The sequence below is a fragment of the Heteronotia binoei genome, chromosome 4 (assembly GCF_032191835.1).
Source record: "Heteronotia binoei isolate CCM8104 ecotype False Entrance Well chromosome 4, APGP_CSIRO_Hbin_v1, whole genome shotgun sequence".
In the NCBI taxonomy this organism is placed as follows: domain Eukaryota; kingdom Metazoa; phylum Chordata; class Lepidosauria; order Squamata; family Gekkonidae; genus Heteronotia; species Heteronotia binoei.
The window spans coordinates 169863951-169924898 of record NC_083226.1 but is presented as its reverse complement, the minus strand read 5'-3'; the positions used below and the strand labels follow the sequence as shown (position 1 = coordinate 169924898).

Below are 60948 nucleotides of genomic sequence, written 5' to 3'. Positions count from 1 at the left end.
TTCCAGCAGGGGGAAAAAATTGCACTTTAGAAAGCACTCTTAGGATTGCTCCATAAAGCATTTTATAAATTCTTACCAATTTGCTAACGAGGATATAAACAGACGCTACTGCACATTAGAGATCTGATTTATTACAGTCTTGTAAAACAACTCCTCCTGCCCATATGGGATATGGAAAGGAAAGGTCCCCTGTGCAAGCACCATTCGTTTCCGACTCTGGGGTGAAATGTGCTTTCGCAACGTTTTCACAGCAGACTTTTTACAGGGTGGTTTGCCATTGCCTTCCCCAGTCATTTACACTTTCCCCCCAGCAAGCTGGGTACTCGTTTGACCGACCTCGGAAATATGGAAGGCTGAGTCAACCTCGAGCCAGCTACCTGAAAACCCAGCTTCCACCGGGGATCGAACTCAGGTTGTGAGCAGAGCTTAGGACTGCAGTGCTGCAGCTTTAACACTCTGCGCCACGGGGCTCTTCTATGGGGTATGACAGCCAACTAATTTTTATGGCCCATTAGGGTTGCCAACCACCAGGTGGGAGCTGGAGATCTTCTGAAATCACAACTGATCTCGAGACTACATAAATAACATTATTTATATATTTAAGCATTTATTCCACTTCTGGAGCAGATGGCTGCTTTGGAAGGTGGACTACATGGCATTATAGTCTACCGAGTTCCCTCCTCTCCCTAAACCCCACTCTCAAATCTCCAGGTAACTCTATGTTTGATATACTGTGGTCTATGAAAGATTAGATTTCAAGGTGCCACAGGTAAAACTAAATATAGCGTAAAATCTTCAAAATGTGATGTTCAGCAATTCGTAAGGAACTCTAACGCGCTGGTTTTTGTGTTGTGTGTTTCTGTGTTTTTATTGTACTATTTTATAATTTTTAATGCTGTTTTTTTAATGTTCTACTGCCTTGGGGGCCCGAATTAGGTAGAAAGGTGACATAAAAATGGTTTCAATAAATAATCGTCCCAAAGTGATTCGCACCTGAAATGGGCAAGGGGCCTATATTATGGGCATGTGGTATATTCCTAAACAGAAGAGGGTGAGAGATGTTGATTGGTCCGCTTTGTCAATCTTAAAATGTATCCCTTTCTAAGATAATATTTTCCCGTCGTTCCATTGGCTAGTTCTTCATCCCGCCTCCTCCGGTGGAATAGTTTGCTATTGGCTAAACGGAGGAGGGTGAGGGATGTTGATTGGTCCGCTTTGTCCATCCTAAAATGTATCCCTTTCTAAGAGAATTGAAGTCAATAGGAGTAAGAGGGTGGAAACATTTAGGATTAGTTAGCAGTCTGACTTTTGCTTCCTCGTAAGAATTTAAAGGGGAAATTATAGAATTTAAAGGGGAAATTATAAATTCCCATTATAGGAGGAGCTGGGAAATCCCATGAAAATTTGGGGGCAGAGCTGGGAGAAGAGGAGGGAGATAAGTGGACATATGATGCCATTATTCTCTTGCAGCCAAAGTAAGCAGAATCCCCTGGAGTCATCCAAGACTTCTATGGCCAAAGAGGGCGGGGAAAGTAAAGCCCCAGATCGGTGCCCTGATTGGTCAGGCTGACTACTTATTGCAGCATTTTTGTCTGATGAAGTCTGCTTAGAGCATACTTAAACTTACATTCTGAATAAAATTTAGTTGGTCTTAAAGGTGCACTTGTCTACTGCTTTGTTCTAGCACCTAAGCAGGGTTGTAAGACATGTAGTCTGGGGGCCAAATCAGGCCCCCAGAGGGCTCCTATCAGTCCCCCGAGCAACTGGCTGTCATCTGCTTCCTTCTCCCTATCTCTTGCTTCCTTCTGCATCACAGCTTGCTTTGCCAGGCTTGCTCAATCACACAGGAGCTACAGAGCAAAACCTCTATTTTCTCCACTGGCTAAAGCTCCTCCCTTGGGGAGGAAGGCGGGAGGGAAAGCTTGCTTTGCCAGGCTCTCTCAATCATACAGCAGAGCTACAGAGCCAAGCCTCTCTTCCTTCTATTGGCTGAGGTTCCTTCCTCTCCTGGTCCCCTGGGGAAGGAAGGAAAGAGACAGAGCTTCCTTCGCCCAGTTCGCTGAATCCCATGGGAGAAATAAAAAGAAAGCACCTTTAAGAGCAACAAGTACTAATGTTTTAAGTATGTTTTAATTTTTTTAAATCTTTAATTCTGTTTCTCTGGTGTCCTTTATAAAGTTTATATCTCTGCTAAAGGTAAAAGTTAAGGTAGTCCCCTGTGCAAGCACCAGTCGTTTTTGACTCTGCAGTGATGCTGCTTTCACGGCAGACTTTTTAACGGGGTGGTTTGCCATTGCCTTCCCCAGTCATCTATACTTTCCCCTCAGCAAGCTGGGGACTCATTTTACCGATCTAAGAAGGATGGAAGGCTGAGTCAACCTGGAGCCAGCTACCTGAACCCAGCTTCCACTGGGATCGAACTCAGGTCGTGAGCAGAGCACTTAGGACTGCAGTACTGCAGCTTTACCACTCTTTGCCACAGGGCTCTTATAGCTCGGCTACCTAATCTTAAATAGGTACACATGTGGCCCGGCCGACAAAGTCTCATTTATGTCAGATCCGGCCTTCATAACAAATAAGTTTGACACCCCTGGCCTGCAGTGTTCCCGCCTTCATTTAATCAGCCCGTGATTGGTCAACTCTTTTCCCGTTGTTCCATTGGCTAGTTCGTCATCCCGCCTCCTCAGGCGGAACAGTCTGCTATTGGCTAAACTGAGGCGGGTGAGGGATGTTGATTGGTCAGGTTGGTTCACCTTAAAAAGTCGCCGTTGAGTGTCTTGTGAGGCGGCGGCTTTTTCGGTGGAGCGAGCGGCCTGGAAGGGAAGGCGAGACGCGCCTCTCCCTTAAGCCTCGCTGCACAAATGGAGCTAACCTACCAAACGCTGAAAACGACTTATCAGGCCAAAGAGGCGGTGAGTGAGAATAAAGCCGGGGTTGTGTTTCTTCCGTTACTATGGTAACCGGAGACTCGGGGTCTGGTGCACATGCGCCAAGGGGTTGGCCCTTTTCACGCACCCCCCCCCCCGTCAGCGCACGCGCACATGCGTTTGACTTACCTGTAACTTTTTGTTTGTCTTTTGTAATATCTTTTAAAAATAATTTAAAGCAGAAAAGGTTGCGATCTAGTTTTTGCAATATGAGCTCGCTGTTTCTTTGTTTTTAAATAATAGCGTCCGCTTTACTAATGTTTGCTCCTTAATTTGAAGCCCTTTATTATTCAAAATGAGATATTGGTGGAGCATCTGGGGGCATTGATTTTTTTTGGGAGGAAACAAATGGCTTGCAAGAAGAGCTTATATGCTCTCCCTCGTCCCTTTTATTGCCAGTTGCAGCCTCCTGAGTAGGCTTTTTGTCAATTAAACCATTCATTATTGGTTCAGTGGCAGAGCCTCTGGTGCATGCAGAAGGTCCCAGGTTCAGTCCCCAGCATCTCCAGTTGAGTGGACAAAATAGCAGATGATGTGAGAAAATGGTATAATGGAGACTTGATCCACAGGTATCTGGGGCTCTGGAGGGCTCTTTTTTGAGGTAGATGCACCAAATTTACAGTACAGCATCCAGTGCCTATCCCTAAAATACCCTCCAAGTTTCAAAAGGATTCAACGAGGGGGTCCAGTTCTATGAGCCCCAAAAGAAGGTGCCCTTATCCTTCATTATTTCCTATGCTGGGAAGGCATTTAAAAGGAGTGTGGTCCCTTCAGATGTGACAGCCAGAACTCCCTTTGGAGTTCAGTTATGCTTGTCACAACCTTGCTCCTGGCTCCACCCCCAAAGTTCCCAGATATTTATTGACTTGGCAAGCCTATTCCATGTGGGCTTCTTTCAGAATGAGCTTCTTTCCATGTGGGCTTTCTTCCTGTGAGCAATTATGTCTGTGAGTTTTTTTCTTTGGGCTTTTTTCCTAGACCCCGGTCTGACACTGTGGGCTGCTGAAATCATAGAATCATGGAGTTAGAAGAGACTTCCAGGGTCATCTAGTCCAGCCCCCTGCACAGTGCAGGAAACTCACAAACACCTCCCCCTATATTCACAGGATCCTCATTGCTGTCAGATGGCCATCTAGTCTCTGTTTAAAAACCTCCAAGGAAGGAGAGCCCACCACCTCCCGAGGAAGCCTGTTCCACTGAGGAACTGCTCTAATGGTCAGGAAGTTCTTCCTAATGTTGAGACAGAAGCTCTTTTGATTTAATTTCAACCCATTGGTTCTGGTCCTACCTTCTGGGGCCACAGAAAACAATTCCACGCCATCCTCTCTATGACAGCCCTTCAAGTACTTGAAGATGGTGATCATATCACCTCTCAGCTGCCTCCTCTCCAGGCTAAACATGCCCAGCTCCTTCAGCCTTTCTTAATAGGACTTGATCTCCAGACCCCTCACTGTCTTTGTTACCCTCCTCTGGACCCATTCCAGTTTGTCTACACCCTTCTTAAAATTTGGTGCCCCAAAACTAAACACAATACTCCAGGTGAGGTCTTACTTGATACAGCCCAAAATTGCGTTTGCCTTTTTAGCCACCGCATTCACCCTGTTGACTCATGTTCAGCATATGGTCCGTTAAGACCCCTAGATCCTTTTCGCACATACTACTGCTAAGACAAGTCTCCCCCACCCTATATGTTGTTTGTCTTTAGATTTTTTTGTATTGTTATGTATTGATAAGCTTAATTACTTCGTGAGAATCCAAGGCTCACTGGAAAACACAGTATATGCTAGGAAGAGCCAAAGACAGTAGGAGAAGAGGAAGACCCAACACAAGATGATGGATGGGTTCCATCAAAGTCTGACAAGAAAATGTTGTGATGTGACCGTCACTTCATGGGTCAGTAACAACTCAGCGCTTGCGGGGTCTTGCAGGGGACTAGCTGTACGTTTACCTACATGTGATGAAATAGGAAAAAAAAAAGAAGAGGGAATAGGTAAACAGGGAAAGTGTGTGTATGTGTGTAAGAAAGAATTGTATGCATGCACATAACTGGATACAACCCACATTGGAAAGCGGTTGCGGCTCAGTGGTACAGCATTTGTTCAGCGTTGTGAAGGACCCAGGTACAGTCTCTGGCATCTAAAGAGCAGGTGCTAGGTGGTATTAAAGACCTCTGCCTGAGACCCTAGAGAATCTCTGCCTGTCGGGCTAAACGTTACAGTCTGGCATGGTACGGCTTCAGGCATGTGCAGGCAAAATGAACAAATGGCAGCGCTATCAACTAGAAAGGGAGCCCTGTGGCGCAGAGTGGTAAACTGCAGTACTGCGCTCCAAACTCTGCTCATGACCTGAGTTCGATCCCGGTGGAAGCTGAGTTCAGGTAGCCGGCTCAAAGTTTAATCAGCCTTCCATCCTTCCGAAGTCGGTATAATGCGTACCCAGCTTGCTGGGGGTAAAGTGTAACTGATTGGGGAAGGCAGTGGCAGAGGGACAGTGGCTCAGTGGTAGAGCATCTGCTTGGTAAGCAGAAGATCCCAGGTTCAATCCCCGGCATCTCCAACTAAAAAGGGTCCAGGCAGATAGGTGTGAAAAACCTCAGCTTGAGACCTTGGAGAGCCACTGCTGGTCAGGGGATGGACGGTGGCTCAGTGGTAGAGCATCTGCTTGGGAAGCAGAAGGTCCCAGGTTCAATCCCTGGCATCTCCAAAAAAAAGGGTCCAGGCAAATAGGTGTGAAAAACCTCAGCTTGAGACCCTGGAGAGCCGCTGCCAGTCTGAGTAGACAATACTGACTTTGATGGACCAAGGGTATGATTTAGTATAAGGCAGCTTCATATAATGGCAAACCACCCCAGAAAAAAAAGTCTGCCCAGAAAATGTCACGATGTGACGTCACGCCATTGGTCGGTACTGACTCGGTCTTTATCAACTAGAAAAGATTTTGCCTGCCTGCCAAGAGCAAAAGAGGGGCCTGCAAACCTTTTGGTAGTAGTAACATGCTGCCGTATGGTTGAGCCACGTATGGTTGAGCCACGTGACCCCCTTGGTTCAACTCTCCGTGCGGAGAGAATCATCTATTTGGACTCGCTAGCCAAGTATTTAATTGAATGAACATACCCTTTTGCAAACGAGGGTCTACCGAATCGTCCAAGGACCACAGTAATGCTATGCAAATACACGTCGATCCTGCCAGCTTCATTAAAATTAGCAGAGCAACATCAGCACCTTTTTGGTGGGGTGGGGAGGAACCCTTGAGGAATTATCAGATGGTAATATTAAACCTTGATTGCCCGCTAATTCATCTTTTGGCAGCTGCAAAAGGAAACTGTGTGTGGCATTTTAAGAAATGACTAATGTGCTCTGTAAGCATGGAAGCTAATTAGCGGGAGCGCTTTTAAGCTTCTAAAACTAGCTCCTGTTTAAGTGCCTTAAGCTTTTATTAATTGTATGGACCGAAAACCCCTTATAGTAATTGAAAATTTAATTACACCCATTTTTTTTTTGGTTCTAGGAATGGGAGCTTATTAAACTTTAAACACTTAAACGTCTATTGAAATACCAATGGCTGTAAAGATGGTGGCGTTCCACATACCAATTAAAGAAGTGAGCGTAAATCACTATAAACCTAAACTGAATTTTAAGTAATGCTTTGCTTGTTAAGTGCTTCTGCACATGCGTACGTGGGCAAGATCTGCTCCTTGCTGTAGCAACCACCCGCTCTAACGTCGAGCGAAATCTAAATGTTGCGCTCAGAATAGATGATCAAATTCATGCAAATGCCCCTGATCTGCATAATTTATTCTGAGTGCAGGGCTTTTTTTGTTGTTGTTGCCATTGGTGAAGTGTGGTATGTTTAGCAAAAGTCTGGAGAGCAGGAAGGATTGGCGCTTGGAAGGGAAGGCAGAGCGGAACGGAGCAGGGGCCAAGCAAAATGGAAGGTGGTTATAAAATGGTTTAGATCCAGAAGGATTGTCCACCAGCAGGACCAGAACTCCAGAAGCCCCCCATGTTGCCCCCCCCAAGCACCGAGAATACAGAGCATCACTGCTCTAGAGTGTTCCATCTAGACCTTGTGACTAATAGCCACTGATGGACCCCTGCAGGGCTTATTCCCAGGAAAGTGATTTATAGGATTCCAAAGCTATCGTCAGGAAGGATAACGTTTTCAAGCCCATACAGCCTCATCCTGTGCACATTCACTGAAAGCAGCGAGACTTATTTGCAGGGGTCGTTTTGTAGAAAAATAGGTGGTGGAGCTTATCAGCAGGACTCATTAGCATATGCTGCCCCCCACCAGCCAAAACCAACCCGATGCAAGAAAGGAGAGCCCCGGGCAAGTGAGGCCTGCTTGGACTAGCTAGAGATCCAGCCACCCAAGCAGGCCTCGCTCACCTGGGGCTCTCCTTGGCTGCCCCCCCCCCCTCCACAGTCAAAAGGCCAGCAAGTCACCCGTCGCCCAAAACCACATAAGAAGTGGAGAAAGAGTGGCGCGGGCTTCTCCAGGGGTTAATGAGGGCTGCTGGGGGCGTGGTAAAGCTCCTGATGGCTGGCTGGCTGCCCGCTCTCCTGATCCAGGGATTGTTATGCAGCTGTACCTACTATTAAATGGACAGGGTAGGTGGGGAGGAAGAGGGAGAACCCTCAGAAAGGTTCAGGACCTGCGCTTCTGTGAGCTTCTGCTGAATTGAAGGCCTGCTTATTCGCAGGTTAACAGTGCAATCCTAAAGGGGATGCACAATTGGCACAGGGAGCTGACTGACCCCACCCCCGCCATGCCGTTGTGGTGTAAAGGTCATTTATGTCAGTGCAGGGCGTGACAGGCACTGCACACTTCAACAACCTAAAACGCATCATATATAGCTTAGTGATATAAAACTGTGCTCATTGGCATATAGTCAAAGCGATGGTATTCCCAGTAATAATGTATGGCTGTGAGAGCTGGACCATAAGGAAGGCCAAGCGCAGAAGAATAGATACTTTTGAGATGTGGTGCTGGAGAAGACTCTTGAGAGTCCCTTGGATTGCAAGAAGATCAAATCATTCAGTCCTCAGGGAAATCTACCCTGACTGTTCCCTGGAAGGTCAGATGCTGAAGCTCAAATACTTTGGTACCCAATGAGAAGGGAGCACTCCCTGGAGAAGATCCTGATGCTGGGAAAGACAGAAGGCCAAAGAAGAAGGGGACGGCAGAAGAAGAGATGGCTGGACAGTGTTACTGATGTAACAAACATGAATTTGAGCAGACTTCGGAGGATGGTGGAAGACAGGAAGGCCTGGCGTGACTTTGTCCATGGGGTCGCAAAGAGTCGGACTCGACTGTGCGACTGAACAACAACAACTTTGGCATATTTGCAGAGCAGTAGCAAAGACCATTGCGCTAGTGTAAATGTGGGCATTCCAGTGGACATGGCACTAGTGGGAGTGGCACTAGAGGGCTAGTTTGGTGTAATGGTTAAGAGCAGGGGGCTCTAATCTGGAGAACCAGGTTTTAATTCCCAGTCCTCCACATGCAGCTCACAAGGGTGACCTTGGGTCATTCACAGTTCTCTCAGAGGTGTTCCTCTCAAGATCAATTTCTGTTAGAGCTTTCTCAGCCCCATCTACCTCACAGGGTGCCTGTTGTAGGGAGAGGAAGGGAAAGACAATTGTAAGCCTGTCTGAAACTCCTCCAGGTAGTAAAGGGCAGGGTATAAAACACCCTACAAACTGTAAGCAAGGAATGTAGTCGGCTGTTCCGCTGTGTATTGCCTCCACGCGCAGATGCCGATCCAGTAAGGACAGACGTCACCCCAACCACGGAACCGAAATTCCACCATGTGCCTTCTTGACAGCAGAAGCCGGCCCTCAGAAGTACACAGAAACATCCTGACCGATTTCCTACTAGCCTTACCCTCGCTCTCACTCTCCTCTTCTCAGTGGGGCTTCCGTCGGATTTCACGCTATCTGCTCCGGGGCTGCAACTTGCTTTGCCTTTTTTGCACGGCAAACAGAAACTGTTTTTTAGAGGATCTCGTTTGCTGCGCGAAAGAGGCAGAGCGAGTGGCAGCCCCGGGGCAGCTCATGCGAAATCAGACGGAATTCCGTCGGATTTCACGCTATCTGCTCCGGGGCTGCAGCTTGCTTTGCCTTTTTTGCCCGGCAAACAGAAACTGTTTTTTAGAGGATCTCGTTTGCTGTGCGAAAGAGGCAGAGCGAGTTGCAGCCCCGGGGCAGCTTGTGCGAAATCAGACGGAAGCCATGCTGAGAAGAGGAGAAGAGAGAGCGAGGTAAGGTTAGTGGGAAGTCAGTCCCTGACCCTTCCCTCCCCACACGTTCAATAACTAATGCGTTAGGCTTTCAGAGGTCTAGAACCACCAGAAAGAACTGAAGCACAACGATCACTATTCACATGACACATTAAACGGTAAGGAAATCACATACGAGGATTCTACTTAGAATAAGCCGCCCTGAGCCTGCTTTGGCAGGGAGAGCGGGATATAAATCAAATCAAATAATAAAATAAACAGCAGCCTAGACTACAGTTCCTACTCCTGTATCCAAGTAAGTTTGTGAACCAGTAAGTTCAGTGCATCCCAATTACCTGTGTATGGTGCCGAGGTCCATCAGTAGCTATTAGCCACAGCTTATTGTTGGAACTCTCTGTATGGTTAACTCTCTGTCTGCTTTTGGTGCTTGAGGGGAGCACAGTGGGAGGGCTTCTAGTGTCCTGGCCCCACCGGTGGACCTCCTGATGGCACCTGGGGGGGGGGTTTTGGCCACTGTGTGACACAGAGTGTTGGACTGGATGGGCCATTGGCCTGATCCAACATGGCTTTTCTTACGTTAAAAAAGCCCTCTTGAATAGAGCGTTTTGCATAGTTTGCAGAAAATCAGGAGAGTGCCAGCTTTCCTTACATCCTCAGGTGGACCCTTTCACAACAGGGAAACCATGTGTACAGGCAGTTGTTGATGTTGCCCATTTGTAGGCTGGCACTTGCAGAAGTTCCTGCTGACATGAGCATAGGGTTGCCAGGTCCAACTCAGGAAATATCTGGGGACTTTGGGGGTGGAGCCAGGAGACTTTCCCATTCCCTAAAAATAAATAACAATACAGTTCCTCTGAATGCAGTCTTCATTTCCTCCTCCTCTTTTTTGCATTCAAATGGTTCCACAGCTGCCTCATTTCCACTAAAATGAAAGTTAACTCACACACAAACACACACACACAAAGCAGCCAAAACAAACAGTTTGCATGCCCACACTTTTGTCATCTCCCTGGGGCAATGGTATAGATAGCTTTACTCACCAGAGTTGCTGAATGTAACAGTCTGCTGTATTTCAACCAATTTACAGAGAGAGAGGTCCAGGGGGTGGAGTTTTCCTCTATCCCATAATTATGTTCTAGTTAACTCTTTACTATCCTGTTTACTATACAAACAACTTCTGAAAGTATTGAAAAATGAACAGAGGAGCTGGGCTCTCTCACTTCCACTCACTTACACATGTAGCTCTTTCTGCTCTCCCCGCCTCTCCAGCTTCTGAGATTTAAAGAGACACTCATGTAGGGAGATATTGAGGTGTGACTAGTCGTGCCAGAGCATGGCAGGAGTTACACATGTAAATACACTTCCCACTGAAAGCCATGCAGTGTGACTGGATAGCATCTCCCTTGAATTCACCCACAATTTCAGCAAGCGATGTGTGTGTAAACACCTACTTATCTTTGCAGATGCTGCTGCATCAGGGAATCTTTTAACTGAACAGCGCTCTTTTTTTTTTGTCTAGAAAAAGCCCAATAGGAACTCATTTGTGTATTAGGACACCCCCTTTGACATCATCATTGTTTCAAACATGGCTTTTTAATTTATTTATTTATTTTATTCGATTTATATCCCGCCCTACCCCACTGAGGTGGGCTCAGGGCGGCTTACAACAGTAAAAGCTAACAGAAATCCGTTTAAATATGATTAAAATTATACAATAAAAACCTAAAAATACATAAAACTCACATCGGTATACACTATGCTACATTTTCCTTAAATCAGTCCTTCAATTTCCAATATTCAGTAATCTGATGTTTGAGATTTAGTATTCGGCATTCTGATCACAATTAATTATATGCCAACCGGAAGAGGGTTGTTTTACAGGCCCTGCGGAACTGCTCCAGGTTCCGCAGGGCCCTCACCTCCTCCGGGAGCTGATTCCACCAACAGGGAGCTGCAATCGAGAAGGCCCTGTCCCTGGTCGCTTTCAGACGGGCCTCCTTTGGCCCAGGGATTACAAGGAGGTTCTGAGACCCCGACCTCAGCACTCTCTGGGGAACATGTGGGGAGAGACATGTGGGCTTTTTTTGTAGAAAAAGCCCAATAGGAACTCATTTGTCTCATTTGTGTATTAGGACAAACCCTTTCCCATCATTGTTTCAAACAGGGCTTTTTTGTAGAAAAAGCCCAGCAGGAACTCATTTGTATATTAGGACAGACTTCCTGATGCCAAGCCATCCAGAACTATGCTCCTGTGCGTTCCTGCTCAAAAAAAGCCTTGATTGTGAACCTTTTTAGAAATTCATGGGATTAGTACACGTGTACACACACACACACACACAGATGTTAGGTTTACAATTCAATAATAACAACTTTCCACTTTTCAGAATTAGTGCTTATTGTAGGACAGGACAGTACCCCTGGCAAAGCCAGTGACAAAATTAAGGCGGGATGCGAATGAGTGAATATATGGAAGCAGTTAGCCATTGAACGCGTGCTTAACTCTCTGGCACGAGATAAGTTCAAAACAGTAAGCTGTTGCAAAGCAGACGTTCTCACACTATGAAATTTGTTAGCAAAACACTCTTTAACAGATAGACATGGCCTCGGGGAGGCAGACACTGCCGGAGGGCCCAGATACTTTCGTTTTTCCAGGAGCGGGTGTTTCAGAAAACCGCAGTGAAAGAATAAAGCATTAACATGGCAAGGGAACTTGACGAGGGAGAGAGATGATTTGCACTGAATCAGACTGCTGGTCCTTCAAGGCCAGCTAGGGTTGCCAAGTCCAGTTCAAGAAATATCTGGGGACTTTGGGGGTGGAATCAGGAGACTTTGGGGGTGGAGCCAGGAGCAGGGCTGTGACAAGCATAATCGAACTCCAAAGGGAGTTCTGGCCCTCACATTTAAAGGGACCGCACACTTTTTAAAATGCCTTCCTTCCACAGGAAATAATGAAGGATAGGGGCACCTTGTTTTGGGGCTCATAGAATTGGGCCCCCTGGTCCAATCTTTTTAAAACTTGGGGGGGGGGGTATATTGGGGAGAGGCTCTGGGTGCTATACTGAAAATTTGGTGCCGTTACCTAACAGCCCCCCCCTCCCAAGTAATTTATTTATATAAAGTTTTCCATAGTAAGGTGGGTTGTTAATGGATGCCTTTGGCTTTGTTCCGGCCCCACCTGGGGATTGGCAACCCTAAAGTCAGCACTGTCTACTCAGAATGGCAGGAGCTCTCCGGGGTCTCAGGCTGAGGTCTTTTCTCATCACTTACCGCCTTGTTCTTTAAAGTGGAGATGCCGGGGATTGAACCTGGGATCTTCTGCATGCAAAGCAGATTGTCTTCCACTGAGCCGTGGCCCTTCCTTGTGCAACGCAATGCTTTATTTTGCTTGACTAGAACATAATTGTCTTACGGGGAGAAGATCACGTTAGGGCCTGTTATTTTTCAAATGGCCACTATGAATTAAAACGGAAGGCTTACATCATTGTTACGCCCCCATTTCAAAGCGTGAAAGAGTAATTGCTGTCCCACATAGGAAATCTCTCCATTCTAGTCTGACCCTGCCAGAGGTCAGCCCAGAGCAGTAACTCATGCAGAGATGCTACAGGTAGCCTTTTCTGGGGCTGATCTAATTGCATCCAGTGCAGAGGCAAAGTGGAATTACCTGCTCTGAACTGGAAGGATGAACAGCCACAGCAATTAATCGCAGAGAGATAACAGGCGCAATCGTCTGTGCATGGACACGCAGCAGCTTTGCTTTATGTTTTGACAGGGCTTTTTTTGTAAAAGGAACTCATTTGCATATTAGGCCACTCCCCCTGATGTCACCATTGTTTCACTTTTTGTAGAAAAAGCCCAGTGGGGATTCATTTGCATATTAGGCCACATCCCCTGACACCAAGCCAGCCGGAACTGTGTTTCTGTGTGTTCCTGCTAAAAAAAAAAGCCCTGTGTTTCGATAACAGTTCTGTTGCAGCACACCTAAGAATGCCCTGGCTCCCACAGGGGGAAATGTGGTTTAAGTTATTCCATTAAAGCAGTGATCCCCAACCTTTTTGGCACCAGGGACTGGTTTTGTCGAATTGCAATTTTTCCATGGATTGTGTGTGTGTGTGTGTGTGTGTGATGCTTTCGGGATGATACAAGTGTGCACTTTATTTTGTTGTGGTGGTTAAGTATGCAGACTCTTATCTTATTTGATTCCCCACTCCTCCACTTCCAGCTATTGGAATGGCCTTGGGTCAGCCATAGCTCTCACAGAGTTGCCCTTGAAAGGGCAGCTGCTGTAATAGCTCTCTCAGCCCCACCCACCTCACAGGGTGTCTGTTGTGGAGGAAGAAGATAAAAGAAATTGTGAGCTGCTCTGAGATTTGGAGTGGAGGGCAGGGTATAAATCCAATGTCGTCTTCCTTATTATTATTACACTGTAATATATAATGAAATAATTATACAACTCACAGCCTGGTTGCTAACAGGCCACGGACCAGTACCGGTCCATGGCCCGGAGGTTGGGGACCCCTGCATTAAAGCACACAAAGTTGGAATAACATAGGATAACTTTTCTTCTTGTTACCACTAGATGGAGCTCTGTTTCCTATGGGAAAAAAATCAGGCTCTGACTGTCTAGGCAGCTCTTTGAAAACTTCTCTCACTATCAAAACTTTGGGGGTTTTCCACATGTTTTGTATTTTTTGCCAATTCTGGCCCCATACTGCTTTGGTCTGTCTCCTAATTTCCACACACATTTTCATGACTTTAGTTTTCTCTTCAGTAGTTTTCTGGTTGTTTTGAAATCACTTAAGAACATAAGAGCCCTGCTGGATCAGATAAGCGATGCATCTAGTCCAGCATCCTTTTTCAAATGGTGACCAAGAAGTTCCTCTGGAAGACCAACAACAGGGCACAGAGACCAAGGCCTTCATAAGAACATCAGAAGAGCCCTGCTGTTTCAGACCAGTGGTCCATCTGATCCAGCATCCTGTCTCACACAGTGGCCAACCAGTTCCTCTGGAGGGCCAACAATAGGACAAAGAGGCTGAGGCCTTCATTAGAACATAAGAGCTCTCCTGGGTTAGACCAGTGGTCCATCTAGTCCAGCATCTTGTCTCACACAGTGGCCAACCAGTTCCTCTGGGTTACCAACAACAGGGCAGAGAGGCTGAGGCCTTCGTAGGATCATAAGAAGAGCCTTCCTGGATTAGATCAGTGGTCCATCTGGTCCAGCATCCTGTTTCATGCGGTGACCAACCAGTTTCTCTGTAGGGCCAACAACAGGGCAGAGAGGCTGAGGCCTCTATAGGAACTTCAGAAGAGCCCTGCTGGATCAGACCAGTGGGCCATCAAGTCCTTCATTCTGTCTCACATAGTGGCCAACCAGTTCCTCTGGGTGGCCAACAACAGCGCACAGAGACCGAGGCCTCCATAAGAACATCAGAAGAGCCCTGCTGGATCAGACCAGTGGTCCATCTAGTACAGCATCCTGCCTCACACAGTGGCCAACCAGTAGCTCTGGATGGCCAACAACAGGGCATAGAGGCTGAGGCCTCCATAAGAACATCAAAAGAGCCCTGCTGGATCAAAAAAGTAGTGCATCTAGTCTAGCACCCTGCCTCACACAGTGGTCAACCAGCTGTTCTGGATGGGCATCTACAGGGCACTGAGGCCTTCATAAGAATATAAGCCCTGTTGGATCAGCTCGGTGGTCCATCTAGTCCAGCATCTTGGCTCACACAGTGGCCAGTGAATTTCTCTGGATGGCCAACAGACCTCAACCTGAGACCCTGGAGAGCTGCTGCCAGTCTGAGCAGACAGTACTGAACTTGAAGAACTGGTGGTCTGATTTCAGTATAAGGCAGCTTCATGCGTTCATATCTGAAGCAACCTACAAACCTAGTAGGTCCCATCTGCCTTTTTCACGAAGGTCGCAACACCAGTGTGGTGCAGAAACATATATTGGAATTGAGCATTGCACATGCCTTCGTCCTTTCCAGACTGGAGCTCCGCAAAGAATGCATACATATGATAAGAAGGTGCGTGACATTAGAGTTGCGTGGTGGTTCCATAAACCACAACAGAATGGAGGGGGGGGGGGGGAATCAAAACTGTGTTTTCAAGGAATTTAGAATTCAAAACCGGCAGTGCTGCAACCAAATAAGCAGACCTTGTTCTAAAGCACTCCTTTTTGTTCACAGGAAGAGATGCGATCAGAAGCCCGCCGAAAAAACCTTCTCATTCTGATTTTACATTATTTAACCGAGGAAGGGTATGTGTTCTGATTAACAGATTATATTTTGTTCTTAGGGTTTTTTCTCTCTGTTATCATGAGGAATCATAGAGTTAGAAGGGACCTCTAGGGGCATCTAGTCCAACCCCCTGCACAATGCAGGAAACTCACAAACACCTCCCCCTAAATTCACAGGATCTTCATCACTGTCAGATGGCCATCTAGCCTCTGTTTAAAAACCTCCAAGGAAGGAGAGCCCACCACCTCCCGAGGAAGCCTGTTCCACTGAGGAATCGCTCTAACGGTCAGGAAGTTCTTCCTAATGTTGAGCCGGAAACTCTTTTGATTTAATTTCAACCCACTGGTTCTGGTCCTAACTTCTGGGGCCACAGTAAACAATTCCACACCATCCTCTAGATGACAGTCCTTCAAGCACTTGAAGATGGTGATCATATCACCTCTCAGCCGCCTCCTCTCCAGGCTAAACATCCCCAGCTCCTTCAACCTTTCCTCGTAGGACTTGTTCTCCAGACCCCTCACCATCTTAGTCGCCCTCCTCTGGATCCGTTCCAGTTTGTCTATATCCTTAAGGTTGAAGAGTGTGGTACTGTTCAGTTTATCAAGGGGATGACAAAGGGAGGACACAGATCAAAAAGGAGAGCCATGTTAGTCTGTCTGTGGTAGCCGGAAAGAGTAAGAGTCCACAAGCACAAAGACTGACACGATTTGTGGCAGGGGAGGAACTTTTGTGAGTCACTGCTCACTTCTTCAGATACAGCTAGGGGTGGAGTTCTAGCAGGAGCTCCTTTGCATATTAGGCCACACACCCCTGATGTAGCCAGTCCTCCTGGAGCTTACAAGGCTCTTTTTTGTAAGCTCTTGGAGGATTGGCTACATTAGAGGTGTGTGGCCTAATATGCAAAGGAGTTCCTGCTACAAAAAATAAAAAGCCCTGGTGGTTGTGGTTACCTGAGCTCCAAGATCCAGGGACCATGGCAAATCACAGAACAGGTGCTCAGTCAGGGAAACCTGTTGCCAAATGATGACTCACGAAGGGACTCTGGCTCAGTAGAAGAGCCTCTGCTTTGCATGCAGTGGGTCCCAGGTTCAATCCCCGGCATCTCCAGTTAAAAGGACCAAGTAGTAGGTGATGGGAAAGACCTCAGCCTGAGACCCTGGAGAGCCACTCCCTGTCTGAGTAGACAGTCCTGGCCTTGATGGACTGGGGCGGGGTGGTCTGATTCAGTAGAAGGCAGCTTCCTGTGTTGTGTGTGTAAGTACCTTTTTTCTAAACGCTGCTGCCTTACAGGCAGCATCTCTCTGACAGTAGCACACATCTTTGACTGCTTCAGCGCTAGCACGTTCTTCCTCTTTCTCTTTTTGTTTCAAAATATTAACTCTCAAATTCTGCCTTTCTCTTCGCGGTTGCGACAGCCGAGCCCTGAAATCTCTGACCTGTTGTTCCCAGGTACGTGGACACTGCCCACACGCTCGAACAAGAGACAAAGCTGGGCTTGCGCGGCTTCCAAGTGTGCGACAACGTCGATCTGGAGACTATCCTGATGGAATACGAAAGCTACTATTATGTGAAATTCCAGAAGTACCCAAAGATTACCAAAAAAGCCTTAGATGCTGGTATGTGGCTCTGTTCCCCCTCGCCCTGCAGAATTTACTTAAGAGAGTTGGGAGTAAGCAGTGAAGTTGGAGTTTGGAGTTGGGAGTAAGCAGTGAAGTGGCCAAGTTTGCAGATGACACTAAATTGTTCAGGGTGGTGAGAACCAGAGAGGATTGTGAGGAACTCCAAAGGGATCCGTCGAGGCTGGGTGAGTGGGCATCAACGTGGCAGATGAGGTTCAATGTGGCCAAGTGCAAAGTAATGCACATTGGGGCCAAAAATCCCAGCTATAAATACAAGTTGATGGGGTGTGAACTGGCAGAGACTGACCAAGAGAGAGATCTTGGGGTTGTGGTAGATAACTCACTGAAAATGTCAAGACAGTGTGCGATTGCAATAAAAAAGGCCAACGCCATGCTGGGAATTATTAGGAAGGGAATTGAAAACAAACCAGCCAGTATCATAATGCCTGTATAAATCGATGGTGCGGTCTCATTTGGAATACTGTGTACAATTCTGGTCACCGCACCTCAAAAAGGATATTATAGCATTGGAAAAAGTGCAGAAAAGGGCAACTAGAATGATTAAAGGTTTGGAACACTTTCCCTATGAAGAAAGGTTAAAACGCTTGGGTCTCTTTAGCTTGGAGAAACGTCGACTGTGGGGTGACATGATAGAGGTTTACAAGATTATGCATGGGATAAAGAAAGTAGAGAAAGCAGTACTTTTCTCCCTTTCTCACAATACAAGAACTCGTGGGCGCTCGATGAAATTGCTGAGCAGTTGGGTTAAAACGGATAAAAGGAAGTACTTCTTCATCCAAAGGGTGATTAACATGTGGAATTCACTGCCACAGGAGGTGGTGGCGGCCACAAGCATAGCCAGCTTCAAGAGGGGGTTAGATAAAAATATGGAGCAGAGGTCCATCAGTGGCTATTAACCACAGTGTGTGTGTTCGTGCGTGCATGTGTGTGTGTGTGTATGTATGTATATATATATATATATATATATATATATATATATATATATATATATATATATATATATAATTTTTTTGGCCACTGCGTGACACAGAGTGTTGGAATGGATGGGGCATTGGCCTGATCCAACATGGCTTCTCTTATGTTCTTATGAGAGCCAGTTTGGTGTAGTGGTTAAGTGCATAGACTCTTATCTGGGAGAACCGGGTTTGATTCCCCACTCCTCCACTTGCAGCTGCTGGAATGGCCTTGGGTCAGCCATAGCTTTCGTAGGAGTTGTCTTTGAAAGGGCAGTTTCTGGGAGAGCTCTTTCAGCCCCACCTACCTCATAGGGTGTCTGCTGTGTGAGGGGGTGGGGAGGGAAGGTAAAGGAGATTGTGTTGAGTGTTCCCTCTAAGTTTTTAGGCCTTTGGCTCACACATTTTTATCTTATCCCAGGAAGAAAAGAAGAGAGAGTCCACTGACTCTTGAAACCTTGTGCCCTTGAAGCCTTGTGGGTGAGACAGGATGCTGGACTAGATGGACCACTGGTCTGATCCAGCAGGGCTCTTCTTATGTTCTTAATGAGGCCTCGGTCTCTCTGCCCTGTTGTTGGCCCTCCAGAGGAACTGGGTGGCCCCTGTGTGAGACAGGATGCTGGACTAGATGGACCCTCCCTGGTCTGATCCAGCAGGGCTCCTCTTATGTTCTTAATGAGGCTTTGGCCTCTCTGCCCTGGTGTTGGCCATCCAGAGGAACTGGTTGGTCCCTGTGTGAGACAACATGCTGGACTAGATGGACCCTCCCTGGTCTGATCCAGCAGGGCTCCTCTTATGTTCTTAATGAGGCTTTGGCCTCTCTGCCCTGGTGTTGGCCATCCAGAGGAACTGGTTGGTCCCTGTGTGAGACAACATGCTGGACTAGATGGACCCTCCCTGGTCTGATCCAGCAGGGCTCCTCTTATGTTCTTAATGAGGCCTCGGTCTCTCTGCCCTGTTGTTGGCCCTCCAGAGGAACTGGTTGGCCACCGTGTGAGTCAGGAGGCTGGACTAGATGGGCCACTGGTCTGATCCAGCAGGGCTCTTCTTATGTTCTTAATGAGGCTTTGGCCTCTCTGCCCTGGTGTTGGCCATCCAGAGGAACTGGACCACTAGTCTGATCCAGCAGGGCTCTTTTTACGTTCCTAATCTTGCTTTTCTGCTGCACGACCAACCCAGCTACCCACCTGAAACTGATCCAGAGAGGGCGATCTCTCTAGGCATGCTTGGCATCTGAAAGCAGACATCTTTCATCTGTGCTACATTAATGTCACATGGGCACTCATCCCCATTCTAGCCCAGCTGGTTGTGCCATAAGTACATGCATCTGAGGAGAACCACAGCGTCTCTGATATGCATGCAGTACAGGCTGGGTCAGATGTTTATGGGAACGGAACTGTGGCTATTAGCCACAGACATAGTCCTGTTTTCTGAGATACTCTCCTTCTGCAGGCTAAAGCTGCAGTGTAGGCTTCCCAAACATACTGCCATCTGCTTGCACAGTTGTTCAGTCCAGTAGGGCTTCAGAAGGACAGATTTCCATCACATCATGCTCAGCTTTGTTGCATACAGTCTGCAATATTGACTGGCCTTAGAGAAGCCACATATTGAGAAACCTCTAGCAAGGACGATCTGAGTATAGTGGTGGTGGTGGTGGCAGCTACAAGCATAGAATGCTTCTAGAGGGGATAGGATCAACATATGGAGCAAAGGTTCATCAGTGGCTACTAGCCACAGCTTATAGTTGGAACTTTCTGTCTGGGGCAGTGATGTTCTGTATTCTTGTTCTTGGCGGGGCGGGCACAGTGGAAGGGCTTCTAGCCCCACTGGTGAACCTCTTGATGGCACTTGGGTTTTTTGGCCACTTTGTGACACAGAGTGTTGGACTGGATGAGCCATTGACCTGATCCAGCATGGCTTCTCTTATGTTCTTAAGAGCAGAGGTCCCTCAGTGGCTATTAGCCACAGGGTATAGATGGAACTCTCTGTCTGGAGCAGTGATGCTCTGTATTGGAAGAAGATATTGGATTTATATCCCACCCTATACTCTGGATGTCAGAGTCTCAGAGCAGCCACAACCTCCTTTACCTTCCACCCACCCCCCATAACATACATCCTGTGAGGTGGGTGGGGCTGAGAGAGCTCTGATAGAAGCTGCCCTTTCAAGGACAACTCCTACCAAAGCTATGGCTGACCCAAGGCCATTCCAGCAGGTGCAAGTGAAGGAGTGGGGAATCAAACCCGGTTCTCCCAGATAAGAGTCCGCACACTTAACCACTAAACCAAACTGTCTCTTGATGCTTGGGGAGGGGCAACAGTGGGAGGGCTTCTAGTGTCCTGGTCCCACTGGTGAACCTCCTGATGGCACCTGGCTTATTTGGCCACTGTGTAGTGCAGGGTGTTGGACTGGATGGGCCATTGGCCTGATCCAGCGTGGCTTCTCTTATGTTCTTATGTGACTCAGAGTGTTGGACTGGATGGGCCATTGGCCTGATCCAACATGGCTTCTCTTATGTTCTTATGTGACACAGAGTGTTGGACTGGATGGGCCATTGGCCTGATCCAACATGGCTTCTCTTATGTTCTTATGTGACACAGAGTGTTGGACTGGATGGGCCATTGGCCTGATCCAACAGGGCTTCTCTTATGTGACTCAGAGTGTTGAACTGGATGGGCCACTGGCCTGATCCAACATGGCTTCTCTTCTGTTCTTATGTGACACAGAGTGTTGGACTGGATGGGCCACTGGCCTGATCCAACATGGCTTCTCTTCTGTTCTTAAGGTTAGACCACACTCCAGAGTGAATGCTTGACAGACAGCATTGTCATCAAAAAGCTTCAGTGCCATGTCGGGTGTAGCTATATGTTTTGAAAGTGAAAGCAAATCCTCTTTCTCAGCTCTTTTTTCTTTTCTCTCCGCAGTGGACAATAAATCAAGCAAAGGGGGCAAGATAAAACGGTAAGAGAAATTTCAGTCGCAGCAACTGTAGGCCAGCTACAGAGAATTTCTCACCTCGTTTCATGGCCGCCGTTCTTTCCTCCTTGGCTGTGGTCCATTGGTCGAAAGCGTGGTGGGCGGGAAGCAGTTACAAGCAGATATTTCCTCCATTACTTTGCCCGGTGGACTTTTATTCATTGTACAACTCTTGTCTCCCCAGTGAGAACTAAAAATGCCCCTGTATAAATCGATGGTGTGGTCTCATTTGGAATACTGTGTACAATTCTGATCACCTCACCTCAAAAAGGATATTATAGCATTGGAAAAAGTGCAGAAAAGGGCAACTAGAATGATTAAAGGTTTGGAACAATTTCCCTATGAAGAAAGGTTAAAACGCTTCGGGCTCTTTAGCTTGGAGAAATGTCGACTGTGGGGTGACATGATAGAGGTTTACAAGATTATGCATGGGATAGAGAAGGTAGAGAAAGAGGTACTTTTCTCCCTTTGTCACGATACAAGAACTCGTGGGCATTCAATGAAATTGCTGAGCAGCCGGGTTAGAATGGATAAAAGGAAGTCCTTCTTCACCTAAAGGGTGATTAACATGTGGAATTTACTGCCACAGGAGGTGGTGGCGGCTACAAACATAGACAGCTTCAAGAAGGGATTTGGATAACAATATGGAGCAGAGGTCCATCAGTGGCTATTAGCCACAGCGTATTGTTGGAACTGTCTGGGGCAGTGATGCTCTGTATTCTTGGTGCTTGGTGTGGGGTGGGCAAAGTGGAAGGGCTTCTAGCCCCACTTGTGAACCTCCTGATGGCACTTGTGGGGTGGGGGGGTTTGGCCACTGTGTGACACAGAGTGTTGGACTGGATGGGCCTAATCCAACATAGCTTCTCTTATGTTCTTAAAAGCAACTAACACAGTTCTCCTGTCCTCCGTTTTACTCTCACAACCACCCTGCAATGTGGGTTAGGCTGAGAATGTGCAATGGGCCTGAGTCAGCTTCCATGGCAGAGGCGGGATTTGAACCTGGGTTTCTCGGATCCACACTCTTAACCACTGCACAGGAAGAAAAGTTAGAGAGGTTAGGGCTTTTTAGCTTGGAGAAATGATTGAGGGGTAGCATGATAGAGCAGGGATGGCCACATAGAATAAACATCAGATGTTTGAGAGACACAAGATGTGAATGTCAGATGTTTAGAGCCACAAGACAGGAAGGAAAGGAAGGAAGGAAAATAGATGGGGAGAAGAGATGGGAAGAAAACAACTTTAACTTGAAATGCGTTCTCCAAGCTGCTGGCTGCCTTGGCTTGTAGAAGTAATTTAAAGAGAGAAATGCCTTCTCCAAGCCAGCTGATGGAGCATTGGAGGTTCCAAAAGCCACACAATATGTTTGAAAGAGCCACATGTGGCTCCTGAGCCGCAGTTTGGCCACCACTATGATAGAGGTTTACAAAATTATTCATGGGATAGAGAAGGTAGAGAAAGTAGTACTTTTCTCCCTTTCTCACGAGACAAGAACTTGTGGGCGCTCCATGAAGCTGCTGAGCAGTTGGGTTAGAACAGAGAAAAGAAAGTGTTTCTTCACCAGACGAGTAATTGACAAGTGGAATTCGTTGCTGCAGGAAGTGGTGGCATGGCAGGCTACAAGCACAGACAGCTTTAAGAAGGGATTAGATAAACATCTGGAGCAGAGGTCTATCAGTGGCTTATGGCCACAAGGCACAGATGGAACACTCTGTCTGGGGGCAACGATGCTCTGTATTCTTGGTGGCTGAGGCAACAGTGGGAGGGCTTCTGACATTCTGACCCCACTGGTGGGCCTCCTGATGGCCACTGTGTGACACAGAGGGTTGGGCTGGATGGGCCATTGGCCTGATCCAACATGTCGTCTTTTATATTCTAAGAGCAGAAGTCCATGAGTGGCTATTAGACACAAGGTAGAGATGGAATGCTCTGGGCCGGTGATGCTCTGTATTCTTGACGCTTGGAGGTAACGGTGGGAGAGCTTCTGAATTTCTGGCCCCACTGGTGGGCCTCCTGATGGCACCTTGGTTTTGGCCACTGTGTGACAAGGAGTGTTGGACTGGATGGGCGATTGGCCTGATCCGACATGGTTTCTTTTATGTCCTTACGTCTTTGCATGCCTTAGCGCTGCCCTTGTCCGCTTAATCTGTCAGCATTTTGAGACATCTTGGTAAGCCTCTCGTGCATTCTAGGGCAGTCAGCAGCACGTACCGCAACCTTCCAAAGATCAGCCAACAACAGGCCGTGCAGAGATCGGTATCAAAATCTTCATCGCACCGGGGGGCTGAAACCAAGCTCTCTAGCAAGGAGAGCCCGAAACAGGTGGCTGTTCTTTTTTTTCATGTTGCGTTCTGACAAATAATTTAACCTCAGGGCTCCAGGGCTTTTAGCTAGCAAGCGCAATATCTGGTTTATTATTAAGACCGTGGAAGATGGACCAGCCCAGACAGAGGCTCAAAATATGCACTACGTGTAACACATGACTGCCACAGGAATTCCAGCTGGATGCCAGTTTCGAGTTCTCTGTGGGAACTGTCCTGAAGGGCTGTGGGAACGCATTTTGGATTGGGACCGGAATTCGGATAGGGGCCGCGGGGAGGAGGGACTTGGCAATCCCGAATATTTCCTGAATCCCAATGCCATACCAATAATGGGATTCAGCAGGGCTATTTTGTAGCAGGAACTCCTTTGCTTATTAGGCCATCCCCCACTCCCCAAGGGAGCCCCGTGGCACAGAGTGTTAAAGCTGCAGTACTGCAGTCCTAAGCTCTGCTCACGACCTGAGTTCGATCCCCGGCAGAAGCTGGGTTTTCAGGTAGCCGGCTCGAGGTTGATTCAGCCTCCCATCCTTCCGAGGTCGGTAAAATGAGTCCCCAGCTTGCTGGTGGGAAAGCGTAGATGACTGGGGAAGGCAATGGCAAACCATCCTGTAAAAAACCATCCTGTAAAAACCATCCTGAAAACGTGAAAGCAACGTCACCTCAGAGTCGTAAACGACTGGTGCTTGCACAGAGGACCTTTCCTTTCCCCCCCCTCCCCCCACCGATGTAACCAATCCTCCTGGAGCTTACAGTAGGCCCTGTACAATGAGCCCTGTAAGCACTTGGAGGATTGGCTACATCAGAGGGGTGTGGCCTCATATGCAAAAGAGTTCCTGCTACAAAAAAAAAATCCCTGGGATTCGGGAAATCAGGAAATACCAATTATTTTTTTCCGAGTTCAGCCTACCGTTTTCTTTTTTCCTTTTGCCTCCAGGAGAACGAAGGCGTTTTAGCCCCGGTGTCATCTGACTTTGGTTTAAGCGTGTCTGCAATCCACAAAGGCGGCGGCGGTGAAGGCACCCATCCGAGAAGGGTTGGTAGGAATCCTGCATGCACAGAAATACACGGTGTGGGATTTCAGGGGTCTGAAGCAGGGTCGGGATGGGCGGAGGAGAGGACAGCTGGTATCAAGGAGGCTGGCGAGTTTTGCGTAGTTTACCGTGGATGTCTTAGCACAGGGATCCCCGGCCTTTCACATGGGAAACCAAAGTGCAGGGGAGAAGGAGTAGGATAATTTTAAAAACATAAAAACATAAGAGAAGCCATGAGAGAGAAGAGAAGCCTTCTGTCTATTCTTGATCTGGTTGGCCTCCGCTGCCACCACTGTCACCTGTGCTATAAAACAGAATAATATCTGTCATCTCTACGGGATATCACGATGTGAGATGGCTAGGCTGGGCAATAGGTGATTATGGCATATTTTCTGTTGAGTTGTCCGCTCATAAAATGTTTTTTATTGTATTTTATTGTTTTATCATATGTTGTACTTTACCCCGAGCCTTTTGGGGAATGGGCAGAATAGAAATATACTAAAATAATAATAATAAATAATGTTGGACCAGACCAATGGCCCATCCGGTCCAACACTCTGTATCACACAGTGGCCAAAAAACCCAAGTGCCATCAGGAGAATCAGTGGGGCCAGGACACTAGAAGCTCTCCTACTGTTGCCCCCCACCCCCAAACACCAAGAATACAGAGCATCACTTGTGCCAGACATAAGAGAAGCCATGTTGCATCAGGCCAATGGCCCATCTAGTCCAACACTCTATGTCACACAGTGGCCAAAAAAACCAGGCACCATCAAGAGGTCCGTCAGTGAGGCCAGGACACTAGAAGCCCCACACTGTGCCCCCGCCACAGCACCAAGAATACGGAGCATCACTGCCTCAGACAGAGAGCTCCAACAATACCCTGTGGCGAATAGCCACATTTGCTCTTCATTTGTTTGGACCAGATACCTAGCCCGATGAGGAAGCTTTTATAGAGTGGTCCTTACCACATTCAAGCTTGAATTCTCCTTAGATGCTAAAATACCTGTCATACTTTGAAGGAGAAGATACTGGATTTATATCCCATCCTAAACTTTGAATCTCAGAGTCTCAGAGCGGTCACAATCTCCTTTACCTTTGCCCCCCCCCCCACAACAGACACCCTGTGAGGTGGATGGGGCTGAGAGAGCTCTCACAACAGCTGCCCTTTCAAGGACAACTCCTACGAGAGATATGGCTGACCCAAGGCCATGCCAGCAGGTGCAAGTGGAGAGTGGGGAATCAAACCCGGTTCTCCCAGATAAGAGTCCGCACACTTAACCACTACACCAGACTGGCTCTCTTTGGTCACCTTATGAGAAGACAAGAGCCACTGGAAAAAACAACCATGCTAGGAAAAGCTGAAGGCGGCAGGAAAAGAGGAAGACCCAACGTGAGATAGCTTGCCAGTTTGGTGTAGTGGTTAAGTGTGTGGACTCTTACCTGGAAGAACCGGGTTTGATTCCTCACTCCTCCACGTGCACCTGCTGATGCGACCTCGGGTCAGCCACAAGTTCTCGCAGAGCTGTTCCTCTCCAGAGCAGTTTCTGTCGGAGCTCTTTTAGCCCCACCCGCTTCGCAGGTTGTCTGTTGTGGGAAGGGGAAGGGAAAGGAGATTGTAAATTAGTTAGTTAATTTGATTTGTATCCCGCCCTCCTCGCCAAAGCAGGTTCAGGGCCGCTCTGAGACTCCTTTGAGTAGTGAAGGGCTGGGTATAAATCCAGTCTCTTCTGCTTCAATTGAGGAAGCTACAGCCCTGTGTCTGCAAGACCTCAGGAAGGCGGTTAAACAAGAGGATATTTTGGAGGTCGTTAAATTCATAGAGTCACCTTGATTCCCAAGCCACTTAATGGCTCTTAACACACACCTTAACGTATATCCTGTTTTGGTGTACCTCTGTTCAGAAGCCTTGTGGTTCTTCTGGCTCGTTACCCATTATTTCCCTACTGTACCCAGTATGTACCCTGTGGTGCAGAGTGGTAAAGCTGCAGCACTGCAGTCCAAGCTCTGCTCACAATCTGAGTTCGATCCCAGCGGAAGCTAGTTCAGGTAGCCGGCTCAGGTTGACTCAGCCTTCCATCCTTCTGAGGTCGGTCAAATGAGTCCCCAGCTTGCTGGGGGGAAAGGGTAAAAGACTGGGGAAGGCAATGGCAAAGCACCCTGTAAAAAGTCTGCCGTGAAAATGTGAAAGCAAAATCACCCCAGAGTCGGAAACGACTGGTGCTTGCACAGGGGATTACCTTTACCTTTTTACCCAGTATTTGGAGGGAGTCTTAAGGTCAGCTGGATCTGGGTTCAGGACTCGCTGGTCGGTTTGAGGCCGGGTGTGTATCTCTCTCCTAACAAGCTCAGTGTCCACCTCCCTCAGGGCCAAATCATCGATTTCCGTGGGATGATCCAAGACGCAATCAAAGGAGCATCGAGCGAAATTGCGTTGCACAACCTGAACTGCAACCCTGACCCTTCGGTGAGTGACAGTCTTTACTTCCAGCGGAATAAATTTGAGAAGTAATTCCATTTTTTTTTTACAATAATAAAGTTTATTTATCCTTTGCACAAAATAATTACAAAGTGTCAGCAATTTAGCATACATCAAATCTGACATATGAAAATCACAGTAAACAAGGATAAAACAAAAATTAAATACAGATCAAAAATAGATCAGCTTTTTGTAGAATGAATTGTTAGGTACAATGTCATATTCAGTTAAATACTTTACCAGAGGAAACCAGATGTCAAGTTTGATACAAAACTACGTTTATTGATAGACTGATACTTTCTCCTGGAACAGGATTTGGGAGTGATGCTAAAGATACATTGATACAATACTTTTAAGGCATACTTCAAAGGATTCCAAAAGGTGGGGGCGAGGGATGAGCTCTAACACATAAACTATCATGTCTGCATTCTCACAGCATTATCAGTACTCCGTCCTTGCTTTCCAGATGTTCTACACTCTCATACAGGAATGTATGGGAAGGTGCTGATTACTCTTTCTCAAGTTAGTTTTTTTCCTCTCTACTCTACTTCACAAGCAATAAAGCCAGAGGGAGGAGGGGGAAAGAATAACAAAGTTAATAGGCTTTGGTCCTCCATGATACTTCACAGGCCAGCTTTATGGAGGACCCTAAAACAATTAATTGCCAGTGGAATTCTACCATGCTTGACACCAGACAGCTACCACACGATGTTCATAAGAACATAAGAGAAGCCATGTTGGATCAGACCAATGGCCCATCCAGTCCAACACTCTGTCACACAGTGGCCAAAAAAATTTATATATATATATACACACACACACACATATACACAGTGTGGCTAATAGCCACTGATGGACCTCTGCTCCATATTTTTATCCAATCCACTCTTGAAGCTGGCTATGCTTGTAGCCGCCACCACCTCCTGTGGCAGTGAATTCCACGTTAATCACCCTTTGGGTGAAGAAGGACTTTCTTTTATCAGATCTAACCCGACTGCTCAGCAATTTCATCGAATGCCCACGAGTTCTTGTATTGTGAGTTCTTGTATTGTGAGAAAGGGAGAAAAGGACTTCTTTCTCTACTTTCTCCATCCCATGCATACTCTTTAAAATCTCTATCATGTCACCCCGCAGTCGACGTTTCTCCAAGCTAAAGAGCCCCAAGCGTTTTAACCTTTCTTCATAGGGAAAGTGTTCCAACCCTTTAATCATTCTAGTTGCCCTTTTCTGGACTTTTCATATTGCTCAATCAAGAAATCAAAAGAATTGCATTCTATTTTATTCAGAACAAACAATTCCCACAGCCTGTGAAACCATTGATCTAATAAAGGTGGAGAAGAGTTTACCCAATTTTCAGCTATTGTCATTCTAGCCGTTGCAATCAAAATATTAATTAATTCAACAGTACCTTTGTTAAGCGCTTGGTCTTTCCAATTGTGTAAAAGATATACATCCAGTTTTAGAGGGAGAAAGTACCTCGAAGAAAATAATGTGTGTGTTTGGTTTTCTGCAAACCGACCCCCACCCCAAACTTAGTATTCTGCAGCCAGGAAACCGAGATCATTATAGTATGAATGGTAGAGAAATAAGCATGCATTTGCTTGATTTAATTAACTACAGTGATAGAGACGAGGTTTTTGGAGAGTTAGAAGTGTGTGCTGGCAGGGCTGGGGTGATGGAGGAAGAAGTTATCCGTCGATGGGACCCCATCAACAACTAAGTTTTAACCGCAGTTCGAATTGGGAAAGGAACGGTTCGTGTTGGTTCTATTAGGTCGAATATTAGAAAAAAAATGATCAATTTGCCTTGGAAGCATAGAAGCTTTTTGCAGTATCGCCAATCCTCCACGATTCCTTGGTTAAGGGGAAAATGCCGTTCAAACAAATTACAAAGATGATCTGACTCCAATGGTAACAAGAGAAAGAAATTTTACTTACAAAAATAGAAGCATATCTTACATGACCTATTCCACGTAGGTACATTTAACTTATTGTGAACAGATTAACTTCCAGAAAGGTTAACTTGCTACAGCTCCAAGCCCAGGTAAGAGAGAGGAGAAGAGACATTCTATAGAACAGAGGTCCCCACTTCTGGTACGTGGACTGGTCCTGGTCTGTGGCCTGCTGGCAACCGGGCTGCAGAGCGAGGCCACACCACCTCTTTCATCCTTCTGGGTCCTGGGCTGGCAGAAGGAGCAGTGTTGCTGTGACCTTAGCCTACCCCCCTATTTATAGGCCCCCACTTATCAGCTGATCAGCGTGGGTCTTTAAATGGAAGGGGGAGGCAGATTGGCCTCCCACCACCTGGCCATCAAGTGAGGAGGTGGCAGAAACAGCCCCAGTCTCCCCCACATTTAAAGACCCTCATGGTGGGCAGGGAGGGGCAGGCAGGGGGCAGCCTGGGGTGGCAAAACCCCCAGTGCTGCCTCCCCCCCCCACTGGGCGGAGGAAAAATTGTCGTGGACAAAACTGGTCCCTGGTGCCAAAAAGGTTGGGGACCACTGCTATAGAAGATGAAAACAGAAGGCAATCAAGGGCCAAAGAGGCTCAACATCTAATTGGTGAGAGGGCGGAGCCAACTGCCCCAGTGAGGGAATTCTCTTAACCCTTTCCCTCCCAGATCATCTGGCATGCAGATTTACAATCTCCCAACACTTTAACCCTCCTCTTCCCTATGGAACAATGGTTTTAACAGCACTTCCTTCTTTTCATTCTTTTCTTTTTTGAAGAATCCGGTCTCTTCCAATGAATGCCATCAAGGCGAATTGCAAGGAATTGATTCACAACAAGAAAGCAGCAACACATTTGTTTTTAGAAAAATGCCCCCCCCCCCGAACCATTTTGTTTTACACAGTTTGCAAAACATCCAAAGCGTTTCTATTCTGTTTTTATAGGAACGGTTGTTAAAACCTCTCGGGGCCTTTGTCGGGATGACGGGTGAGATGCGAGAACTCGCTACAGTCGTAAGCCGGGTAGGAGCAAACCTTCTGTTTCATTCCACACAGGTGATCACCGGTGCTAGTTGGCTGAGAAATTCACCTTACGCTTCAAGGAGTCCCTATCTCGCTCCCAAAACCAGACATGAGGAACATCCATAACAAATGCCACATTTCTGAGTGCATTTCAGTGGGATAGTCCCCTGGATGAACCCCACTGAACTGAATGTTTGTTCTTGTGTGACTCCCAGGGGTCATTTTGTAGAAAAATAGGTGGTGGAGCTCATTAGCATAACTCATTAGCATATGCCACCCCCCCCCAGCAGCCAAAAGCAACTTGAAGCAAGAATGGAGAGCCTCAGGTGAGCAAGGCCTGCTTGGGCTGGCTAGAGATCCAGCCAGCCCAAGCAGGCCTCACTCTCCTGGGGCTCTCCTTGGCCATCCCCCCCCACGCAAACAAAAGGCCAGCAGGCCACCTGCCACCCAAAATCACATAAGAAGTGGAGAAAGGGTGGCATGGGCTTCTCTAGGGGTTAATGAGGGCTGTTGGGGGCATGGTAAAGCTCCTGGTAGCTGGCTGGCTGCCCGCTCTCCTCATCCAGGGATTGTTATGCAGCTGCACCTACTATTCAAAGGACAAGGTAGGTGGGGAGTAGGAAGGGGAACCCTCAGAAAGGTTCAGGAGCTGAGGTCTTGTAAGCTCCTGGTGACTCCTATTCACTCCTAAGTGGGGTTTATGCAGGAGGTCTTCCATCAGGGTCATGCCCTCTCTGATTGCTGGCGAATGAGGATGCTGCTGGGCTTGTTGGGGTGTCAGCGTCAATCCTGAATGTTGGTAGTCTTCACAGAACTCCAAAGGTTTTCTTTCTATGATTTAGGGTTGCCAGCTTTGGGTTGGGCAATCCCTTGTGATATGGGGATAGAGATTGGGGACGGTGGGGTTTGGGGAGGGAGATCAGCCAGGGTGGGATTCCATAGGGTCCATCTTCCAAAGCTGCAGTTTTCTCCAGGGAAAACTGATCCATGTTCTTTGGAGCTCAGTTGTGATTTTGAGAGATCTCCAGGCCACACCTGGAGGCTGCAACCAAATAAATCCAAACCACTCTGTGAAAAATATATTTACAAAATGTGATTCATACAAGAAAAAAAGTGCCATTCAGCAACCTCATCATTTTACATGCTGCATGTGCATATTTATGCACATATATATATCAGTCCAAATCATAAATAAATCCAAGACATGAATCCAAAAAGAGCTCCAACGGACAGCTAGCAGTGTAAAGCCCGTTTTGGACCACCAGGTTCTTCCTCCAGGGAACGTCTTGCAGAACTTGCGGTATATGTGTAGAGAATTTCACAATGTTGAGATCTTTCACAAATTTATGCACAAAATTGGAACGCTGCTGCCTCCATCTGGTCAGCAAGTTAATTGGGATGAAGGACCTGGCGGTCCAAAATGGGCTTTACACTGCTAGCTTTCCGTTGGAGCTCCTTTTGGATTCATGTCTTGGATTTATTTATGATTTGGACCGATGTACATATGTGTGCATAAACATGCACATGCTGCATGTAAAATGATGAGGTTGCTGAATGGCACTTTTTTTCTTGTATGAATCACGTTTTGTAAATATATTTTTCACAGAGTGGTTTGGATTTATTTGGTTGCAACTTCATTCCTCTGTGTAACCTATTGCGTATCCACACCTGGAGACTGGCAACCCTGGGAGCTGCTGTTGAGGAAGTTTGCTGGGGTGTTTGCTTAGACAGTTTCAGTTATCTAAAGAGGCCCTGGTTTTATGCACTCCGTTATCGCCTGCTCCGTGCCAAAAAAGTTCCCAAACTTGCATGCCTGCACCTTTTTACTTTGCAGCGAGCCCCTCCAATTGGACCTCCTGATGGCACCTGGGTTTTGGCCACCGTGTGACACAGAGTGTTGGATTGGATGGGCCACTGACCTGATCCAGCATGGCTTGTTCGTACGAGTGTCGAACAGAATCTGGGGAGATCTGCGTTAAAGTAGTTGCCCTACATGAAGGCTGAATAGAGGCATTCAGCCTTACAGGGTCGTTTTGCAGATTTTTGTTTCATTTGGCGTTCTCACAATGATCCATCCTTCCTGCCCAACGTTTTAATTCTTTTTATGGCTTTATATGTGTTTTAGCTCTGGTTTCCGTTGTTTGTTTGGTTTTTGACACGGTTTTGATTGTTTTAATGGTTTTTAAGATGTGTTTTTTATGATGTGTATTTTAATTCGTCAGTCCCCTCGGCGGCCCTTGCAAGGGCAGAAAGGTGGGCTATTAACTTTGTAAAACAAAGAAAAGATAAATGATGGGAGAACCATGTATGTCGCCATGATCTCCTTAATGGGAAGGGAAGGACAAAAATGTGCTTCAAGAATCAAATGTCTGCAGGGTAGAAGGAGTGGTGTGTGTGTGTGTGTTTTTTTTAAAGATCAAACAATCCCTTGCAGGATATTTACCTTCATAACCCAAACGTCAAGTGGGGTGACATCATCGGACTTGATACAGCCAAGCAGTTAGTGAAGGAAGCCGTCGTGTACCCCATCAGGGTAAGGAAGACTCTTTTGAAGTTACAGCTGTTGTTTCAGAAACAGTGGGCCAAGGTGCCGGAGTTGCCGGGTCCAATTCAACAAATATCTGGGGACTTTAGGGGCGGAGCCAGGAGACTTTGGGGGTGGAGCCGGGAGCAAGGTTGTGTCAAGCATAATGGAGCTCCAAAGGGAGTTCTGGCTGTCACATTTAAGAGGATCCATACCTTCCCTCCGTTAGAAATAATGAAGGATAGGGGCACCTTCTTTGGGGGCTCATAGAATTGGATCCCCCGGTCCAGTCTTTTTTGAAACTTGGAGAATATTTTGGGGAGTGGCACCAGATGCTATGCTGAAAATGTGGTGCCTCTACCTCAAAAAATAGCGCGCCCCCCCCCAGAGCCACATACACCTATGGATCAATTCTCCATTAGGAATCGATCTCCATAGGGAATAATGGAGTGCCCAGCAGACATTTCCCTCCCCCCCTCACTTTCCGATGATCTTGAAGTGGGGGAGGGCCTCCAAATTGGGGGATCCCCTGCCGTCACCTGGGGATTGGCAACCCTAAGGGGTGCAGGGACAGAGGAAAGGCAGAACCTGGAACATTAGGAAGAAAACTTGGTGGGGTCAGGAGCAAACCGTTGAACTCTCCCTAAAACTTGCCTTCCTTTTCAGTCTCTCATGTTGCTTACTACATGCCAGTTTTTTTATACCACTGGTGTGGTTTCGCTGTGACCATTCCTTGCTGTTTGGAGCTCTGGGGATTGCAAAGGAAGACGACACATCTCTTCTCTTCTGGGAAGCGAGAGCAGAACGCAGAAGGGCTCAGGTTTGGTCCTCGGGACCCCAAAGTACAGGAGTGCAGAAGGTGACCCGAGGAAGGTCCCTTTCCTGGCGGCCAACCTCCTCGCAGCTTCTCTCTGCACAGTTTTTCTCTCTTTCAGCTGAACTCTGATACTAAGGTTCACCAAGGGTCAAACAGTTGTGTGAAAATAGATGCAGCAGACCCCATGGGCTATAATGGAGAATCGATCTAGGGCAGGGGTGTCAAACATTCCGTCCAGGGGCCCAATCAGGCCACTGGAGAGCTCCTATCAGGCCCCTGAGCAACTGGCTGTCATCTGCTTCCTTCTCCCTCTCTCTTGCTTCCTTCTGCATCATTGCCGGGCTTGTTCAATCGCACAGCAGAGCTACCGAGCAAAATGTGTTTTCTCCATTGGCTGAGGCTCCTCCCTTAGGGAGGAAGGGGGGAGGCAGAGCTTGCTATGCTCTCTCAATCCCACAACAGAGCTACTGAGCCAAACCTTGGCTGAGGCTCCTCCTCCTCCTGGCCACCTGGGAAAGGAAGGAAAGAGCCAGAGCTTCCTTTGTTTAGTTCCCTGGATCCTGTGGGAGAGATACAAAGAAAGCATCTTTAAGACCAAGGAGTGCTAATGTTTTAAGGTTGTTTTTTTTTAAATTTCTGTGTCCTTTACAACGTTTATATCTCTGCTATCTAATCTTAAAATAGGTGCACACATGGCCCGACCCAACACGACAAGTTCTTATTTATGTTAGATCTGGCTCTCATAACAATTGAGTTTGACACCCCTGATCTAGGGGGTATCCGGGACTTTTGGGGGCTCATTTTTTAGGCAGAGGCACCAAATTTGTGGCACAGCTGCTGGTGCCTCTCCTCCCCCCTCCCCCGGGCGTTCATGGACCAGGGGGTCCAATTCTATGGGTTCCAGAAGGAGGTGCCCCCATACTCCATTGTTTCCGGGGGGAGGAGAAAATGCCTTCTAGTGGGCTGAGCTGAAAATCTCTGAGCTGCCAGATAAAATTTTTGTGTGCCAGGGCCCCCCTAGCATGGCTTAGAGGGAACTCTAGACATAGGTACCTGCAGGAATTGCTGGAACCTCTGTTGTAAAACCGTAGAGTTTCTGGCAATTCGTAGAGTGATCTCTTCCACTTTGGGTTTTTTAAAGGGAAAGTGATGTGGCGTCTTATGTGTCACTGCAGGGTTTTCATATATTTTTCTCCACTTAGAGCAACAAGAGACAATGGGAGCAGTGGGACCCTTAGTTGGAGGGTAAGAACGGTCTGTGGCAGAGTGAGACACAGCTTTTTTGCAGCAGGAACTCCTTTGCTTATTAGGCCACACACCCCTGATGCAGCCAATCCTCCGGGAGCTTACGGTAGGCCCTGTACTAAGAGCCCTGTAAGCTCTTGGAGGATTGGCTACATCAGGGCTGTGTGTGGCCTAATATGCAAAGGAGTTCCTGCAACAACAACAAAAACTCTGCCAACCTAGATGGAACCAGGGGTGGAATTCTAGCAGGAGCTCTTTTGCATATGAGGCCCCACCCCCTGATGTAGCCAATCCTCCAAGAGCTTACAAAGAAGAGCCTTGTAAGCTCTTGGAGGATTGGCTACATCAGGGCTGTGTGTCGCCTAATAAGCAAAGGCGCTTCTGCTACAAAAAAAAGCCCTAGTGAGGCGGAAGAACTGGATGTCTGTAGCCGTGGCAGGGATTTCTTTGAATTCTCAAACTTCCCCTCTTCCTTCCATAGTATCCACAGCTGTTCACGGGCATCCTCTCTCCATGGAAAGGGCTGCTCCTGTACGGGCCTCCAGGTACTGTCTGCAAACCCAAACCCTAACCCTGCTTCAGTTTCAGGCATCTGTCTTGTCTGAACAGGTTCACAAGTTCAGAACGATGGACCATCCCAAGGGCTGCAGAAGGACATAGGGTTCTTATGGATTTCTTTCTCCCTAGCAACACATGGGTAGACCCAGCATGGCCTCCCTGGGTGCCAAGGTGCCTGCAGACCCATTTCCTAGTCTGTACCAAGTGGGCAGGGCCAGGCGGAGCTTTAGCCCAGCAAGGCTTCTGATTGGCCGTTGGAGATCTGACGGGCTGTGCAGATTTTTCAGTAGATGTTGCCAGGACTTTTTTTTGTAACAGGAACTGCTTTGCATATTAGGCCACGCCCGCCCGATGTAGCCAATCCTCCACGAGCTTACAGGGCTGTTAGTACAGGGTCCAGAGATAGAATTCTAGCAGGGGCTTCTTTGCATATTAGGCCACGTCCCCTGATGGAGCCAATTCTCCAAGAGCTTACAGGGCTCTTAGTACAGGGTCCAGAGATAGAATTCTAGCAGGGGCTCCTTTGCATATTAGGCCACGCCCCCCTGATGGAGCCAATCCTCCAAGAGCTTACAGGGCTCTTAGTACAGGGTCCAGAGATAGAATTCTAGCAGGGTTCCTTTGCATATTAGGCCACGCCCCCCTGATGGAGCCAATCCTCCAAGAGCTTACAGGGTTCTTAGTACAGGGTCCAGAGATAGAATTCTAGCAGGGGCTCCTTTGCATGTTAGGCCACACACCCCTGATATAGCCAATCCTCCAAGAGCTTACAGGGCTCTTAGTACAGGGTCCAGAGATAGAATTCTAGCAGGGGCTCCTTTGCATATTAGACCACACCCTCCTGATGGAGCCAATCCTCCAAGAGCTTACAGGGCTCTTAGTACAGGGTCCAGAGATAGAATTCTAGCAGGGGTTCCTTTGCATATTAGGCCACACACCCCTGATGAAGCCAATCCTCCAAGAGCTTACAAGGCTCTCTTACAGGGCCTACTGTAAGCTCCAGGATGCTACATCAGGACTGTGTAGCCTAAGATGCAAAGGAGTCCTTGCTACAAAAAAGCCCTAGATGTTGCTTTGGCATCACCTACCAGCACAGCGGAAGGATCTTCACCATGTGATGGATGGGAAGCCGTGGCAGCCGTTTTGTAGCTGAATCTACCTTTTGCAGCAGCCATTTTCTGACAGCAGTTTCTGTACCCACTTCTGTGCTGGAATTCCAGAAGTGCCCACAGGCTCAAAAAGGGAGGGGGCTGTAGCTCAGTGGCAGAGTATCTGCTTGGCATGCAGAAGGTCCAGGTTCAATCCCTGGCAGCTGCAGTTAAGAACCATGCAGTAGGTGATGGGAGAAACCTCTGTCTGAGACCCTGGAGAGTCACTGCCAGTCTGAGTAGACAGCAATGAGCTAGATCAGTGTTTCCCATTTGCAGGGTCGCGACCCGGTACCGGGCCATGGAAGCCTCACTACAGGGTCACAAGAAAAGCCAAAGCTAGCCCTGCCCCCAGCAAAGCATGACCTCTGCTCTGCTTCCTTCCTTCCCCCGTCTCTCTGTTGTGCAGAGAAAAGCTAGCCTTGAAGACTGACACAGGCTGCAAAGCCTGAGCTCCGTTTGGCTTCCTTTCTTCCCCTATCTTTGTGTTGTGCAGAGAGGAGCTGGGCTGCCTCTCCTTCCTTCTCCTTTCCCCTCCCAGTGTTTGAGGGAAAAGCTGGAATCCACTGGCATTTTAGACCCATGAAGTGTTCTTCAAGATATGAGCTTTCATGTGCCTTGCAGTATGTTCTTTTGGGGAGATTTCCCCTGGAGTATGGACTTCATATCACTTGAAATTAATTCATTAATTGCAGTACAATTCTCTGCTATCTTTCACAGCAATTTCCCAGTTTTTCAGCCAAGGAAAAGTATGAAAAAGAGCTGTCAAAAGATTTTCTTGAAACCAAACAAGATTGGTTGTAGCTTGAGGAAGCGTTCCAGCAGCTGAAGGAAGGGCCTACTAAATGTGTCAGCATATTTTGAGGTAGAGCAGCTGCCAGGGCCCAGCGTGGGTGGTACACAGTGCTGGCATTCCTGATAGCAATGGTAACAGCACTCCCAACTGCTGGCCAGTGCTGTTGAGGAAGGGATGTGCAGGTGGTGCAGGCAATTGAACATGGGCATTAGGAGTGCTTGCAAGCTGGAGAAGAACACACAAACAGATTGGTGCATGCAGGTGTGGGGGTGGAAAGAGAGGACTGCCCACTTTCCACCCCCATTTTGGCTCAGCATGAGTTTCAGAGAGATTTTTCTGAAAACGAAGTTACTTCAGAAGAAAAGGCAGGTTTGGGGGAGTGCCCTGGAAGTGACATCACAGGAAGAGGTGGAGTTTTGGTTCATTGTGCCCCAGAAGAGACATCACTTGGCCCTTGACCTGGAAGTGACATCACAGGAAATGACATGATTCCTGTCTCCCATCTCCACCCCCAAAGTCTCCTGCCTCCACCCTTGAATTTTAGTGGGCCATGAAGAAGTGTAAAAATAACCAGGCCATGGGAAAAAAAAGTTTGGGAAACCCTGACCTAGGTGGACCAAAGATCTGGTTCAGTATAAGGCAGTTTCATAGGTTCATGTGAAGACCCCCACATAAGGCATAACACAACACATAACATATGATATGTGTGTGTGTACATGTGTATATGTATATGTGTGTATATACACACACACTAACCACGTCCCATTTTGGATAGGAGCTCATAGGAGCGGAGCTCTGAAACTGTCCTGTGAGAATTTTGCTGAACTCTAAAATTTGACAGACTTTCTATTTTCCCCCACAAAAAATGGGAAAATAACCAAAACATATAAAGCATACAGATGGAAATCTTCCTCATGCCACTGTGGCCACATAGGAGAAAGCAATTTGAAAAGTATGATGGGAGTAAGCTTTTATGATGACGGTTCTAATTCTAGAAGCATTTTAAGGTAGATGATGGCCTGAAATAATTTAGTCCACCTTCCAGTGATGTCAGGGGTGTGTGGCATATGTAAATGAGTTGTGCTAATGAGCTCCAGCACCTCTTTTTCTATGAAATGACCCCTTACACACACACACACACCCCCAATAGGAAGGCAGAGAGGAAATGTTTAAAATAAATAATAGCGGAGGCATCACTGCTAGCAGGAAGGAGTCAAAAGGAATACGTTTCGCGGGCATTAAGAACATAAGAACATTAGAGAAGCCATGTTGGATCAGGCCAACGGCCCATCCAGTCCAACACTCTATGTCACACGGGCAAAAAAAAAGAAGGTTCACAAGTGGGGCTAGAAGCCCTTCCACTTTGCCCCCCTCCAAGCACCAAGAATACAGAGCATCCATTGATATGCTGTGGCTAATAGCCACTGATGGACCTCTGCTCCATATTTTTATCCAAACCCCTCTTGAAGCTGGCTATGATTGTAGCCACCACCATATCCTGTGGCAGTGAATTCCATACGTTAATCACCCTTTGGGTGAAGAAGGACTTCCTTTTATCCATTCTAACCCGACTGCTCAGCAATTTCATTGAATGCCCATGAGTTTTTAACCTTTCTTCATAGGGAAAGTGTTCCAAACCTTTAATCATTCCAGTTGCCCTTTTCTGGACTTTTTCCAGTGCTATAATATCCTTTTTGAGGTGCGGTGATCAGAATTGTACACAGTATTCCAAATGAGAACACACCATCGATTTATACAGGGGCATTATGATACTGGCTGATTTGTTTTCAGTCCCCTTCCTAATAATTCGCAGCATGGCGTTGGCCTTTTTTATTGCAATCACACGCTGTCTTGACATGTTCAGTGAGTTATCTACAACTTGGGCATTCTAAGTTCAAGAGTCAAGATGCTTCCTTCCCTGCTCCTTCTAGGTACTGGGAAAACACTGCTCGCCAAGGCAGTTGCTACTGAATGCAACACAACCTTCTTTAACATCTCTGCTTCCACCATTGTCAGCAAATGGAGGGGTGATTCGGAAAAGCTAGTCAGGGTAAGAACCATTCTGCTCTTCCTTCTGCCCTAGCAGGAGTTTGCCAGGGAACACACAAACAAGCAAGCTGCCTTATACTGAATCAGAGCCAGTTTGGTGTAGTGGTTAAACCGGGTTTGATTCCCCACTCCTCCACTTGCAGCTGCCAGAATGGCCTTGGGTCAGCCATAGCTCTGGCAGAGCTGTCCTTGAAAGGGCAGCTTCTGGGAGAGCTCTCTCAGCCCCACCCACCTCACAGGGTGTCTGTTGTGGGGGAGGAAGGTAAAAGGAGATTGTGAGCCACGCTGAGATTCAGAGTGGAGGGTAGGATATAAATCCAATATCGTTGTCCTCCTCCAAGATCAGTCTTGTCTACTTAGACTGGCAGCAGGAACTCATTCGCATATTAAGGCATACCCCCTGACATCACCATTGTTTCACATGGGGCTTTTGGTAGAGAAAGCCCAGCAGGAACTCATTTGCCTATTAGGCCACACCCCCTGGTGGCAAGCCAGCCTGAACTGCATTCCTGTTAAAAAAAAGAAAAAGAAAAAAAGCCCTGGGCATAATACTTTTCCTAACTGCAATAATTAAAAGAAAACAACCTGACATAAAAAGAGCAAGAATCATCTGTGTTTTGATTCTGAACATTTTGCTTCATTCTGAGCACTTTATTTGAAATTGCATTTCAGCCCCTTTTTTTGGTTTGCTTTTAAACCCTTATTTAAAAACCTACAGATGTAGCAGTCATAAAAAAGAAGGCAAATATTTTAATCTCTGTTGCTGCCTTTAGGATTTGTCCAGAATCCTTTTCTTCTATCCTATTATTCTCCCATGTACTTGGGTGGGATTTAGGAGAAAAGATTTAAACCATAAGGGCAGGATTATTTGTGTGTATTGCTCTTTCTCTCTTCTCTTCTAAGCCACCCAGATTTAAGAAACGATTTATGATTTATATCCCCATGTCAAGATGTGTATGGGGGGGGGGGAGGAGCCCAATTCTTGGGGCACAAACACACTGTTTTGTTCCCAAGATTCAGAATTTAGCAACTGTATCAGGCAAAGTCTGTTACAGAAAATAAAAATGCATAGCACATAAGTGAAACCAGGGCATTTTTTTTTTAGCAGGAACGCACAGGAACGCAGTTTCAGCTGGCTTGTCGTAAGAGGGTGTGACTTAATATGCAAATGAGGTTCTGCTAGGTGTGAAACTGGTGACACCAGGGGGTGTGGCCTAATATGCAAAGGAGTTCCTGCTGGGCTTTTTCTAGAAGAAGATGATGATATTGGATTTATACCCCACCCTCCACTCCGAAGAGTCTCAGAGTGGCTCACAATCTCCTTTACCTTCCTCCCCCCAACAGACCCCCTGTGAGGTCGGTGGGGCTGAGAGGGCTCTCGCAGCAGCTGCCCTTTCAAGGACAACCTCTGCCAGAGCTCTGGCTGACCCAAGGCCATGCTAGCAGGTGCAAGTGGAGGAGTGGGGAATCAAACCCAGTTCTACCCAGATAAGAGTCCGCACACTTAACCACTACTCCAAACTGGCTCTCTACATAAAAAGCTCTGAGTAAAACATTTAGCAACATGACTAACAGGCCAAACCTGAGCACACTTTCATGAGACTTTAGTAGGATCCTGAGTATAGAGCCCCGTGGCGCAGAGTGGTAAAGCTGTAGAACTGCAGTCAGAGCCCTCTGCTCACGACCTGAGTTCGATCCCCGGCGGAAACTGGGTTCAGGTAGCCGGCTCGAGGTTGACTCAGCCTTCCATCCTTCCGAGGTCAGTCAAATGAGTACCCAGGTTGCTGGGGGGAAAGTGTAGATGACTGGGGAAAGCCATGGCAAACCACCCCGTAAAAAGTCTGAAAACGTTGTGTAAGCAACGTCACTCCAGAGTCGGAAATGACTGGTGCTTGCACAGGGGACTACCTTGACCTTTTTAGGATCCTGAGTAAGCCTCTGAGAATTCTGGCTGTCTCTGAAGAAGTGGTGCCTCAACCAAGCTCACACCCTGCCACAAATGTTGTTGGTCTTGAAGGTCCCACTGGACTCTTGCTCTTTTCCACAGATGAAATGAGCAGTGACTCACGAAAGCTCTTCCCCTGCCACTTTTGTCAGGAACGTCCAGTAGCACCTTAAAGACTACTTGTTAGAATGGCATTGAAGACCCAAGGCACTGATTAATCGTAACTAGGGGTGGGATTCTAGCAGGAGCTCCTTTGCATATTAGGCCACACACTCTAGGGCCGGCCCTGCCTCCAAGAGCTCACAAGGCTCTTTTTTGTAAGCTCCAGGAGGACTGGCTACATCAGGGGTGTGTGGCCTAATAGGCACAGGAGGTCCTGCTAGAATTCCTTACAGGGCTCTTCTCACAGGGCCTACTGAAAGCTCCAGGAGGACTGGCTACATCAGGGGTGTGTGGCCTAATACGCAAAGGAGGTCCTGCTAGAATTCCTTACAGGGCTCTTCTCACAGGGCCTGCTGTAAGCTCCAGGAGGATTGGCTGCATCAGGGGAGTGTGGCCTGATATGCAAAGGAGGTCCTGCTAGAATTCCTTACAGGGCTCTTCTCACAGGGCCTGCTGTAAGCTCCAGGAGGATTGGCTACATCAGGGGGTGTGGCCTAATACGCAAAGGAGGTCCTGCTAGAATTCCTTACAGGGCTCTTCTCACAGGGCCTGCTGTAAGCTCCAGGAGGACTGGCTACATCAGGGGGTGTGGCCTAATAAGCAAAGGAGCTCCTGCCAGAATCCCACCCCTGATCGTAACGATAAGATCATTCAGACCTATCACTAGATGGTGATCCGCAGAGCGAAGGCTCTCTGTGGGATATAGCAGGAGAGATGGTCCAGAAGAGATGTTGTTCTCAGACCTCTTGAGGCTTTAAAACCTTGAACTTCATCTGGTATTCCACGGGGAGTCAGTGCAGGTTGTATGGGAGCTCATAAGGCCTCCCCCCCCAAGAAAAAGCCCAGCAGGAACTCATTTGCATATTAGGCCACACCCCTGGTGCCACCAGTGTTCCACACAGCTTTTTGCTGAAAAAAGTCAGGCAGGAATTCATTTGCATATTAGGCCACACCCCTGACACCGCCATTGTCTCACTCAGGGCTTTTTGCTGGAAAGGTCCAGCAGGAACTCATTTGCATATTAGGCCACACACCCTGGCATCACCATTGTTTCACACATGGCTTTTTTTTTTAAGAAAACCCAAGCGGGAACTCATTTGCATATCAGGCCACACCCTTGGCACCACCATTGTTTCACTCAGGGCTTTTTGCAGGAAAATTCCAGCAGGAACTCATTTGCATATTAGGCCACACCCTTGGCATCACAATTGTTCCACACACAGCTTTTTTTGGAGAAAAATCTCAGCAGGAACTCATTTGCATATTAGGCCACACCTGCTGATGCCAAGCCAACCGGAACTGTGTTCCTGTTTCAAATAACAAGCCCTGCAGCTCTTAATGGCACCTGGGTCAGTTTGCATGACCTTAGGGGTCAGTTGCACACTCTTAGCCAAGTCTACCCCCCCTGAGAATGAAATGGGAATGGGAACCGCGTCTGCCGCTCTGACCAGGGATGTCAGTGTACTAGAAAAACTGTGATGAGCAAGGCTGGGAAAGCCACCGAAGAGCCCTTGCTATATGACGTACTTGAGCGCTGGGTTGTACAAATAATGGGCTTGGATCGGTAGAAGGTTCCTCCATCTATTCAGGTGGCCAATTGGTTTAGCAGTGTGGCCTCTCCTCAGCTCCCATTAGAGGGAAGCTGCATATGCATCCCAAGATGACTCACTTTGTTCCCTCTGGGGTCTCTCTCTCCGAACAGGTGCTCTTTGAACTTGCCCGTTATCATGCTCCCTCCACGATCTTCCTGGATGAGCTGGAGTCAGTCATGAGTCAACGAGGCATCTCTCCGGGGTAAGAAAAGCTTCCCAGCTGTTTGTTGATTTGTTACCCTGTAAGGGAATCCTGTTCTGCAATGAACATAAGAAGAGCCCTGCTGGATCAGACCCAGTGGTCCATTTAGTCCAGCATCTTGCCTCATACAGTGGCCAGGCAGTTCCTCTGGCAATAGGACATACAGGCTGAGGCCTTCATAGGGAACGTCAGAAGACCCCTGCTGGATCAGACCAGGGAGGGTCCATCTAGTCCAGTATTGTTTCTCACACGGTGACCAACCAGTTCCTCTGGGGGGCTGACAACGGGGCACAGAGGCCAAGGCCTTCATAAGAACCTAAGAAGAGTCCTGTTGGATCAGACCAGTGGTCCATCTAGTCCAGCATCCTGTCTCACACAGAGGCCAACCCGTTCCTCTGGAGGGCCGACAACAAGGCATAGTGACTGAGACCTTCACAAGAACATAAGAAGGGCCCTGCTGGATCAGACCAGGGAGGGTCCATCTAGTCCAGTATTGTTTCTCACACGGTGACCAACCAGTTCCTCTGGGGGGCTGACAACGGGGCACAGAGGCCAAGGCCTTCATAAGAACCTAAGAAGAGTCCTGTTGGATCAGACCAGTGGTCCATCTAGTCCAGCATCCTGTCTCACACAGAGGCCAACCCGTTCCTCTGGAGGGGCGACAACAAGGCATAGTGGCTGAGACCTTCACAAGAATATAAGAAGGGCCCTGCTGGATCAGACCAGGGAGGGTCTATCTAGTCCAGTATTGTTTCTCACACGGTGGCCAACCAGTTCCTCTGGGGGGCTGACAACGGGGTACAGAGGCCAAGGCCTTCATAAGAATATAAAAAGAGTCTTGCTGGATCAGACCAGTGGTCCACCTAGTCCAGCATCCTGTCTCACACAGAGGTCAACCAGTTCCTCTGGAGGGCCAACAGGGCATAGAGGATGAGACCTTCATAAGCATATAAAAAGAGACCTGCTGGATCAGACCAGTGGTCCATCCAGTCCAGCATCCTGTCTCACACAGTGGCCAAGCAGTTCCTCTGGAGGGCCAACTACAGGGCAGAGAGGCCGAGGTCTTCATAAGAACATCAGAAGAGCCCTGCTGAATCAGAGCAGTGGTCCATCTAGTGCAGTATCCTGTCCCACAGTGGCCAACCAGTTCCTCTGAAGGGCCAACAACAGGGCAGAGAGGCGGAGGTCTTCCCCGATGCTGTCTCCAGGCAGTTAATCAGAGGTTGACTGCCTCTGGATGCGGAGGCTCCCTTTGATCCCCATGTCTGGTAGCCACTAACAGGCTTGTCTTCCGGTATAAAAATCTTAAAAACAGTCAATAAAACACTATTTAAAATTTAAAAAAGCACAATGCCAGCTAGCATCCACAAACCCAGTGGAACAGAATGAGACAAAAATCCATCTCGAGGGAGAGGAATCGCAAACAGCCAAATGCTTGGCTAAATAAAAAGAATTTTCTTTCAGGAAAATGAAAAAGTCCAGTGGCACCTTAAAGACTGTATTTCAACACGATCTTTCGGGAGCCAACTGTTCGTTTCCTCAGCTACATGCAAGGAAAATGCAGCGGGAGTCCCTAAAGTAATGACGATTCCCTTCCACGCGGCTTTTTTTCTACCAGGAACTCCTTTGCCGTTTTGGCCACACACCCCTGATGTAGCCAGTCTCCCTGAAGCATACAGTAGGCCCTGCAGGCCCGATATGAAGAGCCCTGTAAGCTCTTGGAGGATTGGCTACATCGGGGGGGGGGGCGTGGCTTGATATGCAAAGGAGCTCCTGCTACAAAAAAAGCCCTGCCTTTGATATATCTGAGGAAGCCAGCTGGGACTCACAAAAGCTCACGTCGAAACAAACATTAGTCTGCCACTGGACTCTGGTTTTATTTTGCAACGGAAGCCCCCCGTCTCTTCCGCATATCGCGAGAGGGAGCATGTGCAACTGCGCCTTAGAAAGCGTCCTCTATTGACGGGGAGACGCACAGCACGCAGAAGGTCTCAGGTTAGATCCTGGCATCTCCTGTCCTAGGATCTTCCATAGGGGATATTGATGAAGGCCTCTGATTGGCTCAGACCCCGGGGAGGTACCACCACTCAGGAGACGCAGTACTGGAGAGCCAGTTTGGTGTAGTGGTTAAGTGTGCGGACTCTTATCTGGGAGAACCGGGTTTGATTCCCCACTCCTCCACTTGCACCTGCTAGCATGGCCTTGGGTCAGCCATAGCTGTGGCAGAAGTTGTCCTTGAAAAGGCAGCTGCTGTGAGAGCCCTCTCCAGCCCCACCCACCTCACAGGGTGTCTGTTGTGGGGGAGGAAGGTAAAGGAGATTGTGAGCCGCTCTGAGACTCTTCGGAGTGGAGGGCGGGATATAAATCCAATATCTTCTTCTTCTTCTTCTACTGGGCTTAGTGGGACAGCGGTTGGACTCGGTACGCATCAGCTTCGTCTGATGAGCCTATACTATTTGCACAAGAATCCCAGGTTCAATCCATGGCGATTTCACCTTCAAAGAATCTCAGGGAGCAGGTGCTGGAGAAGGCCTTTCTCTGCTCAGGACCCTGCTGAATAAGCGTTGCATATAGATGTATTCTTAAGCGACTCCGGTGGTGTCAGATTTTGGTCTACCCAGCCTGGTTTTGCCTGCTCTCTCTGGTCATTCTCATCTGCTTTTTCAGTGGAGCTCTTTAGCTTGGAGAAATGTTGACTGCGGGGTGACATGATAGAGTTTGCAGGATTATGCATGAGATAGAGAAGGTAGAGAAAGAAGTACTTTTTCCTCCCTTTCTCACAATACAAGAACTCATGGGCACTCAATGCAAGAAGTAAGGGGAGGGACGGTGGCTCAGTGGTAGAGCATCTGCTTGGTAAGCAAAAGGTCCCAAGTTCAATCCTCGGCATCTCCAACTAAAAAGGGTCCAGGCAAATAGGTGTGAAAAACCTCAGCTGTTCAAGGGGAGGGACGGTGACTCAGTGGTAGAGCATCTGCTTGGTAAGCAAAAGGTCCCAAGTTCAATCCTCGGCATCTCCAACTAAAAAGGGTCCAGGCAAGTAGGCGTGAATAACCTCAGCTTGAGACCCTGGAGAGCCTTGAATGGGGCTGTGGCTCAGTGGTAGAGCATCTGCTTGGTAAGCAGAAGGTCCCAGGTTCAATCCCCGGCATCTCCAACTAAAAAGGGTCCAGGCAAGTAGGCGTGGAATACCTCAGCTTGAGACCCTGGAGAGCCGCTGCCAGTCTGAGTGGACAATACTATATTTGATGGATTGAGGGTTTGATTCCGTAGAAGGCAGCTTCATATGTTCATCTATTCAAATTGCTGAGTAATTGGGTTAAAACGGATAAAAGGAAGTACTTCTTCACCCAAAGGTTGATTCACACATGAAATTTGCTTCCACAGGAGGTGGCTTCAAGCATAGATGGCTTCAAGAGGGGACTGGATAAACATGTGGAGCAGAGGCCCATCAGTGGCTATTAGCCACAGGGTATAGATGGAACTCTCTGTCTGGGGCAGTGTTGCCCTGTATTCTTGGTGTTGGGAGTGGGTAAGAGCGGGAGGGCTCCTAGTGTCCTGGCCCCACTGGTGGACCTCCTGTTGGCACCTGGGTTTTTTTTGACCACTGCGTGAGTGTTGGGACAGGATGGGCCACTGGCCTGATCCAACAGGGCTTCTCTTATGTTCTTATGTGACACAGAGTGTTGGACTGGAGGGGCCATTGGCCTGATCCAACAGGGCTTCTCTTATGTTCTTATGAATTGCCAGGATTGGACCTTCAGCCTTGTACAAGAGAAGTGCTGCCTCTATCATGGACACAGGAGTCCTTCTAATGGGCTGGGCTATAGCGTGGGGCCAAGTGCAGGGTCATATTGGACCGTGCCCATGCCGTGTGCCTGTAGTCCGGTTTGCCCAGTTCTCTTGAGTATTCTTCCATCCCCCTTCTAAACTACGGCCTGTTTGTTTTGCTCATAACGATGGCACACGATCAGGCAGGAAGCGTCTCCTCGCTAAATGCCAGCTCCTGTGGTTCAGCTCAGCTCTTTGGTACTAATCTGCATCTGCAAAGATAAAAACTCGAAATGGATGCTTTCTGACTCTTAAGCACGGGTTCATTGTAGCGTTAATGCCCCCAAGTCCGTCCTCATGAAGTTGGACATAATTCTAATGGGACTTAATTGTGTTTGGAAGCAGGGTAGGCGGGTGGGGGCATAGGAGTCAAAACCTGCGATAGGGTCTCAGCCTCTGAGCTCAATCCCATCCAAATAAAGAAGCTCAACTCTGGTATGCAGCAAAGAAATAACCTTTCTCTTCTCTGTCCCCCCATCTCTCCCCCCCCCGCTTGATCTTGGCAGCGGTGAACACGAAGGAAGCCTGCGGATGAAAACGGAATTATTGGTGCAGATGGACGGCTTGGCCCGATCGGATGATCTTGTCTTTGTTTTAGCAGCTTCCAACCTGCCCTGGTAAGAGATCCGGAGAGTCCGTTTTTGAATACATTTGCGTGAGCTTCTAAATGCAGATAAAGATTTTTTTTTTGAACTTAGACTTTGGAGGGGAGGGGGAGGCAGCCAAAGCCTTGATGTTTGGTTAAAGCCTTTAAAGATTAATTTGGAGCTTTTAAAACTTTTTTTTTTTTTTGCTTTTGCTGTTCTTGTTGGCTTGAGCTGCAGCAGCGCCTAATCCCCCCCCCCATCAAGTCAACATCTGCCGAGGAGCCAGCTGTGAATATTTAAAAAGAGAACCTTTGACTCGATAGCCCAAGTTATTTACTACGGCTGAGCTAAAGAAGGGTTTCGGCGGATGACTCTCTTAGGTGCTTAAAAAACATCCAGAGGGCTCAGCGAAGATAGGCCCCTATAAATAGGAAGGGTTGGGTTTTATTGGTATTAAAGGGTGACTTTTAAAAGTTTGAGGATAAAAGCCCGTCAGTCTTATTTTAATATCTCAACTGTCTAGGGAAACAAATGGCCTGTGATGGGGGGTGGGAATGCCCCGTTTGAGCATCTTCAAGCATTTTCTAGGGAAACAGATTGGAAAGCGTACTGCCTGCTGAAGACCGAAAACAGGTTTATTTTACTTCTTTTTATCATTTCATAGAATCCTAGAGTTGGAAGGGACCTCCAGGGTCATCTAGTCCAACCCACGGCGCAATGCAGGGAACTCACAAATACCTCCCCCTAAATTCACAGGATCTTCATTGCTAGAGGGCCATCTAGTCTCTGTTTAAAAACCTCCAAGGAAGGAGAGCCCACCACCTCCTGAGGAGGAAGCCTGTTCCACTGAGGAACCGCTCTAACGGTCAGGAAGTTCTTCCTAATGTTGAGCTGGAAACTCTTCTGATTTAATTTCAACCTGCTGATTCTGGTCCTACCTTCTGGGACCACAGAAAACAATTCCACACCATCCTCTATATGACAGCCCTTCAGGTACTTGAAGATGGTGATCATATCACCTCTTAGTCGCCTCCTCTCCAGGCTAAACTTTTTAAGCCCCTTCTCCAAGGTTCCATGTTTATGTGGACTCTTTGCTTGCTTGCTGAGCCAACTCAAGCCCGCCGGCTGCATATCAATCAATGCATTTATAGTCATAGACGGGCAAAATAAAACATAGTGGCAGAGCGGTTGTGAGAATATACATATATATACAGATTTCCATTAAGAGATGTTTTAAAAAGTAAATACGAGCTATTAAAGGCCCTCTTTCAGGAAAACAAAACAAAAATGCAGCGACACCTTAAAGACTAGAACAAAGTAGGAGGCAAGTTGCACCTTTAAGACCAACAAGATTTTATTCAGAATGTAAGCTTTCATATGCACGCACATTTCTTCAGACGAGGGGATGGTGTACAGTGAGCTGAAATACATATAGCTGGTGGGTTAAGAGTGTAAACTGATACAAAAGTTAGGATCAAATGGCAAAATAGTGTAATAAATTGGAAGACCGTTTGGTCTGGATTGCATTTGAATGAGAAACCAATAAAAGGTAATAAAAGTTGCCTGGGAGAACCAGTTTTGAATCCCTGCCATGTCCATGAAACTTAGAATCAGAGAGTTGGAAGGAACCTCCAGGGTCATCTAGTCCAACCGCTCTTGCACAATACAGGAAAATCACAAATACTTCTCCCCACCCCCCCAGTGACCCCTGCTCTATTCCCAGAGGATGGCAAAAAGAAACCCCAAAACGCCTTCCAGGATCCCTGGCCAAACTGGCCTGGAGAAAAAATTGCTTCCTGACCCCAGCTTGAAGAAGACTGCAGATTTATACCCCGCCCTTCTCTCTGAATCAGAGACTCAGAGCGGTTTACAATCTCCTATGTCTTCTCCCCCCACAACAGACACCCCGTGAGGTGGGTGGGGCTGAGAGGGCTCTCACAGCAGCTGCCCTTTCAACGGCAGCTCCTACCAGAGCTATGGCTAACCCAAGGCCATTGCAGCAGCTGCAAGTGGAGTAGTGGGGAATCAAACCCGGTTCTCCCAGATAAGAGTCCATGCACTTAACCACTATACCAAACTTGCTGAATGACCTTGGGTGAGTCCCACACTGTCTGTCAAACCTCCCTGATATGGTGGTTGTGAGGCTGTTCTAAGAAAAAGAAAAGAAGATCCATTAAGCCAGGGGTGCCCAAACTTGCTTAACATAACAGTCATGTAGAATAAACTTCAGATATTTGAGAGCTGCAAGACAGGAAGGAAGGAAAATTAAGAACATAAGAGAAGCCATGTTGGATCAGGCCAATGGCCTATCCAGTCCCACACTCTGTGCCACATAAGAACATAAGAGAAGCCATGTTGGATCAGGCCAATGGCCTATCCAGTCCAACACTCTGTGTCACATAAGAACATAAGAGAAGCCATGTTGGATCAGGCCAATGGCCCATCCAGTCCCACACTCTGTGTCACAGTGGCCAAAAAAATTATTTATATATATATATACACACACACACATATACATATGTATATACACATACTGTGTATAATAGCCACTGATGGACCTCTGCTCCATATTTTTATCTAACCCCCTCTTGAAGCTGGCTATGCCTGTAGCTGCCACCACCTCCTGTGGCAGTGAATTCCACATGTTAATCACCCTTTGGGTGAAGAAGTACCTCCTTTTATCCGTTCTAACCTGACTGCTCAGCAATTTCATTGTGAATGCCCACGAGTTCTTGTATTGTGAGAAAGGGAGAAAAGTACTTCTTTCTCTACTTTCTCCATCCCATGCATAATCTTGTAAACCTCTATCATGTCACCCCGCAGTCGACATTTCTCCAAGCTAAAGAGCCCCAAGCGTTTCAACCTTTCTTCATAGGGAAAGTGTTCCAACCCTTTAATCATTCTAGTTGCCCTTTTCTGGACTTTTTCCAATGCTATAATATCCTTTTTGAGGTGCGGTGATGTAAGCCAAAATGCCCTCAAAACCGAGGTTGGGGAATTGTCAGGTGGGCACCTGGCTTAATCAGGATCTTTTTACCTATGTACACAGGATTCCACATCCAGAAATTAATGCTTAAATTTATCAAGGACTCTAATTAAGTAAAACAATTAAAATTTATTCCAGAAAAATATAGGCTTACATACAAGATAAAATACTCATAAAATCATCCATACAGTCCTAAGAAAAATAGAGAGAGATATAGAGACAACACATGGGTAGACAAACAGGGTGATAATTACCGATCGTAGTCTTCAAGGAAGGCTCCAATGGCGACGAAAGAGGACGGGGGAAATGGGACCCTCAACTGTGACCAGAATCGGGGATGGATCTAGACAGCAGAACTGGGGTACTGCTAGATGCACACATGTGGGGAGCTGTGTTACAGGTATATAAACTACCTTATGCCCTTAGGGGATGGGAGGCACAGGGGTGGATGACAGGTGGTCAGCTGGTACATGACCTCAGAAAAGGGAAGGCTCTGCAGTGACCATAAGGGCTGGACTAGTGCAACAGCCAATAGCCGGTTAGTTGGCAACCCCTGATTGGACGCTCATAGTTAGCCAATGAGCGGACTTGGCCTTAGTTTCCTGATTGGCTGTCCAGGTAACAATGGGCCAAGGGGGAGGCTCCAGGATAACTGTTGGGGAAAAGAATGGGGGAAATTACTGGGTGGAGGTGTGCTTAAGACTATTAAACTTATCTAAAAAGGTGACAATAGATGAAGATGAAGAAGAAGATGAAGATATTGGATTTATATCCCGCCCTCCACTCCGAAGAGTCTCAGAGCGGCTCACAATCTCCTTTACCTTCCTCCCCCACAACAGACACCCTGTGAGGTGGGTGGGGCTGGAGAGGGCTCTCACAGCAGCTGCCCTTTCAAGGACAACCTCTGCCAGAGCTATGGCTGACCCAAGGCCATGCTAGCAGGTGCAAGTGGAGGAGTGGGGAATCAAACCCGGTTCTCCCAGATAAGAGTCCACACACTTAACCACTACACCAAACTGGCCAAATGCTACCTAAGGTAACACCCGGCTTACACAAAGGAACTTGGCTCTGGCTGAAGATGGTCTTCCTCTTCTTCAGTCTTCTTTTGGCACCGGTCTTTGTCTTGAGTTCTGTTAGACAAAGGCTTAGGCAGTCTGACAGGGTCCACGCCTAAGATAAGCTTGATGGCTCTTATGCAGAAGTTGAAGCAGCTGTTGGATACATGAGTCTCTTGCTTTGCTGTAATGGAGTCAGGAAAACAAGATGGATTCTGGTGGTGTTAGCCTTTGGTTCATGGAAACAGGCTGGAAACTGTTTGCCTGTACAGTTCATGGCGGCGTGGCTTCTTCCACTGCAGCGGCCAAGTCTGGGCACGCAAGGAGCAGCTGGAAGCTCGTCTGTAGTTCTGACTAACACCAATCCAGAGATGTAGAATGCTGCTGCAAAGCTGAGGCTTATAATATCCACATAAGCCTTAGAAACCGTGGGCAAAGTTCACTTCTTAGAGCAGATGTGTGCGAGTCAAAACTTCAGGCACCCTGGCAACCATACTGGTGATCACGATGTCCATGTGTATGAAAAGCAGGGGGCTTTTCCTTACAGTGACCAGAACTGCACACAGTATTCCAAATGAGACAGCACCATCGATTTCTACAGGGGCATTATGATACTGGCAGATTTGTTTTCAATTCCCTTCCTAATAATTCCCAGCATGGTGTTGGCCTTTTTTATTGCATTGATATTTATATTTATATGATGGGGGAGGGAGAGAGAGGTGGAAAGAAAGCAACTTCCAATGCACACTCCAAGCGGCCAGCTGGCTCGGCTCGGAGAAGTGATTTCAAGAGAGAAATGCCTTCTCCAAGCTGACCGACAGGGCGGTGGGGGCTTTGAGAGCCACAGAATTTGTGTGAAAGAGCCACATGTGTCTCCTGAGCCACAATTTGGCCACCCCTGCATTAAGCCACCCTGAGCTTCTTGGAAGGAGGGTGGGAGAAAAGTGTGTTTCTGTTTCCTCCTCTAGGGAACTGGACTGTGCCATGCTGCGCCGGCTAGAGAAGAGGATTCTGGTCGACCTGCCCAGCAGAGAGGCGAGGGAGGTGATGGTCCAGCACTGGCTGCCTCCTGTCAGCAACAGCGTGGGAGTGGAGCTGAGGACGGACCTGGACTACGCCTCTCTCAGTCAGGTGAGGAGGAAGCAAAGAAGTGATGGCAGCATGAATTGGACAGCAGAGGCTCAGCATCTCGCTAAAGCAGTGGTGGCCAAACTTGCTTAAGGTAAGGACCACAGAGAATAAACGTCAGGTGTTTGGGAGCCGCGAGACATGAATGTCAGGTGTTTGAGAGCTAGAAGGAAGGGAGGGAGGGGGGAGGGAAGGAAGGAAGGGGGGAGGGATGAGGGAGGGGGAAGGAGGGAAGGAAGGAAGGAAAGAGGGAGGGGGGAAGGAAGGAAGGAAAGAGGGAGGGGGGAGGGAAGGAGGGAGGGAGGGAGGGAAGAAGGATGAGGGAGGGAGGGGGAAAGGAGGGAAGGAAGGAAGGAGGGAGGGAGGAGGGAAGGAGTGACAGAAAGGTGGAAAGCAAATAGATGAGAGGGAGGAGGAAAGAAAGCCACTTTAATTTTAAGTGCATTCTCCAAGTCTGTCGAAGGGGCAGTGGGGGCTTTGAGAGTCGCGCAGTATGTGTGAAAGAGCCACATGTGGCTCCCGAGCTAGTTTGGCCACCCCTGTGCTAAAAGTATCTGTTATGTATTTCATTCTATTTTATGATATTTATTGTGGTTTTAACGTATTGAATGTTTGAACTGGATGTTTTTACAAATGATGTTGCCCACTCGGAGTGTTGTCTCCAGGGAGAGTGGGTTATACATTTGATAAATAATAACAGTAATAATAGTTCACAGGGAGGCAAAGTGGTGGAGGAGGAGGGGCCACGGTGTGGTGTTAGGCCAGGGGTGGCCAAACTGTGGCTCGGGAGCTGTTTCACACATATTGTGTGGGTCTCGAAGCCCCCACCGCCCCATTGGCCAGCTTGAAGGAAGGCATTTCTTTCTTTAAATGGAAGTTGCTTTCTTTCCACCTCTCCCTCCCCCCATCAATTTTCCTTCCTTCCTTCCTTCCTGCCTTCCTTCCTGCCTTCCTTCCGTCTTATGGCTCTCAAACATCTGAAGTTTATTCTACGTGGCTCTTATGTTAAGCAAGTTTGGCCACCCCTGTGTTAGGCTAAACACTATAAGCAACAAGATGTTCAGAAGAAAGAAAAGAAGAAACTTGAGGGACAGATTAAACATCTTGAAAATGCTGAAAAAAGACTGAGAAGAAGCCAAAATGGAAGAGGAAACAATTGATGAGAAACTAAAAGAGTTACAAAAGAAAAAGAGAAAACTGTAGAAGTGATAGTTTTATATCTTAAATCTTCATTCTTTAAAAACAGATTACTTGTATTCTAATTTCTAACTTGATTATTACTACAATTTCAAAACTATAAGTTTCGTAATGTGGCTTCAGAGAAACCATTTTAGATAGAATGTTTATATAATTTTTAGCATACCTTTAAAACAAGAACAAAATTGGTTTCTCATTTGTTAGCATTCAGAGTTTACTTGAATTGAAGTTTGTATCTTGGTGTAATTTTTTGTGCAATTGCAAAACAGATGTTGCAGCAGTTGACGTTGAAAGAAGCCGAGATTAAATCTCTCACTTCGACAAATATTTTTGCAGTTGAGACTTGTGAAGTTGTAGAGTGGAACATTTCATTAAGCATTTCATTAATGCAACGTGACCTATTCATTTTTTTAATTTGTGGTTATATTTGAATGGTGGTCAGGGAAATTGACAGATGTTGGTCAGGGAAAGGGAAAAATAAAATTTTAGTGGCAACCCTGTCCTGGACAGTTAGCTTTCTTTATTACAGAGTTAAGACAGGTTAGGTCAGAGAAGAAATGAAAGACCAGGGGGAGTTTTTTGTAGCAGGAGCTCCTTTGCAAATTAGGCTACCCCCCCCCCCACCTCCATGTACCCAATCCTCCTGGAGTTTACAGGGCTCTTCTTACAGGGCCCACTGTAAGAAGAAGATGATGATATTGGATTTATATCCCGCCCTCCACTCCGAAGAGTCTCAGAGCGGCTCACAATCTCCTTTACCTTCCTCCCCCACAACAGACACCCTCTGAGGTAGATGAAGATATTGGATTTATATCCCGCCCTCCACTCCGAAGAGTCTCAGAGTGGCTCACAATCTCCTTTCCCTTCCTCCCCCACAACAGACACCCTGTGAGGTAGATGAAGATATTGGATTTATATCCCGCCCTCCACTCCGAAGAGTCTCAGAACGGCTCACAATCTCCTTTCCCTTCCTCCCTCACAACAGACACCCTGTGAAGTGGGTGGGGCTGAGAGGGCTCTCACAGCAGCTGCCCTTTCAAGGACAACCTCTGCCAGGGCTATGGCTGACCCAAGGCCATGCTAGCAGGTGCAAGTGGAGGAGTGGGGAATCAAACCCGGTTCTCCCAGATAAGAGTCCGCACACTTAACCACTACACCAAACTGGCTCTCCTAGAGGATTGGCTACATCAGGGGGCATGCCCTAATACGCAAAGGAGTTCCTGCTACAAAAAAAAGCCCTGTGAAAGATGTGCCTCAACCTGAGACTCTGGAGAGCTGCAGCCAGTCTGAGTAAAAAAATAAGCCTCCTTCCTTTAAAACTATCTTCAATAGGAGGTTTTTAGAGATGGAAGTATATATGTATTTTTTTTTCTGACCACACTAGGAGATGGAAGGCTACTCTGGCTCTGACGTTAAGCTGGTCTGCAAGGAAGCAGCCATGCGCCCCGTCAGGAAGATTTTCAGTGCCCTAGAAAACCATCAGCCAGGTATGGAGACTGTGGAGAAAAAAGCCATTTTAGGCCTGTGCTTGTCGGGGAGTTGGCAAGAGGAGTCTATAAAACTCTAGGCAAGGCTTTGGCCTAGTCTGTTCCTCCTTCCCCCTCCCCTCCCATCTGGAAGCAGCACTTCTGAGGACAGGAAGTCTTTCTGGCTGGTCTCCCAAAAGGCTGCAGGAGGGAAAACCAGTTCCTGGGTGGGAACTGGGTTTGATATTAGAGGTTTTTGGAGGGAAACGGGGAGTTAAAAGTTGTCAGGGGAAGCCGACAGTCAGTTGAGTTTTGATTTGAGTCTTGGAGACTGGTGACTCGGTTCTGGATGGTATGGTCAGGGCCAGTTATATATTAGGGAAAGAAGGAGCGTTTATCTCTTCTTTCATTCATTACTTCTGTTCACTCTGTATTTAAAAATGCCTGTATGTAGTTATCAATTTAAAATCAATGTTTTGTCTGTTTCAAAAGGTAGTCCCTCTGTACCGCATAGGTTCCCCTACCGCCTTAGACCATGCTACTGCAAGAGGGGAGTCCAGGGAAGGGGGAAGGCATGCAGTTGGCAAGGGTGCCAATCCTCCAGGTGCTGGGTTGGCAGAGGACCTGGAGGCCACAGAACTGGCAAGGGGAATTGGGAGTCTGTTCCTTTCGGTCAGAAACCCCTAAATTGAACAGGTGGTGGCAGCGGGCCCTAGTGGCAGGAAGAGGATGAGCTCCCTCCAGAAGTTGGCAACTCAAAAGGGAGTTGACGGGACCGTGCCTGAAAGCAGAATCGGGTCGGTTCCGCCACAGAGATGTTCATTGCTCACCTAGACTTGGGCTCTGTCCAGATGGGGAGGGCTGCGGGCTGGACTCGATGATCGCTCGTGCTGGGAAACCTGGCCCAAGCGCCAAGTGGGTCACTGTGTTGGTCTGAAGCAGCAGAACAAAGTTGGAGTCCGGTGGCACCTTTAAAACCAACAAAGTTTTATTCAGGGTGTAAGCTTTCACGTGCAAGCGCTCTTCAGGTGCAAGATACTTTTTCACTGTATCTGAGGAATCATAGAAGCATAGCGTTGGAAGGGACTTCCGGATCATCTAGCCCGGTGGTGTCGTACATGCAGCCCGGGGGCCGAATCAGGCCCCCGGAGGGCTGCTATCAGGCCCATGAGCAAGTCTGCTTCCTTCACTCTCTCTCTTGCTTCTTTTAGTTATCAGAGACGGTTAAATAGAATATGTTGTCGAAGGTTTTCACGGCTGGAGTTCATTGCCTGCTGTAGATTTTCCGGGCTGCGCGGCCGTGGTCTTGGCATTGTGGGACCTGACGTTTCGCCAGTAACTGTGACTGGCATCCTCAGAGGTGTAACCCGGAAAACTGGAGTTAAGGAGGGAGAGCCCTGGGAAAGTCGAATAACAGACTTTTATTATTGTTCTGCTCTGTTTTTCTTTAGATGGTGGGAATTTACCCCCAATCCGCCTGGACACCGTCACCACAGAGGACTTCCTGGACGTGATTGCTCACACCAAGCCCTCTGCGAAGAATCTGAGCCAAAAATACACCGCCTGGCAAAGGGAATTTGAGTCCGCCTGAGTAGGATTTGAACTTCGGAACCTCCACCAAAGGCTTCCACCATCCACAAAGAACGAGTCTCTGCTGGAGTTCAACTACAAGAGGTTGGATACGTTACAGTGTAAACATGCTGTTTGAAAGCAAGGCATGTTGGGAAAGTGGAATGGGCCAACCCCTTTTCGAAGGTTAGTTTTTGACGCCGGAAGAGTGCTGCTAATTGTGTTCTACAGAACCTCAAGTTGGCTACTCTTTTTTGAAATAACGGTTTTCACCTAAAGCCAGCTGTCGATGTTAACACGTCACCCAGCTACTGTCTAGCACTGAACTAGGACTGGAATTCATCAGTGGGAGTCGCCCTCCTTACAACAACGCTACACATCTTTCTTGGGGAAGAGAAGGAGCTTTGGGAGCCAGATGTAACTGATGTTCTGTGAGACTTCTCAGGGATTCTTATATTAAACCAGCAGATTTCAATCAGAGCGGATAAAAAAAAAAGAATAAACTTTTTTTGGTCTTCTCGCTGGAGTGTTGTTGGGACATCTTATTTGCTGGTATTGATTTCGCTCTTCTTGTCTGGTAGCGTTCCATCTATACGTGTCTATAGATAGTGTTCAATCTATTAGCCAGTTTGGTGTAGTGGTTAAGCGTGCGGACTCTTATCTGGGAGAACCGGGTTTGATTCCCCACTCCTCCACTTGCACCTGCTGGAATGGCCTTGGGTCAGCCATAGCTCTGCAGAGGTTGTCCTTGAAAGGGCAGCTGCTGTGAAAGCCCTCTCCAGCCCCACCCACCTCCAGAGTGTCTGTTGTGGGGGAGGAAGATAAAGGAGATTGTGAGCCGTTCTGAGACTCTTCGGAATGGAGGGCGGGATATAAATCCAGTATCTTCATCTACCTCACAGGGTGTCTGTTGTGAGGGAGGAAGGTAAAGGAGATTGTGAGCCGTTCTGAGACTCTTCGGAGTGGAGGGCGGGATATAAATCCAATATCTTCATCTACCTCACAGGCTGTCTGTTGTGGGGGAGGAAGGGAAGGGAGATTGTGAGCCGCTCTGAGACTCTTCGGAGTGGAGGGCAGGATATAAATCCAATATCTTCTTCTTCTTCTATTAAAAAAGGTAAGGGTAGTCCCCTGCGCAAGCACCAGTCGTTGCCAACTCTGGGGTGACGTCGCATGTGGCGTTTTCACGGCAGATGTTTTACAGGAAGATAAAGGGAAATTGTGAGCCGTTCTGAGACTCTTCGGAGTGGAGGGCGGGATATAAATCCAGTATCTTCATCTACCTCCCAGGGTGTCTGTTGTGGGGGAGGAAGATAAAGGAGATTGTGAGCCGTTCTGAGACTCTTCGGAGTGGAGGGCGGGATATAAATCCAGTATCTTCATCTACCTCACAGGGTGTCTGTTGTGGGGGAGGAAGGGAAGGGAGATTGTGAGCCACTCTGAGACTCTTCGGAGTGGAGGGCGGGATATAAATCCAGTATCTTCATCTACCTCACAGGGTGTCTGTCGTGGGGGAGGAAGGGAAAGGAGATTGTGAGCCGCTGGGGACTCATTTTACCGACCTCGGAAGAATGGAAGGCGGAGTCAACCTCGAGCTGGCTACCTGAACCCAGCTTCCACTGGGATTGAACTCAGGTCGCGAGCAGAGAGCTCAGACTGCAATACTGCAGCTTTACCACTCTGCGCCACGGGGCTCTTAGTTCAATCTGTACTGTGTGGCTAATTGCCCCTCTGCTCCATATGTTCATCCTGTCCCCTCTTGTAGTTGCCACCACTTCCTGCAGCAGTGAATTCCACGTGCTAATTTCTCTTTGGATGAAGAAGGGCTTCCTTTTATCTGTTGTAAGCCTACTGCTTCTTAATTTCTGATCCCTTGCCGTAAAAAGGAAAATGACATTTAACAGCCAGCATTTTCCCTTACTGTTTCAGGATGTTTTTTTCTTTAAGTCAGGGGTGTTAAAATGCGGCCCGGGGGGCCGAATCAGGCCCCCAAGCAACTGGCTGTCATCTGCTTCCTTCTTCCCCTCTTTTGCTTCCTTCTGCATAACAGCTTGCTTTGCAAGGCTTGCTCAATCACACAGGAGCTGCAGAGCAAAACCTCTATTTTTCTCCATTGGCTTAGGTTCCTCCCTTGGGGAGGAAGGGGGGGGGGAAGGCAGAGTTTGTTTTTCCAGGCTCTCTCAATCACACAGCAGAGCTACTGAGCCAAGTCTCTCTTCCTTCTATTAGCTGAGGCTCCCCCCCCCCCAATCTCCTGGGGAAGGAAAGAAAGAGCCAGAGCTTCCTTTGCCCAGTTTCCTGGATCCCATGAGAGAAATACAAGGAAAGCACCTTTAAGACCGAGTGCTCGTGTTTTAAGCTTTTAAAAAATATATATTTAATTGTTTTTGTCTGTGTCCTGTATAAAGTTTATATCTCTGCTACCTAAATAGGTACACACATGGCCTGTCCCAACATGGCCCAGCCCAGTAAGGTCTCATTTATATCAGATCTGGCCCTCATCACAAATGAGTTTGACACCCCTGCTTTAAGTAGTCACTGGTTGCACTCCATCTGAAGTTAGCCACGACTGAAGTTGTAATCCTAGGCATCGTTACCTGGGAGACAGGCCTGTAGAACTCAGCGGAACATACCTGTGAGCAGGTACGGGTACGATTGGATGGAACATCCCACCGAAAGCAATAGGGCTTTAGTTACAGCTCGTTCGCTGATGTGACCCTAACTTTGTCTCTGTGCCTGGGTGTGTGCAAAGTGCCTTCAAGTTGGCAACCTCAGGTTTTCAAGGCAAGAGGTATCCACCATTGCCTGCCTCGGTGTAGCAACCGTGGACATTCTTGGTGGTCGCCCAGCCAAGAACCGACCCTGCTTCTAAAATCCGAATCGGTACGGCTAAAACAACACCCAGGCGTTTTCCAAATAATGTTTTCTCACAGTCCAATTGGCATGGCTAAAACAACATCCAAACGTTTTCTTTCTTTTTTACAAAAAAATTCACATTCTGTTTTTTCAAGCGTTTGGACCGAATTTAGCAGCGCTGCGTTGTTTCTCATTCAGTAGGCCAGATCGAAGCCTGTGGTTAATGCTTCCCTGGAAATAAAAGCACTTAGGCTTGGCTTGGATCGCCGCCTTTGTTTGCAAGATAATTTCTGATCCGCATGCCGAATTCCTGTGTAGCTTAGCTTGGCCGCTCCGTAATCATGGTGGGCTTTCTTTCCAGAAAGAGAGCACCGTTCATTAGCGAACCCCCACTTTCAATAAAGCTGACACACCAACTGCAATGTACTAGTTTAACGCTCGGGAGTGCCGTAAAAATAACCGTAAAGGGTTTCCATTTTTACGCTTTTGCAAAAAGCCCAGGAAACAAAAACGCCGTTTGCTGTCATTACAGAACTTACCTCATTCTGGTGCTATTAACATTTATGCTAAGGATGCGGCATTAAAGTGGGGGATTTGTCCCTACGGTTACCCATGGATGTTCCCCCTCTGTGTTAGAAAACCGGGAGGGGACCCCTCGTCTCCCCATAGTAAGCCGATGAAACCTGACAACTATCGAGTTAATAGGGTCCCCGGTGAAGTCTAACTTTCAGAACGGTACAGTCTGGTAGAGCCATTATAGGCCAGTTATTGGTTTCCAAGCCGTTCCTGTTAATAACATCATCTAATTAAAACATCTGTAAAAAACCCCAGATTGTTTCTAATTTTACATAAACTTTGAGAAGCTGCCGTCTCCTTTATTAACAGACTGTCAGAGATTCAGCCAGAATGACTGTTAGGAATAGAAAGTGTGTGTGTGTGTGGGGGGGAACTGCTATTTAAGATTCAGAGCCGCTATATTTAAACTGTATCAGGAGGGAAACAGAAGCCTCCCCGTTAACTAAGCTATATTTTAAAAATTGCTATTTTATGTCATGGGCTTTCGGGGAACAGTAAAAAAAGAGCACGTGTCCAGTAGCACCTCGAAGACTACCAAAATTTGTGGCAGGGGATGAGTTTTTGTGAATCACTGCTTGCTTTTTCTGATACATTGTTCTAGCCAGGGCTTTTTTTGTAGCAGGAACTTCTTTGCGTATTAGACCACACCCCTCTGATGAAGCCAATCCTCCTGGAGATTACAGCAGGCCCCGTAACAAGAGCCCTGTAAGCTCCAGGAGGATTGGCTAAATCAGTTGGGTGTGGCCTAACATGCAAAGGAGCACCTGCTACAAAAAAAGCCCCGTGGCGCTGGAAGGCTGAGTCAGTCTGGAGCAGGCTACCTGAAACCAGCTTCCGCTGGGATCGAACTCAGGTCGTGAGCAGAGGGTTCCAACTGCGGTACTGC

The 60948-nt window shown here is 47.6% G+C and overlaps 1 protein-coding gene across 2 annotated transcripts; it reads left to right on the top strand.

The window, feature by feature from the left end:
- Positions 1-2787: 2787 nt before the first annotated feature.
- KATNAL2 (katanin catalytic subunit A1 like 2) lies at positions 2788-57150 on the top strand. 2 transcript variants are annotated; one of them, XM_060236200.1, is made up of 16 exons: positions 2788-2912; positions 15357-15427; positions 16857-17023; positions 20923-20959; positions 23164-23293; positions 24227-24325; positions 26692-26790; positions 29696-29773; positions 32208-32306; positions 34841-34904; positions 38793-38911; positions 42720-42811; positions 47149-47259; positions 52239-52401; positions 54980-55082; positions 56513-57150. In XM_060236200.1, the coding sequence occupies exons 1-16, from the start codon at positions 2862-2864 to the stop codon at positions 56650-56652; spliced, it is 1623 nt and encodes a 540-aa protein (XP_060092183.1). In that variant the 5' UTR covers positions 2788-2861; the 3' UTR covers positions 56653-57150. The 2 variants fall into 2 exon arrangements, with proteins under 2 accessions (XP_060092183.1, XP_060092184.1); XM_060236201.1 differs by lacking the exon at positions 15357-15427 and having other exon boundaries at positions 2838-2912.
- Positions 57151-60948: the final 3798 nt, after the last annotated feature.

What these genes read in the sequence shown, in the direction of transcription:
- KATNAL2 (XM_060236200.1), top strand. Translation starts at nt 2,862, where the DNA reads ATGGAGCTAACCTACCAAACGCTGAAAACGACTTATCAGGCCAAAGAG. An exon ending in AAAGGGGGCAAGATAAAACG is followed by an intron (nt 20,960 to 23,163) that starts GTAAGAGAAATT and finishes CGTGCATTCTAG; the next exon opens with GGCAGTCAGCAGCACGTACC. An exon ending in ACTGCAACCCTGACCCTTCG is followed by an intron (nt 26,791 to 29,695) that starts GTGAGTGACAGT and finishes CTGTTTTTATAG; the next exon opens with GAACGGTTGTTAAAACCTCT.